The sequence below is a fragment of the Petromyzon marinus genome, chromosome 53 (assembly GCF_048934315.1).
Source record: "Petromyzon marinus isolate PM22_M1 ecotype Great Lakes invasive population chromosome 53, UKy_Petmar_22M1.pri1.0, whole genome shotgun sequence".
Taxonomy (NCBI): Eukaryota; Metazoa; Chordata; class Hyperoartia; order Petromyzontiformes; family Petromyzontidae; genus Petromyzon; species Petromyzon marinus.
Window position 1 is genome coordinate 5,597,729 of NC_133719.1, and position 72,089 is coordinate 5,669,817.

The 72,089-nt window shown below is 47.9% G+C and overlaps 2 protein-coding genes and 1 long non-coding RNA gene across 5 annotated transcripts in view; 1 reads left to right on the forward strand and 2 right to left on the reverse strand.

Annotated features, from left to right (window-relative positions):
* Window positions 1-4,614: 4,614 nt before the first annotated feature.
* On the reverse strand, window positions 4,615-21,582 carry LOC142905401 (uncharacterized). 2 transcript variants are annotated; one of them, XM_076051956.1, is made up of 11 exons: window positions 21,412-21,582; window positions 15,248-15,421; window positions 12,968-13,109; window positions 12,426-12,529; window positions 11,709-11,862; window positions 10,741-10,871; window positions 9,777-9,981; window positions 8,715-8,857; window positions 7,953-8,157; window positions 6,895-7,034; window positions 4,615-6,128 (listed from the first exon to the last, which is right to left on the reverse strand). In XM_076051956.1, the coding sequence occupies exons 1-11, from the start codon at window positions 21,419-21,421 to the stop codon at window positions 5,701-5,703; spliced, it is 1,836 nt and encodes a 611-aa protein (XP_075908071.1). In that variant the 5' UTR covers window positions 21,422-21,582; the 3' UTR covers window positions 4,615-5,700. The 2 variants fall into 2 exon arrangements, with proteins under 2 accessions (XP_075908071.1, XP_075908070.1); XM_076051955.1 differs by lacking the exon at window positions 21,412-21,582 and adding an exon at window positions 17,619-17,957.
* LOC142905402 (uncharacterized) lies at window positions 18,510-30,123 on the forward strand. Of its 2 annotated transcripts, none has more exons than XR_012929557.1 (6): window positions 18,510-18,605; window positions 24,863-24,943; window positions 26,753-26,808; window positions 27,144-27,260; window positions 28,880-29,030; window positions 29,155-30,123. It is a non-coding gene; the product is annotated as an uncharacterized LOC142905402 (long non-coding RNA). The 2 variants fall into 2 exon arrangements; XR_012929558.1 differs by lacking the exon at window positions 18,510-18,605 and adding an exon at window positions 22,370-22,625.
* A 38,895-nt stretch (window positions 30,124-69,018) lies between these two features.
* LOC142905404 (uncharacterized) overlaps window positions 69,019-72,089 on the reverse strand; it is a 4,448-nt gene continuing 1,377 nt past the window's right edge. The window contains exon 3 of the mRNA XM_076051960.1: window positions 69,019-71,125. Within this exon, the coding sequence (XP_075908075.1) occupies window positions 70,662-71,125 (464 nt within the window). The 3' untranslated portion in view covers window positions 69,019-70,661. The remainder of the gene's footprint in view (window positions 71,126-72,089) is intronic.

Genomic DNA, 72,089 nt, shown 5'->3' on the forward strand with positions numbered 1-72,089 from the left:
AAGTTCTGTCTGTGTTTATATATGGTGAGGGAAAAACGTATTTGATCCCCTGCTGATTTTGTACGTTGCCCACTGACAAAGAAATGATCAGTCTATAATTTTAATGGTAGGTTTATTTGAACAGTGAAAGACAGAATAGCAACAACAAAAAATAAAAAACGCATGTCAAAAATGTTATAAATTGATTTGCATTTTAATGAGCGAAATAAGTATTTGACCCCTCTGCAAAACATGACTTAGTACTTGGTGGCAAAACCCTTGTTGGCAATCACAGAGGTCAGACGTTTCTTGTAGTTGGCCACCAGGTTTGCACACATCTCAGGAGGGATTTTGTCCCACTCATTTTTGCAGATCTTCTCCAAGCCATTAAGGTTTCGAGGCTGACGTTTGGCAACTCGAACCTTCAGCTCCCTCCACAGATTTTCTATGGGATTAAGGTCTGGAGACTGGCTTGGCCACTCCAGGACCTTAATGTGCTTCTTCTTGAGCCACTCCTTGCTTGCCTTGGCCGTGTGTTTTGGGTCATTGTCATGCTGGAATACCCATCCACGACCCATTTTCAATGACCTGGCTGAGGGAAGGAGGTTCTCACCCAAGATTTGACGGTACATGGCCCCGTTCATCGTCCCGTTGATGCGGTGAAGTTGCCCTGTCCCCTTAGCAGAAAAACACCCCCAAAGCATGATGTTTCCACCTCCATGTTTGACGGTGGTGATGGTGTTCTTGGGGTCATAGGCAGCATTCCTTCTCCTCCAAACACGGCGAGTTGAGTTGATGCCAAAGAGCTCCATTTTGGTCTCATCTGACCACAACACTTTCACCGAGTTGTCCTCTGAATCATTCAGATGTTCATTTGCAAACTTCAGACAGGCATGTATATGTGCTTTCTTGAGCAGGGGGACCTTGCGGGCGCTGCAGGATTTCAGTCCTTCACGACATAGTGTGTTACCAATTGTTTTCTTGGTGACTATGGTCCTAGCTGCCTTGAGATCATTGACAAGATCCTCCCGTGTAGTTCTGGGCTGATTCCTCACCGTTCTCATGACCATTGCAACTCCACGAGGTGAGATCTTGCATGGAGCCCCAGGCCGAGGGAGATTGACAGTTCTTTTGTGTTTCTTCCATTTGCGAATAATCGTACCAACTGTTGTCACCTTCTCACCAAGCTGCTTGGCAATGTTCTTGTAGCCCATTGCAGCCTTGTGTATGTCTACAATCTTGTCCCTGACATCCTTGGATAGCTCTTTGGTCTTGGCCATGGTGGAGAGTTTGGAATCTGATTGATTGCTTCTGTGGACAGGTGTCTTTTATACAGGTAACGAGCTGAGATTAGGAGCACACTCTTAAAGGGAGTGCTCCTAATCTCAGCTTGTTACCTGTATAAAAGACACCTGGGAGCCAGAAATCTTTTTGATTGAGAGGGGGTCAAATACTTATTTCCCTCATTAAAATGCAAATCAATTTATAATATTTTTGACATGCGTTTTTCTGGATTTTGTTGTTGTTATTCTGTCTCTCACTGTTCAAATAAACTTAGCATTAAAATTATAGACTGATCATTTCTTTGTCAGTGGGCAAACGTACAAAATCAGCAGGGGATCAAATACTTTTTTCCCTCACTGTATCTGGATGGCTTCATGAACAAATCTCTGATGATAGCCGGTGGGTTTGCAGAGTACCTTCGTTTTGGAAAAATCAATTTCGTGTGAGCCCACAGCGTTAAAACAATGATCAGCAACGGCAGATGTATTGGTCCTACCGTGTTTCAGATCTGCCTTATGTTCATGAACGCGGTCCGAGACATGTCGTTTCGTTTCCCCAATGTCACTGCTGCCACAACCACAACTCAGTTTGTAGACACCAGGGTATTGCATGTCAGGAATCACATCCTTTAGAGGTGTGATTAAATCACGGATTTTGTGTACTGTGTTGAAACGAACCTGGATCTTACGTTTGTTTAAGATTTTGGAAATATTTTTGGTAACCCCTGCTATGTATGGTAAAGTGATGGTTTTGGTTGGATCCTCAGAAGGTTGTCTCCCCATGGCTGGGGAGGCAGCTTTGCGGATTGTACGGTCCGAGTATCCATTCATCCTAAGGGCTTGGTGTGCGTGCTCCAACTCACTAGCTAGGTGGTGCTGGTCGGAGATGCAACGGGCCCTATGGTGTAGTGTTTTGATGAGGGAATTCTTCTGGGCTTGATGGTGGTGGGAGTCAGGCTTTAGATAGGCATCCGTGTGGGTGGCTTTCCTATAGACCGAATGTCCCAAAGAGCCATCAGGTCTCTTCTCGATCAAAACATCCAGGAATGGTAGCTTGCCATCCTTTTCCACTTCCATGGTGAATTTGATAGACGGGTGTATGGAATTAATGTGGTTGAGAAATTGGTTCAGTGCTGGCAGGCCATGTGGCCAGATGACGAACGTGTCATTTACGCATCTCTTCCACAAGGAAGGACGTAGGGTGGATGTCTGGATGGCATCTGTCTCACATTTCTCCATGAAAACATTCGCTACCACTGGCGATAAGGGAGAACCCATTGGGGTACCCTCATTTTGTTTGTAGAATGTTTGTTTGAGGGGCTCCTATGTAAAACTACACTCTCGACCATCACCAAAAACCTCAGCAGACTCGCGTGATGCCGACATCCCCAGATGGCGCATCTGTGGGGGCTACCGTCCCCCGCCATCACCGAATTGTCGGGGACGTTGGCCCCCGACTCCCCCGTTAAAGTCATACCACTACCACAACTGCAACACCCGGTGTATGATTATGCCCGTGGGTGCCCGTGTACCTCACGGCGCAGCTCTACTCACGCGGTAACCACCGCCAGCAGCATCGCGTGCTTGAATTGTGTAATCTTGCTTCATTTACCGTCGCAGGCGTTCGGAAGCAACTAATTAGGCTGCGCTGCGGAATACCCGCTCCCCAATTTATCTCTACGCGCTACACGCGTGGCGAGTGCCGTGAGCGCCGCTGCTTCTGCACGCCCCCGTACTGGCGCGGGCGAACTACAATCAGTACCACACGATGCATAGGCTCACCACACCACGCACTAGTGAATTTAATGATCGAAGGACCCGTACTTTAATTCCCAGGGTAATAGCACATTACTGCTGCCCCGGCATGCGCGTCAAGCCCCGAGTGAAAACACCCGTGCGAGCGTAAACACGTGGGTAAAATTATTCACTCACGCGCAAACAAAAGAATCACCGCGGGCAGGCTCGCCACACCACGAACCGCCCCTCCGTACTCACAGAGACAACACGACGCGGTTTATACCCTACTGACGGTTTATTCCCCACGAATAAACGAACTAGACTGCGCGTGTCAGTACGGACCAGCAGGACAGGTCTAACCTATCTGTCTACTGCCTGATACTTAATCGACCTGTCTGTCCTCTATTTTTTCTCCGAATTTCGTCCCTTTGTCTTACCTCTCTCCCTCGTACTTACGGTCCGACCTCGCAGCGATGGAGGTCGCAGATAGATGATCCTGTAAACAGAATCTGGCTGTTCTCTGCCCCGTCTCACAGACGTGCGAGTAACAGTGAGGTGACGGCTCCTCGATCCTCCCTCCTGTTGATCTCCAGTAGAAAAAAAGTGGCCCTGTGCTTCCCCAAAGCGTCCATTTTTATGCTCCTTTCACAGCCCTCGCACCGCCCATCCGCGGTGCATCACGGTTGGGGCCGTTAATCCGCAGTGCATCATGGGTAGGGCCGTTAATTCGCGGTGCATCATGGGTAGGGCCGTTAATCTGCAGTGCATCAAGGGTAGAGACGCTAACCCGCGGTGCACCATAGGTAGAGACGCTTAACCCGCGCTGCCCCGCTCCCCACCTGTCTGCTGGTCCGCGTGTGTCCTGGGCATCTCCTCACTGTGGTTCTCAGTGAGTTCGCCGTGGTCATTTAATTCTAAGTTAAGCCACGGCGCCGCAGTGCCATTTGGCCTGGGGGGCGGGGCTGCCAATTCCCTGACCCTGAGAAACCGTGGAGCACCCCCACGAAGAGGCTTCTCGGGTAAAAACTCAGGGCAGTTGCCCCCCCCTCCCCATGAGGCCCTACTTGAGTGTGTGTGTGTTTAGGGGGGGGGGAGGGTGGCGGGGGAAGTGCTGTGACGGGAGGCAGGTGGCTTCTTGGTCGCAGCAGCACAGCGGCGGCCCCGGTTTCGACGGAGCGGCTTCGCTGTTGTGGCACCACACATCCCCACTGTAGATGGCGCTCCCCCACCACTCACCCACCCCCCACCAACCACGAATCACCCCCCCCACCACCTACCCACCACCCATGATGCATCCAGGACCCCTTGAGCTGTTTGGGGCCATACACTTTTTAGTTACTGAACCCTCATCACAATCCTGCGCTGTGAACACATAAAATAAATGTTTCTTAACAATGTTTTCCTTATGATCTGTCCTGACAATTCTGTCAATAAACACGTTTTCAGAAACGCGATGTAATAAACGGACCAATGGAACACTTTGTGGCACTGTTGACCAGAAATGTTGGCCCAATAAACTCCGCGACAAAGCGTTCATAACGAAATTGGTGCATTTTACAAGTTTGATGCGAATACGTTACATTTTAAGTAAAATAAACAAGCCGTAGGCCTGGTACACGTGTAGCGTGGTTACACCCACTTTTAATAGTTTTACAGATGCAGGTACTCGTACAGGCAACAACTATGTTTGCGAAGATAACATTAATCATGAAACATGTCTCACAGCATGAAAAACAAAACCGTAAAATGGTGTTTAGCAGTTCCAGCTGTGGTGACGACATGTCAACTACCTCGTCTGCTATGCAAAAAGGTCGTGGGTTTGATCCCAACCCTGATCTGTCGCTGCACACGAAGCTTTGGGTCTTCTCTGCCACAGTCATTCCATCCCTTCTCTATGCTTGTGAAACGTGGACCCCTCTAATAGAACATCTGCGCTGATTAGAAAGATTCAGGATGGCCTGCCTATGATCCATCATGGGCTTAACCAGGCTTCTTTTTGCTGGATAAAGGGGGATTAACGGTCATGGTACGGGTTAGAGAAGAGATGGACCGATGTAGTACAGGAAGTTTTGGAGCTGAGTGGACTTGTCAAGATCGGCCTCTGGAGGAGGCTCGTGAAGGACGCCACTGGGCAGTTGGATGCAGTCGCCTTCCAACAACAAGAGAGGGAAAAGGAGCGACGCTCACGACGAGTGGAGAGCCAGGCGGCTAAAACACAGAAAGATGGCACAGCAGGGGGCACAGGTGGTGCATCTGCCAGTCATCTCAGTCAACCCATTGTACCTGAGTCTATACCATGACCCACTGTCAGTGAGCCTTCGACACTTCACGTGGACTCAAAATGCACCTGGCATACCACAGGCAGCGTGGTGACATCACCGTCACTTAGTGGCGAATGGCGGGTATTTGTACGCGCGTGCCCCGTGTATCTCTTTATGTGTGCGTGTGCATGCCTGCCCCGTGTGTACAATTGTGTTGACTGATTGCACCCTTTCCGACAATAAAGCCAGCATCAGGACTCACGGTAAGTCAGAATCAGAATATTTATTTACATTCGCAACAAACAGTACCTCAATAAAAAAATGTACATTATAATCTTAACTCTTGATACATTATGAAAAATATTTACAAATCACATCGACAAATGTGGCTGTATCCACATCCATTTCAGATGCGAAGAGGTCTCTGTAAAAAATTATATTCAACAGCAGAAGAATGTCCTAAGTCGCTTCCAGAGGCCTCTCTTCTTGTGGATCTTGGCGGCGATCGGCTCCTGTGCCCGCTCCTGCGCCGGCTCCTGCGCCCGCTCCTGTGTCCGCTCCTGTGTCCGCTCCTGCGACGGCTCCTGCGCCGGCTCCTGCGATGGCTCCTGTGTCCGCTCCTGCGATGGCTCCTGCGCCCGCTCCTGCGCCCGCTCCTGCGCCCGCTTCTGCGCCCGCTCCTGCGCCCGCTCCTGTGCCCGCTCCTGTCTCAAAGAGCTGCGCTGAATATGCTCCTGCTGCTGCTGATATTGCCACTGTGCATATTCTTTGAGATCCTGTTGCTCGAGGACTGCACGGCTGCTCTTGTACAGTAGGTGGCTTTGGAGAGTCCACCTGCTGGTTGGTGCGTACAGCTTCACAGCGGGCACTGTGGTAGACAGAGCAGAGAGGGAAGAAACCGACAGGGGTCAATATTGGAAACACAAGCGCCGAGCGTTGATTGCATCGATGTTCAAAATAGCTTTTGGTAAACGTTGGAATTTTCTTTGGTAAAGTTACCTAATTCCTACACAACCCTGCTCAATGGATCCACCATGAAGCACTTTGATTGAGTGATTGATGCTGCGGCGCTCATTGATTCATGCAAGCCATCCTGTCATTCATTGGCTTCCTCATCACTAATGCATAGTTATTACCATGGCCATAGTTGTCATAAATGTTACATCTGGATACATCTGCTAATGTCAAGGACTCAATTTACTTGGTTGACCGTTTCCTGAGCTCGACCATACACACTCATCATATTAGAGGACAAACTACCTTCATCCTTCTTTGCACACTCTGTTGCACTATCTTATGATCTTGTGCTTAAGTGTTGTAAGATAAGTAATAAGAAATATACAGCCCTTTGTCAATCCATTACTTATTGAAAAATACCTCCCCCATGCCACGAAAGTCATGGGAAGGGTTATACTCTTCGTCACTGTGCTTTTCACTGCAGGTGGGTGCACAACGCAACCCAGGATCTGTCCTAAATATCACTCACCACTCATGTTAGCTGTGGCTCAATTCACAGTGCAGCACAGAAACAACTTTGCAACTGTTTCCATCATATTGTTTCAAACGATTAATTAATTCAGTCTGGCTGCCCCCTCCCCCCCCCCCCCGAGTTGGCAATGCCGACTGCTACTTACTCTCTATCAGCGAGTCGTGAAACTCCCTGGGATGTGGGCACGTGCATGCCCTGATGGCGGGGTCATTATCACGAGCAGCGGCGGTGACATTGGTGGTGGTGGTGGCGGCGCTCACGGCAGTCGTGGTGGCATCTTCCTTGCTGTGAACACAAGAAACAACAAGCGGCAAGAATGTCAAAAGGCTGAACTCTGCAATAGAATGCAGAATAAGGGGCAAGTAGCTAGTCGTAATAAACTATTAGTTTATCATAGTTGATTATAGTGGAATAAATAATGTTTACCATAAATTATGTTTACCATGTGAGAAAGGCTATCGCAATTCTAACAACAAAGAAGCATAGCTACAACCACTCAATAACCTCCACTATCCACAACAACCATGCCACAACCGTACACAACTGTTATTCATATGTAGCTGGAGGTCTTCCCAAGCTGTAATCATGACGCAAGTGGACCTCTGTTCCTCAAAACACTTTGCAGCAGCCCTTTAACCATTGTTTATCCTTGCGTTGTGTTCATCACTCATTACTTCACCTACACTGCGGCCTGACTCTCCAGGGTATCTGGCAATGTCATGGCTCACCAACCACCCCCTTTTGATCAAGGGTTTAAGGTGTTATTGTGCCCATCATGTCAGATCTTCACCAATTTCTCTCTCCTCTGAGAAAACCCAGACCATTATCACTCGCTCGAAGGGCTAGGGATGAAAACTCAATAGGAGGGTTGGTCTGATTCCGGCATGACGTCTCAAATTCGCCTCTGTGTCTGCTGAGGTGAGCACAGCCTTGCTTTCAAAAGATACGTCAATCCCAGCTCACTCTCAGCACCATTATGTCCCTGTCACTGCTGCTGGAACGGCTGTCCGAGTTCTCCCAGCTCACGGCATCCCACGGTGGATCAATGGCCAACTCGTCCGTTTGGACAGCGGCGTCGACCTGCCCCTTGATTGTGCCGTGCTAGCATCCCGCTCCGCTAGCCGTGTGTCTGCTGATTGTGCGTTTGTTCAGCTGCAGTGGCAAAGCATCTGCAGATTTTTCACTGTGCTTGCTTTTACTCACTGCGAGAGGACTTCCTTCTTCCGGGACTGCACCGTGACCGCCTCCTTTTCCATCTTCTGTCCCTGAGTTGACCCCACCATGGACTCTGGAATGTCAATTTCCACAGTCCGCTCGTAGCCAACGCGCATGAATTCAAGCTGAATTGTTTTTTTCTGCTTTAGCTGATGCGGCTGCTGCTGCTCCTGCAAGTCTTTCCCAGGGGACACTGTGGGAGACAGAGCAGAGAGAGATTAAACGGACAGTGGTCAGTATTGGAAACACAAGCACAGAGCGATGATTACATCGATGTTCAAAATACCTTTTGGCAAACGTTGAAATTTTCTTTGGTAAGGTCACCTAATTCCTGCCCCCAACCCTGCTCAAAAGATCCACGACGAAGCACTTTGATTGATTGATGCTGTGACGATCATTGATTCATGCCAGCCATCCTGTTGTTCATTGGCTTCCTCATCAATAATGGATAGTTATTACCACAGCCATAGTCATAAATTTAATATCTTGATACCTCTGCTAATGTCAAGGACTCAATTTACTAGGTTGACCGTTTTCTGAGCTCTACCATACACACACACTATATTAAAGGACAAACTACGTATCTTCCTCCTTCTTTCCACACTCTGCTTGACTATCTTTTGATCTTGTGTTTAAGTGTTGTAAGATCATAAATAATAACAAATATATATAAAATTGTTTCAGACGATTAATTAATTCATTCTGGCTGCCCCCTTTTCCCCTCAGTTGGCAAAGCCGTCTGCTTCTTACTCTTTATCAGCGAGTCGTGGAACTTCCTGGGCTGTTGGCACGTGCATGCTCTGATGGCGGGGTCATTATCCCGAGCAGCGGCGGTGACATTGGTGGTGGTGGTGGTGGCGGTGCTCACGGCAGTCGTGGTGGTATCTTCCTTGCTGTGAACACAAGAAACAACAAGCGGCAAGAATGTCAAAAGGCTGAACTCTGCATTAGAATGCAGAATAAGGGGCAAGTAGCTAGTCGTAATCAACTATTAGTTTATCATAGTTGATTATAGTGGAATAAATTATATTCACCATAAATTATGTTTACCATGTGAGAAAGGCTATCGCAATTCTTACAACAAAGAACCATAGCCACAACCACTCAATAACCTTCACTATCCACAACAACCATGCCACAACCGTACACAACTGTTATTCATATGTAGCTGAATGTCTTCCCAAGCTGTAATCACGATGCAAGTGGACTGCTATTCCTCAAAACACTTTGCAGCAGCCCTTTAACGATTGCTTATCCCTGCGTTGTGTTCATCACTCGTTACTTAACCTGCACTGCGGCCTGACTCCAGGGTTTCTGGCAATGTCATGGCTCACCAACCACCCCCGTTTGATTAAGGGTTTAAGCCGTTATTGTGCCCATCATGCCAGATCTTCACCAATTTCTCTCTCCTCTGAGAAAACCCAGACCATTATCACTCGCTAGACAGGCTAGGGATGAAAACTCAATGAGAGGGTTGGTCTGATTCCGGGATGACATCTCGAATTCGCCTCTGTGTCTGCTGAGGTGAGCACAGCCTAGCTTTCAAAAGAGATACGTCAATCCCAGCTCACTCTCAGCACCATTCATGTCCCTGTCACTGCTGCTGGAACGGCTGTCTGAGTTGTCCCAGCTCACGGCATCCCACGGTGGATCACCGGCCAGCTCGTCCGTTTGGACAGCGGCGTCGACCTGCCCCTTGATTGTGCCGTGCTAGCATCCCGCTCCGCTAGCCGTGTGTCTGCTGATTGTGCGTTTGTTCAGCTGCAGTGGCAAAGCATCTGCAGATTTTTCACTGTGCTTGCTTTTACTCACTGCGAGAGGACTTCCTTCTTCCGGGACTGCACCGTGACCGCCTCCTTTTCCACCTTCTGTCCCTGAGTCGACCCCACCATGGACTCTGGAATGTCAATTTCCACAGTCCGCTCGTAGCCAACGCGCATGAATTCAAGCTGAATTGTTTTTTTCTGCTTGAGCTGATGCGGCTGCTGCTGCTCCTGCAAGTCTTTCCCAGGGGACACTGTGGGAGACAGAGCAGAGAGAGATTAAACGGACAGTGGTCAGTATTGGAAACAAGCACAGAGCGATGAATGCATCGATGTTCAAAATACCTTTTGGCAAACGTTGAAATTTTCTTTGGTAAGGTCACCTAATTCCTGCCCCCAACCCTGCTCAATAGATCCACGACGAAGCACTTTGATTGATAGATGTTGCGGCGCTCATTGATTTTTGCCAGCAATCCTGTCGTTCATTGGCTTCCTCATCAATAATGGATAGTTATTACCATGGCCATAGTTATCATAAATTTAATATCTTGATCTATCTGCTAATGTCAAGGACTCAATTTACTAGGTTGACCCTTTCCTGAACTCTACCATGCACACACATTATATTAGAGGACAAACTATCTTCCTCTTTCTTTCCACACTCTGTTTGACTATCTTATGATCTTGTGTTTAAGTCTGTTGTAAGATCATAAATAATTAGAAATATATAGCCCTTTGTCAATCCATTACCAACACCTCCCCCATGCCACGAAAGTCATGGGAAGTATTTTACCATTCGTCACTGTGCTCGTCACTGCAGGTGGGTGCAAAATACAACCTGGAATCTGTTCTAAATATAACTCACCACTCATGTTAGCCGCAGCTCATAATTCGCAGTGCAGCACAGAAACAACTTTGAAACTGTTTCAGTCAAATCATTGTTTCAAACGTTTAATCAATTAATTCTGGCTGCCCCATCCTCCCCCGAGTTGGCAATGCCGTTTGCTACTTACTCTTCATCAGCGAGTTATGGGACTCCCTGGCCTGTGGGGATGTGCTTGCTCTGGTGGTGAGGCCATTATCCGGAGCAGCAGCAGTGACATTGGTGGTGGTGCTCACGGCTGTCATGGTAGCATGTTCCTTGCTGTGAACACAAGAAACAATAAGCGGCAAGAATGTCAAAAGGCTGAACTCCACAATAGAATACAGAATAAGGGCAAAGTAGCTAGTTGTAATCAACTATCAGTTTATCATAGTTTAATAGAGTGTAATAAATTATGTTCACCATAAATTACGTTTACTATGTGAGAAAGGCTATCGCAATTCTTACAGTAAAGAACCATAGCTAGCCACAACCACTCAATAACCTACACTATCCACAACAACCATGACACAACCGTACACAACTGCTATTCATATGGAGCTGGAGGTTTTCCCAAGTTATAATCACTATGCAAGCTAACCTATTCCTCAAAACACTTTGTAGCAGCCCTTTGACGATTTTTTATCCCTACGTTGTGTTCATCACTCGTTACTTCACCTACAATGCGGCCTGACTCTCCAGGGTTTCTGGCAATGTCATGGCTCACCAACCACCCCCTTTTGATCAAGGGTTTAAGGTGTTATTGTGCCCATCATGTCAGATCTTCACCAATTTCTCTCTCCTCTGAGAAAACCAACCATTATCGCTCGCTAGATGGGCTAGGGATGAAAACTCAATGGGAGGGTTGGTCTGATTCTGGCATGACGTCTCGAATTTTCCTCTGTGTCTGCTGGAACGGCTGTCCGAGTTGTCCCAGCTCACGGCATCCCACAGTGGATCAACGGCCAGCTCGTCCGTTTGGACAGCGGCGTCGACCTGCCCCTTGATTGTGCCGTGCTAGAATCCCTCTCCGCTAGCCGTGTGTCTGCTGATTGTGCGTTTGTGCAGCTGCAGTGGCAACGCATCTGCAGACTGTTTACTGTGCTTGCTTTTACTCACTTTTTCTGCTTTTGCTGATGTGGCTGCTGCTCCTCCTGTAAGTCTTTTTTAAACTGTTCCTTTTTATTATGGTCTGCACAAGTGTTCCCGTGAAGTACCACTTTGCTGTGAGCAGACGGTCCAGTGGTCTGCATGGACAGTTTCCGTGGGGACACTGTGGGGGAAAGAGTGGAGAGATATTAAACGGACAGTGGTCAGTATTGGAAACACAAGCACAGAGCAATGATTGCATCGATGTTCAAAATACCTTTTGGTAAAAGTTGGAATTTTCTTTGGGAAGGTCACCTAATTCCTGCCCCCAACCCTGCTCAATGGATCCACCACGAAGCACTTTGATTGATTGATGTTGCGGCGCTCATTTATTCATGCCAGCAATCCTCTGTCATTCATTCGTTTCCTCATTATTAATGTATAGGTACTACCACGGCCATAGTTCTCATAAATTTCACATCTTGATACTTGTGCTCATATCAAGGACTCAATTCACAAGGTTGACCGTTACCTGAGCTCTACCATCCACACTCATCATATTACAAGACAAACTATGTATCTTCCTCCTTCTTTCCGCACTATGATTGACTATATTTTGATATTGTGTTTAAGTGAGGTAAGATAATAAATAATAATAAGAAATATATTAAATTGTTTCCAACGTTTAATGAATACATTTTGGCTACCCCCTCCTCCCCCGAGTGGGCAATGCTGTCTGCTACTTACCCTTCCCCAGCGGGTAGTGGGACGCCCTGCACCGCGAGCACGTTGTTGCCCTGGTCGCATGGCCAGCATCCGGAGCAGCAACAGCAGCAGTGGTATTGGTGGTGCTGTGAACACACGACAAAAAAAAGTGGCAAGAATGTCAAAAGGCTGAACTTTGCAATAGAATGGAGAAAACGGGCAAGTAGCTAGTCACAATCAACTAGCCAAGCAGCCACGAGGACTTGTCTACCCAATGAACCTAACCAATTTCCTAAATCGACAGGAGGTATGAGACCTCCCAATACCCTACCTTTAATCCAAACCACACATTTGGCACTTGGCTATGCCCGCTTTTCAGGAAATGCCCACCTTTCAGTTTTGGTGTTCATGGTGCAAGGGAGGATTATCTTGCGTGGAAAATCAACAGAAAAGGATTTTATATCTATGCCAAATAATATTTAAAAACCTCCACTAGTGCTACGATAATTTCAAATTCAAATATACTAAACAGGTGAGCATGGGAATGAAATGCATAAGTTAGTGATTATATGCATCGAACGTACCATTGCCCCAGCAGTGGGATGAAGTTCCTGTACACAGTGACGCGTATAGCAGTACCAGTCTTTATCGCGTTCACCATGGATGAGATGTGTAAGAGTCTGAAGCCAAGCAATTTTGCCTTCCCCACCTTGAACAGCACATCTCCTGTGGAGTGAAACAGACACAACGTTCATCTGCTAATTAGCTCATGTTTGTGCATGTGCTTGTATGTACGTCTTTGTATGGACATGTGTGTGCGAGGGGCTGCACTTGTTCTACCAAGCACCACGGTGGAAACACTGAAATAAGCTCATGCTGGAGGCCCCAGAGGACAAGTGTTTATGACGCCTACTGGCCAAACTTCATTTGGCAGAGATGGAATGAACCCCACCCCCCCCCCCCCCCCATCTTGGGGTTCCTCCAGGAACAGGTTATTGCTGCGATTGGCCACGTGGAATGTTCAAATTATCATTGCAGAGGTGAGGCTGCAACTCCTTTGGCAGGATATGGACGGGTACCACCTGGACCTCTGTGGAATACACGAGGTCCAGTATATCGGTTCTGGCTCCAGTTATCATGAGTGAACTGTTTTCCACTCGGGGCAGTAAACTGCCAAACCACAAGGAGTGGCACTTTCTTTGAACAAAATAATGAAGGCGGTGGGGGAGTGTGGCGGTGAGGTATGGGAAGCTCTTAAGTTCCAGGCTGTCGTGGGTAATTGCTGTTCACTCAGAGGAGTTGGAGACACTGCTGCTATATCTGGAGTGTGCCACTAAGAGGTGACGTCTTACCATCAGCCTCACCGAAACTAAGCATCTGCCTGGGTATTTTGTGCCATCAAACAATTCAGCCCATCAACTTCCCACTGGTGATGGAGTAGTTGTGGAGAGTTTTCCATACCTGGGAAGTATGCTTATGACTAGCTCTGGTTTGACAGGTGAGGTCTCACTCCGAATCAGTTAGGCGGCATTATCTTTTAATTGCCTGCATACTGTTGTGTGGAAGTGTCCTGGTCTATCGCTCTACACAAAGCTTGACGGCTAGTCATGCCCTCCCTTATCTATGCTTGTGAAACGTGGATCCCTCTAATGGAACATCTATGCCAGGTAGAAAATTCAGGCTGGCCTGCCTATGATCCATCCTGCGTTTAACCAAGCTGTATTGCGTGAGGAGCTTACAAATTCTATCAGTGAGCTCCTCTGGAAGGTAAGGCTGCGTTAGCTGGGTCATGTAGCTGACATGTCCAGCCACTGTATGCCTAAGCATCTTCTGTTTGGCCAGATAGAGGGGGCTAAACGGGCACAACACGGGCTGGAAAATAGATGGGCTGATGTGGAGCTGAGTGGATTCGCCAAAGACTGGTACCAGCGGTGTCAAGATCGTCCTCTTTGGAGGAAGCTCATGAAGGACGCTACCCAGGCAGTTGGAGGCAGTCGCCCTCCAACAACAACGGAGGGCAGAGGAGCGACGCTCACAATGACTAGCAGAGTGCCAGGCAGCTAAAATGCGGTAAGTTGGCACAGGAGGGAGGTCAGCTGGTGCATCTGCCAGGTATCTCAGTCAAACCATGGCACCTGGTTGTGTCAGGTGACCTCCAGTCAGCGAACCTTCGACACTTTACATGGCCTCAAAGTGCATCTGGCCTGGCACAGGCGCCGTGGTGATGTCACTGCCACTTAGTGGTGAATACCGGGTGATGTTGTGTGGACACAACAACGACCTTGAAATATATATAGCCTCACACAAGTGTCGTGGTGAATGGAAATTGCCACGTGTTTGGAGCAGTGGTGCAGGGATTTACGCACTGCACCATAAATCCAGTGACATCAACTGTAATGAATGATATCTAAATGGTGTCCTGGGCCTTTCCGAGATCAATTCCATCTTAAATGAGCACCTGGTGCATTGTGTAAACATCAGCATTGGGAATACAAATGTGGCTGGGTGAGGTGCTCACCACGCCAATGTACAACTCTTCATAGGTGCCCACTATTAGAACTTGCCCCATCAGTCTCTGTGCTCGAATTTCATCAGAATAATTTTAACACCAAATTTCACGTGATGTTACCAAACATGTCATCATTGTTGACCGAGCTGAGACCAAACCTGTTTTAGTCACAGGCAGCTGAAACCCAGATCTGAATTCAGGATCTCAAAGGCTCTCAGTTCAGTGTTCTGACCTCTGAACCACTTGGCCACGTCTGATGTACTGTTGTTTTAAAAAAACATCAAAAACATAATGGGTATCCCTACACCTCATATCGCAGTACTTGCTTGGCCCGTGCATGTGTGCAGTGTCTTACCTGGCTGCAGTATTCCGTTTCGTTGAGCATAACTTCCAGGAGTAAGTGAAACCAGTTGTATATATTCTCCGCGCTGTACGAAATGCAGCCCCCAGCCGATATATTGCTCCATAATTACATATGTCTTAACAATGTGCACATTCTTTGGTTCCAGTTCCGTGCTAAGCGGGAATCCTGCAGCCATAGAGAAGGGAAGGATAGGGTTAGTTAGAAAAAAGTGGTGAGTAGCATAAATACAGCAGTTTTTTTTGCGACATAGTTTTTAGGTGGTTATTTTTCAAAATAACATCTCTGAGAATGAGAAATGTTGGGCCAAACTGAGTTCCTGCTAAAATGAGAATTGGGGCAGTGATCATCTCCCGTTTACAGCCCTGAGCCAAAGGAGGCTATTACACATTCTTATGACGAGATGGTTTATATTTTCTCCATTAATAAAAACAATAGAAGCCCTCTTAACGACGGTAATTGGTTCTATGAAACCGGTTGTTAAGTGATTTGGTCGTGAAGCGAGTATAGGAAATAAAGTACACCAAGAATTCAAAAGATATGTTTCCACTTCAAAGGCAGCCAACACCAAATGTAAACAATTCCCAATGCTCATGAATAGACATCACTGATTGGCCGAGGCCTGGTCAGATCACTTTGAAGCTTGCCGATTGGCCGAAATGAGCAGTTGCGTGCTCGTCGTACGCCCATCGTTGACATAGGAATGGTCGGTAAGCGAACACATTGGGCTCTATGGAGGCCCTACACTACTATACACTCCGCCACTATACACTACACTATACACTACACAATGGGCTCTATTGAGGTCCGTCGTTAGTTGTCAACCGGGGTGGTCGTTAAGTGGGGTTCTACTGTATGTGTATGTTTCTCCAATTAAATATTTTCCTAATTTCACTGTGAATAATTCTGGGAAAAGTGTCAGCTTGTCTGATTTCCCTCCGAATATGCATATTGATATTTCTGAGTAGAATGCCTTTTCATAGTCTAAAAACGTCAGGTTCATGGGTAATTGAAATTAATTGGTATTTTCCAGAATGTGATTACTGATATGCATAGGGTCGGGCACCCATATGCAACTAATTACAACAATTTGGTGGGCTTTGGCAGGACCTGTCACCATAAGAAATTACGGAAGGTCGAAAATATTAGTGGTGTAGCAGCCAAGGAATGGAAGGAATCCAAGAGTACATCGTATTATGTAACCCTACTATCCGTGAATTTTGCGGATAAGAGTCACGCGAAACATACATCATATTATCCAGATACACAAACATGGACACATGCGAAAATACGTAAAGACACAAAAACAGACAGAACATACCCACTGAAACATGCATAATAAACACACAACGACATGGATACACGGAGAAATATAGAGACACACAGAAACATGGAGACATTCAGAGACACACACAAGCACACCAATACAGAGATCGAGAGACACAAACAGACACCGAGATGCAGGTACTGGACTTAGAGACACACATAGAGATAAGTAGAGAAAGGTAAAGTACAAAGACAGAGATGGCGAGAGACATATAGACAGAAGCACTGAGACACCTAAGAGATATATGGTTGAGCAACATGCAGGTACTAGACTTAGAAACACACGTAGAAATAAGGAGAGGAAGGTAAAGTACAAAGACAGAGATGTAGAGAGACACATATAGACGGAAGCACTGAGACACACGAGAGATATATGGTTGAGCAACATTGAGTGTGTGCAGACACTCTGTTATGTTGTAGGTAACGCAACATTATCAGTGGTTTTCATGGCCAGACACATGTGCACACACAAACACACGCGCGCCGGTATGTGTGTAGGCCCTGAGAAACCCCTTAATAAACCCCTCGACACGCAACAGGCTCCCGTTTTGTCAACCAGGAATAACGTGGACTAGCAGCGTGCGTGATTACGATATTGCGTGTCGTCACCGTGAAGTGAGATCACGTGTGAGGGGGCGGGGCTTAATTATGTGACGTCACATACCCGCAGGCCACGCCCATTATCTAGGATTATCTGCGGATTATTCTATACATTTTGTGGAATGGAACCTTATTATCCGTGAATTTTGAGGAAAAGAGGAGTCATGTGAAAAAAAACATTATCCGCGAATAAACATCGACACACAAACATGGAGACACAAATCATCCACATACATAAAGACACAAAAATAAGCATAACACACCCAGAGACATGCATACACACACAAAGACACGGATACACAGATAAATACAGACATGGAGACACTCAGAGACAAACACATGCACACAAATACACTGAGATAGAGAGACACAGACGTCGAAATGCATGTACTGTACTTAGAGAAACACATGAAGATGAGGATAGAAAGTTAGAGAGTACTTAGGTAGGCCCGGAGAAGCCTCATTATTAATCCTTGCTTCATGTTTAAAACTCTTGATCCGCCCTCGACAAGCAACAGGCTTCCGTTTTGTCAACCAGCAATAACGTGGACGAGCAGCGCGCGCGTGATGATTGCTTGCCGTCACCGTTGAGCTTGATCACGTGTGGGGGGCGGGTGCTAAATTTATGACGTCTCACATCCGCAGGCCACGCCCACTCCACGCTGGCCCCGCCCCCTACATCCTGCCCGCTCACTGCTCTATTAAGTTTTGATTTAAAGCTTTCGCGACTGCAGGAATTAATATTCTTGGTTCTTTCGGTAAAGTCACGTAGAAGGGAAACAATAAAATAAAAAAATATTTAATATTATTTCACAATAAAACAAAAATATATTTGTATTATTTCATTGTTTTCCATCTACGTGACTTTACCGAAAGAACCAAGAATATGCTCCATTAAGCTTTGGTTTAACACGTAGGCTTTCGCGGCCAATATCTGTAATATAGGTTTTTTGGGTTAGACCTTGTAAATATGAATGTGGCGTTAAAGTCGCAACTATGTGCATGCATAATGTACGCTGATTACCATATGAATAACCCAACCGGCAACGGATAGCCATTATAATTCATGTTTTCATCTCCCCCTCCTTTGCACATCACAAGATATCATCACATCTATCCGTCTATTTAAATAACAAAATAGAATTTCTCCACAGATCTGGCTGTCGCCTGACGAAGCTAGTTGTAATGACTGGCGAAACGTCGTACTCGGATTGTAAATGTTCTGTATTTGCTCTCCAACACACCGGTGTGCTGTACCAGTAACGAATTGGCCACATTCTGTTTACGTTGCAACCCTTACTAATTTGCTGTGTCGGGTGGTTGCGGGTTTAATATTTACGCGATCTAACCCAAAAAAACCTCTTAAGCCTTGTCTTCACAATCGCTGAACGCGGGTCCACAATGCAAAGCAGTTGGCAACAAAACGGTACGATCTAACTTGCAATATACTGTATGTGTAAATGTCACGGTTGTTAAAATGAGCACGGTTGTAAGAGCTTTGCCTGTCAGTCACAATTTAAAACATTTCGCTCTCTTCATAGATGTTCTAAATGAGTCAAACTTAGGAAGACGATATCCGTTGAATTGTTTAGTGCTGCAAGATTAACGTCCCAAGCGGCTGTTCGGTGTGCAGAATAATGGTGTGATGTATAGATGTCTTTAAAATAGTTTTTTGTTGTTTTGCAAATACACGCTTTCGTTCGCTTTAGATAGTTTCTGATACTTTACATAAAGGGGAGTGTCTGGACTGAAAAGAGGCCACTGACTTCGGCTAAACGGGACATTTCACGAGTGGATCACAATTTACATCGTCCACTGTGTACTCTCTGCCTTCCCCGTCGTCTCCTGCCTCTAGTCACGACTCCTCGCTACTCTCCCAATCTTACTGGCCGTCTATCTTAGTCCTCTATATAGCCTCCCATATCACCCCTTCTCTCATCATCATCATCACGGTGGCTAGGAGATGTTAACTACCTCGCCTGGTGTGCAGGAGGTCGTGGGTTCGATCCCGACCCTGACGCCTGCTGCTGTATATTAGGGGGGCCCCCTCCTGTCAATCTCCCCATCCTCCCACGTCGTCACCCCTCCCCCCACTGTAGATTACGGCCCCCCCACCGTAAATCGCCCCCCCCACTGTAGATGACGGCCCCCCACCACTCAATAGGGGAGCTCCCTCCCCCTCCTGTCAATCTCCCCATCCTCCCACGAGGTCACCCCCCCCCCCCCCCCGCAATGGACAGTGCCGAACCGGGGGGAGGGACGGAACGATAGAGCTCAGTCGGCCCTAGCTGGTAAAATAAAATAAATACTAGTTTAGTTAATCTGTTCCTCATTATCATCTCTTCTAACTCTTAATCCCCTCCTCATCTCCCTTTCTCTTCCTCCTATCTCTCTCTATTCGTTCATCATATTTCTGTCATCTATTATATATTCTTTATACCCTCTTTCGTTTCCCATTACTACTCTACTAACACTACCCCAATCCTCATAACTGTCCACAGACAGAATTACAATGATCCATACTCTTTGGTTCTTTCGGTAAAGTCACCTGATGAAGGAAGCTGGTGTTGCCTCCGAAACGTAGTGATTTAATTTAGTTGTTTTCATTTTTGTTTTATTTTATTTAATCAATTAAATTTGTACCTACGTGACTTTGCCGAAAGAACCAAAGAGTATGGATCCTTGCAGTCACGAAAACTTAAAATCAAGAAGAATTACAATGAGTTTAAAAAACCGCGCCAAATCGCTCATGCAGCTTAATACTGTACACATGTGCAGCCGTGAATAGTTTGTAAATGAGGCCAACCCCAGAGAGAAATGCTAACATTACATATTCCTGGGCATTCTCTCTGCCTCAAGGACTCTAAAAACAACCTGTAAATAACGTTTATACTGAGCTATCTCTCCTGCTCAAAATCTGATAAACTAAAATCTGATCACAACACACATGAACCTGTACTGTACCTTTACAATAAATCTCATCAGAAATCACTTAACCATAACGCACCTGTTTATGTTGGAAAACACCATAACCTGTTCACCAATTTTTCAAAGTTACTAAATACCACTCATGTAAAACTAACTTCATCCTGAAGTCTCTAAAAACATTCATATACGTGTATATAAGGACTATTTCCCGGATGCATGGCTTGTGTGTGCCCAGCTGCATAACGCAACAAAGATATATAAATATAAAAAATAGTCCTCCTGTGCCCGTACGTTTCCCTCTCTCGAACTACTCAACACTTCAAAACGTTTGTTTGAGGGGCTCCGAAGTAAAACTACACTCACGACCATCACTCACCACACACCTCAGCAGACTCGCGTGAAGCCGACATCCCCCGATGCCCCCACTGTAGATGACGGCCCCCCACTGTAGATGACGGCCCCCCACCACTCAATAGGAGAGCTCCCTCCCCCTCCTGTCAATCTCCCATCCTCCCACGAGGTCACCCCCCCCCGCAATGGACAGTGCCGAACCGGGGGGAGGGACGGAACGATAGAGCTCAGTCGGCCCTAGCTGGTAAAATAAAATAAATACTAGTTTAGTTAATCTGTTCCTCATTATCATCTCTTCTAACTCTTAATCCCCTCCTCATCTCCCTTTCTCTTCCTCCTATCTCTCTCTATTCGTTCAACATATTTCTGTCATCTATTATATATTCTTTATACCCTCTTTCGTTTCCCATTACTACTCTACTAACACTACCCCAATCCTCATAACTGTCCACAGACAGAATTACAATGATCCATACTCTTTGGTTCTTTCGGTAAAGTCACCTGATGAAGGAAGCTTGCGTTGCCTCCGAAACGTCGTGATTTAATTTAGTTTTCATTTTTGTTTTATTTTATTTAATGTATTTAATTTTTACCTACGTGACTTTGCCGAAAGAACCAAAGAGTATGGATCCTTGCAGTCACGAAAACTTCAAATCTAGAATTACAATGAGTTTAAAAAACCGCGCCAAATCGCTCACGCAGTTGAATACTGTACACGTGCAGCCGTGAATAGTTTGTAAATGAGGCCAACCATACAGAGAAATGCTAACATTACATATTCATGGGCATTCTCTCTGCCTCAAGGACTCTAAAAACAACCTGTAAATAGCGTTTATCCTGAGCTATCTCTCCCTGCTCAAAATCTGATAAACTAAAATCTGATCACAACACACATGAACCCGTACTGTACCTTTACAATAAATCTCATCAGAAATGACTTAACCAAGACTCACCTATATTCATATTCTTAGCTCTTTCTGTAAAGTCACGTTGAAGGGAAACAATAAAATAATATAATATATAAAACAATAAAAATTCTCACGACGTTTCGACCATAATACAAACGGGCATTATCAGGTGTGAAAACCAACGGCAAGAAAAATTTGAAAGAAGTGGCGGTTTGCATAAATTAGTTATTTATAAACGGTGTTCTTATTTATTTATTAAAAACGTTTGCGTCACGGGCAGCGATTTGACAATTTGTTTAGAAGGACGAGTCCATCTATGTTCTGAAAAGAGGAGGGGGGAGACGAAAAATTAATGTGTGCTGTCTGAAAGCCACCGTAAGCGTAAACAATCAATTAAGACCTGAAATGGTTGATCAAATCCTTGCAATGATTGCTAAGCCAGAATCCATCTTCTCAGTTGAAATTGTCTCTGTGCTTGTATATGTGGATAGCCTCATGAACGAATCTCTCATGGTAGCCAGATGGCCTACATTTGTTCACCAAATTATCTAAAACACTAAATACCACTAATGTAAAACTAACTTCATCCTGAAGTCTCTAAAAACATTCATATACGTATTTAAGGACTATTTCCCGGATGCATGGCTTGTGTGTGCCCAGCTGCATAACGCAACAAAGATAAATAAATATAAAAAATAGTCCTCCTGTGCCCGTACGTTTCCCTCTCTCGAACTACTCAACACTTCAAAACGTTTGTTTGAGGGGCTCCGAAGTAAAACTACACTCACGACCATCACTCACCACACACCTCAGCAGACTCGCGTGAAGCCGACATCCCCCGATGCCCCCCCCCCCCACTGTAGATGACGGCCCCCCACTGTAGATGACGGCCCCCCCACCACTCAATAGGGGGGCTCCCTCCCCCTCCTGTCAATCTCCCCATCCTCCCACGAGGTCACCCCCCCCCCCCGCAATGGACAGTGCCGACCCGGGGGGGGAGGGGCGGAACGAAGGGGGCGGGGACTCGCAATGGCCGCTCGCTACGACGTCGATCTGAACGATCTTTACAGATGCATATTTGTTAATCCCTTATCAGTGCCCTACCTTATTACAGAGCAATTCAGACCTTATTGGTCACCCCGTGCCCTTTTAAATCTCAGCGTTCATCCCACAAAGGTCTCATCACAAGGAAGAAACACAACATTTTTTTAACTCAATTTCCCTGTACAAGAATACACGCGAACCGTATGGGTTGACAGGTAAGCAGATGCACACACACACACTCGAACGTGATTGTGTTTTGCCGATATCGCTGATGCTCCTGTGCGTCTTTTTATCGTGGAAATGTCGTGGGTTTACTCACCAAACGCACCGGTGTTGCTGTTCCGTGACAAACCTCACTAATTATCTGTGTAGGGTGAGGCGGCTTTAACGACATTCATATTTACGCGATAGAACCCAAAAAAATTATGGATGTTTGCATGTCCGTATTCAGGCAAGATTTGGTTTAATTTTGCCAACGGGTAAAACTCATTGAGCCAATATATGTTCCATTTTTATTGGGGACCTCGTTACAGAAACCTGGTTACAACAAAATAAACATGCACAAAGCAATACACGGTCAAGTTCCGAATGGCAAGGTCGTGCATCAACATGATAACACGTGTGCAATGCGAGGAGAACACATCACATACACACGAAAAAATATAACCTTACTAAACTCTGCAAAGCAGAGCGATCGTTTGCGCAGGGATATTTTTTCCCCGTGATAAATGCACTGAATAGGCGAGGGGAAACTTATTTTAAGTTGACGGAGGACCACAGATTACAGGTGTGTGTACAACTGCTTGTGCGTGAATTTTAATCTCCCGCCGTGTAATGGTTGGCAGCGCACCGCGGGCTGACAATCCAGAGGCCGATTCTGTAGCCCGGCGCGGCAGCTGAAACGTTGGACAACTTTCTTCAATGCTTAAATTCCCACCACCCAGCAGCCCACCTCGCCGTCCCCGTCCACCCACCACGGTGGCGATGTGTTAACAACTCCTGACCCTGACGCCTGCTGCTTTAGATTTGAAATCTGCGTCTCTCATCACCACGGTGGCTATGAGATGTTGACTACCTCGCCTGGTGTACAGGAGGTCATGGGTTCGATCCCGACCCTGACTCCTGCTGCTGTATATTTGGAGTTTGCGGTGTCTCTTTCCCCGTGGTCGGATGGATTCTTCTCCAGTTTTCCCCTCCACATTTAGAAACAGGCGTTTAGAGTATTTGACTTCTATACATTTCCACATAAGCCACCTCGTTGAGGTATCATTTGTGACCAGGAGGCTTCTGGAAAAAATAGCTAATAGCTCAGTCGGCCTTAGCTGGTAAAATAAAAAAATACTAGTTTAGTTAATCTGTTCCTCATTATCATCTCTTCTAACTCTTAATCCCCTCCTCATCTCCCTTTCTCTTCCTCCTATCTCTCTCTATTCGTCCATCGTTCATCATATTTCTGTCATCTATTATATATTCTTTATACCCTCTTTCGTTTCCCATTACTACTCTACTAACACTACCCCAATTCTCATAACTGTGGACAGACAGAATTACAATGATCTATACTCTTTGGTTCTTTCAGTAAAGTCACCTGATGAAGGAAGCTTGCATTGCCTCCGAAACGTCGTGATTTAATTTAGTTTTCATTTTTGTTTTATCTTATTTAACGTATAAAAATTTTACCTACGTGACTTTATCGAAAGAACCAAAGAGTATGGACCCTTGCAGTCACGAAAACTTCAAATCAAGAAGAATTACAATGAGTTAAAAAACCGCGCTAAATCGCTCATGCAGCTTAATACTGTACACATGTGCAGCCGTGAATAGTTTGTAAATGAGGCCAACCCCAGAGAGAAATGCTAACATTACATATTCCTGGGCATTCTCTCTGCCGCAAGGACTCTAAAAACAACCTGTAAATAACGTTTATCCTGAGCTATCTCTCCCTGCCCAAAAACTGAAAAACTAAAATCTGATCACAACACACATGAACCCGTACTGTACCTTTACAATAAATCTCATCAGAAATCACTTAACCAAGACGCACCTGTTTATTTTGGAAAACACCATAACCTGTTCACCAATTTTTCAAAGTTACTAAATACCACTCATGTAAAACTAACTTCATCCTGAAGTGTCTGAAAACATTAATATACTTATTTAAGGACTATGATCCGGATGCATGGCTCATGTGTGCCCTCCTGCATAACGCAACAAAGACATATATAAAAATACTCCTGTGCCCGTACGTTTCCCTCTCAAACGACTCAACACTCGAAAACGTTTGTTTGGGGGGCTGCTATGTAAAACTACACCACCCACCCCCCACCACCACCCTCCCCACCACCACCCTCCCAACACCCCCCCCATCACCACCCTCCCCACCTCCCCCTCCCGTATACCAGGCGAGGTCGTTGACATATCCTACATGGTGTTGCATCTGTGTTGGTCCCAGGAAGCGTGCTGCTCGCTGACGCCGGTGTGTCTACATGTTTGCGATGCTCTCTACAAGCTACCAACACCGGAGCACACTACGGTACTGAGAATGTGGAACGGGAAGCGGCGGTGTGGGCCCATTGGGGGCCCTGAGCAGATACATTTTATTTTGGGTGCATCACGTGACTACAAGCGTTATGCGCTGGAGCAGTTGAAATTTACTTTCTCTTCCCCACATTCAGGACCTCCTTCAGACATTTAATCAAGATCATTAAAATTCTTAGACTGTGCATTGCTCATTGTCCCATGGTCTAGGCGTCACACTTGGGTGGTGACGGTGCCTTGGCAATTGCGGCACCTAAACTCTGGAACTCGTTGCTCCTTCGAGATCAGGACTTCCAAGACAAAACATTTCAAATTTGGACTAAAATCGCATCTGTTTAAAATGTCTTTCTCACTTTTCCTTGGTTGACATTAAACTATGTTCCAGCTTCCCATGCATAGCGCCCTGAGAACGATTGTTTAAGGGCGCTTTATAAATGTAAATTATTAACTCAGTTTACAGAATAGTACAAAGTTTCACAAAACAAATGATTAAATACGTTGTGACTTGTTTTGCACAGTGCCATTGTAATGGTGAGCTTTTGAATTGTTATCAGGATGTGAATTGAGATATTTGGCACAGCTCTGCTGTTATTTTTTTTCCATATGCATCCAGGACCCCTTGAGCTGTTTGGAGCCATACACTTTTTAGTTGCTGAACCCTCATCACAATCCTACGCTGTGAACGCATGTAAATTAAATGTTTCTGAACAATGTTTTCCTGATGATCTGTTCTGACAATTCTGTCAATAAATACGTTTTCAGAAACGCGATGTAATAAACGGACCAATGGAACACTTTGTGGCACCGTTGACCAGAAATGTTGGCCTGATTAAATTCTGCGACAAAGCGTTCATAACGGAATTAGTACATTTTACAAGTTTGACGCGAATACGTTACATTTTAAGTAAAATAAACAAGGCGTAGGCCTGGTACATGTGTAGCGTGGTGACACCCACTTTTATTAGGTTTTACGGAGGAAGGTACTCGTACAGGCTACAATTATGATTGCGAAGATAACATGAATCATGAAACATGTCTCACAGCGTGAAAAACAAAACTGTAAAATGGTTTAAGCAGTGACAGCTGTGGTGACGACATGTCAACTACCTCGTATGCTATGCAAGGAGGTCGTGGATTTTATCACAACCCTGATCTGTTGCTCCACCCAAAGCTTCGGGTCTTTTCAGCCATAGTCATGCCCTCCCTTCTCTATGCTTGTGAAACATGGACCCCTCTAATGGAACATCTGCGCCGATTTAGAAACATTCAGGCCTGCTTGCCTACGATCCAAAATGGGCTTAACCAGGCATCTATTCACCGGATAAAGGGGGCTAAACAGGCGTGGTACGGATTAGAGAAGAGATGGAATGATGCGGTACAGGAGGTTATGGAGCTGGGTTGACTTGCCAAAGACTGGTACGAGTAGTGTCAAGATCGGCCTCTATGGAGACTCGTGAAGGATGCCACTGGGCAGTTGGAGGCCGTCGCCTTCCAACAACAACAGAGGGAAAAGGAGCGACGCTTACGACGAACGGAGAGCCAGGCGGCTAAAACACAGCAAGATGGCACAGCAGGGGGCACAGGAGGTGCATCTGTCAGTCATCTCAGTCAACCCATTGCACCTGGGTCTATCCCTTGACCCACTGTCAGTGAGCCTTCGATACTCCACGTGGACTCAATGCACCTGGCCTACCATAGGTGGCGTGGTGACATCACCTCACTCAGTGGCGAATGGCGGGTATTTGTACGCGCGTGCCTCGTCTATGTCTTTGTGTGTCTGTGTGCATGCCTGCCCCGTGTGTAGAATTGTGTTGACTGATTGCACCCCTTCCAACAATAAAGCCAGCATCAGGACTCGCGGTAAGTCAGAATCAGAATATTTATTGTCATTCGCAGCACGCAGTACCTCAATAAAAATGTACATTAAAATCTTAACTCTTGATACATTACGAAAAATACTTACCAATCACATTTACATTTCCGATGCGAACAGGTCTCTGGAAAAATTATATTTATCAGCGGAAGAATGTCCTAGGTCGCTTCCAGAGGCCTTTCTTCTTATGGATCTTCGCTGCGACTGGCTCCTGTGCCGGCTCCTGTGCCGACTGCTGTCTCAAAATGCTGCGCTGAATATGCTGCTGCTGATGATGACAATGCTCTGGTGCATATTCTTTGATCTTCTCCTGTTGCTCCAGGACTGCACGGCTGCTCTTGTACAGTCGGTGGCTTTGGGGAGTCCACCTGGAGGTCGGCGTGTGCAGCTTCCGAGGGGACACTGTGGGAGACAGCAGAGAGGGATGAAACGGACAGTGGTCAGTATTAAAAACACGAGGACAGGGCGATGATTGCATCGATGTTCAAAATTTATTTTGGTAAACGTTGGAATTTTCATTGGTAAGGTCACCGAATTCCTGCCCCCAACCCTGCTCAATGCGTTCCACCACGAAGCACTTTGTTTGATTGATGCTGCGATGCTCATTGATTCCGACCAGGCATCCTGTCATTCATTGGCTTCCCCATCACTAATGTATAGTATTACCACGGCCATAGTTCTTATAAATTTAATATCTTGATACCTCTACTAATGTCAAGGACTCAATTTACTAGGTTGACCGTTTCCTGAGCTCTACCATGCACACGCATTATATTAGAGGACAAACTATTTATGTTCCTCCTTTCCATACTCTATCTTATGATCTTGTGTTTAAGTGTTGAGATAATAACAAATATACAGCCCTTTGTCAATCTATTACTAAGTGGAAAATGCCTCCGCCTTGCCACGAAAGTCATGGGAAGTGTTTTACCATTCGTCACTGTTCTTGTCACTACGGGTGGGTGCACAAGGCTACCTGGGATCTGTTCTAAATATCACTCGCCACTCATGTTAGCCGTGGCTGAAAATTCACAGTGCAGCAAAGAAACAATTGTGTGACTGGTTCCGTCATATAAGTGTTTAAAACGTTTCATCATTGAATTCTGGCTGCCACCTCCTCCCCCGTGTTGGCAATGCCGTCTGCTACTTTTCATCAGCGAGTCGTGGAACTCCCTGGGCTGTGGGCACGTGCTTGCTCTGGTGGCGAGGTCATTATCTGGAGCAGCGGCGGTGACATTTGTGGTGGTGGCTGTGCTCACGGCAGTCATGGTGGCATCTTTCTTGCTGTGAACACAAGAAAAAAAAAGCGGCAAAATGTCAAAAGGCTGAACTCTGCAATAGAATGCAGAATAAGGGGCAATGTGGCTAGTCGTAATCAACTATTTATCACAGTTGATTATAGTGGAATAAATTATGTTCACCATAATTTGTGTTTACAATGTGAGAAAGGCTATCGCAATTGTTACAGCAAAGAACCATAGCTAGCCACAACCACTCAATAACCTCCACTATCCACAACAACCATGCCACAACCATACAGCCCTTTCACGATTGTTTATCCCTGTGTTGTGTTCATCACTCGTTACTTAACTTGCACTTCGGCCTGACTCCAGGGTTTCTGGCAACGTCATGGCTCACCAACCACCCCCTTTTGATCAAGGGTTTAAGCCGTTATTGTGCCGATCATGTCAGATCTTCACCAATTTCTCTCTTCTCTGAGAAAACCAGACCATTATCGCTCGCTCGACGGGCTATGGATGAAAACTCAATGGGAGGGTTGGTCTGATTCTGGGATGACGTCTCAAATCGCCTCTGTCTTAGGTGAGCACAGCCTTGGTGTCAAAAGGGATACGTCAATCCCAGCTCACTCTCAGCACCATTCATGTCCCTGTCACTGCTGCTGGAACGGCTGTCCGAGTTGTCCCAGCTCACGGCATCCCACGGTGGACCAACGGCCAGCTCGTCCGTTTGGACAGCGGCGTCGACCTGCCCCTTGATTGTGCCGTGCTAGCATCCCGCTCCGCTAGCCGCGTGTCTGCTGATTGTGCGTTTGTGCAGCTACAGTGGCAACTCATCTGCAGATTGTTCACTGCGCTTGCTTTTACTCACTCCGAGAGGACTTTCTTCTTCCGGGACTACACCGTGACCGCCTCCTTTTCCACCTCCTGTCCCAAGCAGGTGCCCTGAGTCGACCCCGCCCTGGACTCTGGTATGTCAATTTCCAGAGTCCGTTCGTAGCCAATGCGCATGAATTTAAGTTGAATTGTTTTTTGCTGATGTGGCTGCTGCACCTGCAAGTCTTTAACTGCTCCTTTTTATTGTCGTCTACACAGGTTTTCCTGTGAAGTACCGCGTTGCTGTGAGTTCGACGATCCAATGGTCCGCATGTACAGCTTCCTAGGGGACACTGGGATACAGCGGAGAGAGATTAAACGGACAGTGGTCAGTATTGGAAACATAAGCAAAGCGATGATTGCATTGATGTTCAAAATACCTTTTGGTAAACGTTAGAATTTTCTTTGTTATGGTCACCTAATTCCTGCCCCAAACCCAGCTCAATGGACCCACCACGAAGCAATTTAATTGATTGCTGCGACGATCATTGATTCATTCCAGCCATCCTGTTGTTCATTGGCTTCCTCATCAATAATGGATAGTTATTACCACGGCCATAGTTCTAATAAATTTTATATCTTGATACCTCTGCTAATGTCAAGGACTCAATTCACTAGGTTGACCGTTACATACATGTTATGTATATCGTTTATTGTTAAATTTGAATCGCAGTTCCTTTGATTACTGTTGTTAGATTGTTTTTATAGCTTTATTTTGGTGTTTTTGAAAACATGGTTAAGCCATGTTTCTTGCGGAAGTGCGGAGTTGGCCTGATAACTTTAATCTAAATTGTCTTATGGTTGTTATTGTTTGACTTGCATCACACTGGGATTTTTGCACACAGCGTTGTAATGCAGTGGGTTTTTTTTTCTGGAAGATTTGCTGGTTTATCAAGGATGTCTCTGTTGCGTGTCGTCGCTTTTAGATGTTCTCTTCATATTTTGTTTGTTGCGGTTGCACCCGACTCAAGAGCCGCATGGCTCACAGGGCTATACCTAAAAAATGAAACTTGAACCTGAGCTCTACCACACACACTCATATTACACGACAAACTATGCATCTTCCTCCTTTCCACACTCTGACTATCTCATGATCTTGTGTTTAAGTCTGTTGTAAGATTATAAATAATAAGGAATATACGGCCCTTTGTCAATCCATTGATGAATAAAAAACCGTCATACCCGGAAGTCATGGGAAGTGTTTTACCATTTGTGACTGTGCTCGACACTACGGATTGATTCACGAGGCGACCTGGAATCTATTCTAAATATCACTCACCACTCATGTTAGCTGCGGCTGATAATTCACAGTGTAGCAGACAAACGACTGTGCGACTGTTTCCGTCATATAATTGCTTCCAACGATTAATGAATACTTGTTGGCTACCCCCTCCTCCCCCGAGTTGGCAATGCCGTCTGTTACTTACCCTTCGCCAGCGGGTCTTGGGACTCCCTGGACCCACGGGCACGTTGTTGCCCTGGTCGCACGGGCCAGCATCCGGAGCATCAGCAGCAGTGGCAATGGTGGTGCTATGAACACAAGAAACAAAAGTGACATAATTTTTAAAAGGCTGCACTTTGCAATAGAATGGAGAAAACAGGCACTTAGATAAATAAAATAATGAAGTGAATGAAAACACTAATGTAGACTGTAGCTTGGTTCTTAATTGGAGTGAGTGTACTGGTAGTCTATAATGTAGACTGTAGCAATGGTTAAGCTGGGTGAGTGTACTGGTAGTCTATAATGTAGACTGTAGCCTGGTTCTTAACCTGAGTGAGCGTACTGGCAGTCTATAATGTAGACTTGTTATTGGTTCTTTCAGTAATATAAATAAATAAACTATGACGTTTCGATCGCAACACAAAAGGTCATCGGTAAAACGGGTTAGCCTCTAAAGGCAAACTTTATATAAGGGTTTAAAGCTTTCGTGACTGCAATGATTCATCTTCTTTGGTTCTTTCGGTAAAGTCACGTAGAATGAGAATAAAATAATAAATTGTTATTTTATTTTATCAATTTATTATTTTATTCTCATTCTACGTGACTTTACCAAAAGAACCAAAGAAGGTTTATATAAGGGTTTAGAGATGGGCGTAGCCCAAGTGTGCCAGCAGCATGGGTGGGGCAGCTAATGTTAATGTAGGAAAAGACAAGCAACTACACTAATCAAAGGCCCACCAGGCAATTATTGGTGTAGCGTTTTGATGAGGGAATTCTTTTGGAATGGATGGTGCTGAGAATCAAGTTTTAGGTAGGCGTCAGGATGGGTTATTTTCCTGTAGACAATGACTCATTGAGCCATCTGTTCTGTTTTTGAATAGGACATCCAAGAAAGGTAGCATGCCATCCTTTTCTACCTCCATGGTGAATTTGATGGATGGGTGTATGGAATTGATGTGGTTGAGGAATTGGTTCAGAGCTGGTCAGCCATGTGGCCAGATGACAAACGTGTCATCCACGTACCTCATCCACAAGGACGGGTATAGAGTGGATGCCTGGATGGCGTCCGTCTCATTTCTTAAAATGAAAATATTGGCTACAACCGGAGATAAGGGAGAACCCATTGAGGTGCCTTCAGTTTGTAGGATGTTTCATTTCAGGTGAAGTATGTATTGGTGAGGCAGTGTCTCACCAGGGCCGGTACATCAGCATTCAATACTTGTTGGACCAAATCTTCAATTATTGCAATGGTATCGGACACAGGAACTCTGGTGAACAAAGAAACTACATCGAAACTAACAAGCACATCACCTGGGGACAGTGAGATGTCTTTTATTGACGATACCAGGTGATAAGAATAGGGTTTTTCCCCTTTTTTCTGGCAACAAAACTGAAACCTTTTTACACGGATTCATGTCTGCATTAACCACAATACCTGCAGTCAAAATGCAAACAAAAACATACTATGATAATATATGCATTGTCCTTGAAACGGATTGGTCCACACCAAGGGACGACTTTCTTTTGAGCCTCGACCATTATGGTGCTCGACCAGATGACGCCAAAAGGCGTACAGCTCAAAGACAATGCACTATCAAAGTAATGAGGGCTCGGGGTGAGCATCTACATTTTTAGACCTTTGCCAGTACCAAAATATAATAATAGAGTTTTTGCCCTTTTTCCTGGCAACAATACTGAAATCTTTTTACAAGGATTCATGTCTGCATTAACCAGACATAATTATATAATTATAATACCCCCCCTCCACCTCAAATCACTGCACCTGAAATGAGTTAAATGATGACGTCACCCTGCTGCTCTATTTAAGACCGGGAGCAAGCGAGGGCTTTACCATTCTGGCGAATTGCCCAATGATGCTGGATGTAATTACCAGCGAAACGTCGTACTCAAATTGTAAATGTTGTGGATTCACTCTTCAACACACCGGTGGGCTAAAGTAGTGAACTATTTGTCTTTTGTCAACGTGACACTTTTTTGCTGATTGGCTGTGTCGGGTGGTGGAGGGTTACGACACATTTATAAATAACGCGATCTAACCCAAAAACCTTTATTATGAATAATATTGGTCGCGAAAGCCTACGTGTTTAACTATATTCCGTTTGTATAACCTTGCAAACACCAAGGAATACGAATTCCCAGGATCAAGAAACTTACCTCTTAGCCCAGGATATCGGAAATAAAATGATAAAGCATACACACGTATGACGAAAATTAATAAAAACTGAGGAAGGGCCAGGATAACGGGGTGAATCACAATCTTGTTGAACATAAAACAAATGATATTTTAGCAATGGTAAACCGACGGCAACGGAGAGAGAGCCTCCCGGCCGTCTTTGTCTTCCCGCAGAACGTGATAAGAATATGCATACGCTCAAGAGAGCACTTTCCCTTGAAATAAAATAAAAAAACCACGATGGAAAACTAACACAACAGACCTTGAGTCACATACAGAATCATAACTGCAAGTGGTACGATACCAAACTATGATGGAATAAAATGTTAACTTTAAAAACCTTAACCCAACCTTTGTGTGTAGGAAAAGGTCATACAGGGGGGGAACTGGCCCTCCCTCTCGCACAGGCAGACAGAGAGACGCCTTCGAGACGACTTGTAACATCTGTTTTTTTATGGTTTATGGAAAGAGGAGGACAACAGAACCATGCCATAAATGACACACACACTGACACATACGGACACACACACTCCAGACCACGACACACAGCTAAATCACGGAGCTCCGCCCTTGTAAGGAGGAGCCATCAGCCAGCGGACAAGCTCAGCAACCAGCCGACCAGCTCAACTCATCCCTGCAGAAGAAGATCAACCATCAGAAGATCAACCACCACCGACGCAGAAGTAGTCTCTACAGCTCACCATAATGGCGAGACTCGCTGTTTAGCGACAGGCTACGCGGTGCGAGTCAGCACCATCAAAAGGAGCATCGCAACGAACATGTATCGCCAGCGCCAGATAGCGCAACCAGTAATCATCACGTCAACGACACAACCGTGAGCCAGCCACCATGCCGACGGCGCACAACCGCCACTACGAGCGAGCTGTGATCGCCATCTACCGACGACCATCGCAACTACAGAGGGAAAAAAGTATTTGATCCCCTGCTGATTTTGTACGTTTGCCCACTGACAAACAAATGATCAGTCTATAATTTTAATGGTAGGTTTATTTGAACAGTGAGAGACAGAATAACAACAACAAAATCCAGAAAAACGCATGTCAAAAATTGTATAAATTGATTTGCATTTTAATGAGGGAAATAAGTATTTGACCCCCTCTCAATCAGAGAGATTTCTGGCTCCCAGGAGTCTTTTAAACAGGTAACGAGCTGAGATTAGGAGCACATTCTTAAAGGGAGTGCTCCTAATCTCAGCTTGTTACCTGTATAAAAGACACCTGTCCACAGAAGCAATCAATCAGATTCCAAACTCTCCACCATGGCCAAGACCAAAGAGCTCTCCAAGGATGTCAGGGACAAGATTGTAGACCTACACAAGGCTGGAATGGGCTACAAGACCATTGCCAAGCAGCTTGGTGAGAAGGTGGTAACAGTTGGTGCGATTATTCGCAAATGGAAGAAACACAAAAGAACTGTCAATCTCCCTCGGCCTGAAGCTCCATGCAAGATCTCACCTCGTGGAGTTGCAATGATCATGAGAACGGTGAGGAATCAGCCCAGAACGACACGGGAGGATCTTGTCAATGATCTCAAGGCAGCTGGGACAATAGTCACCAAGAAAACAATTGGTAACACACTACGCCATGAAGGACTGAAATCCTGCAGTGCCCGCAAGGTCCCCCTGCTCAAGAAAGCAAATATACATGCCCGTCTGAAGTTTGCCAATGAACATCTGAATGATTCAGAGGACAACTGGGTGAAAGTGTTGTGGTCAGATGAGACCAAAATGGAGCTCTTTGGCATCAACTCAACTCGCCGTGTTTGGAGGAGGAGGAATGCTGCTTATGACCCCAAGAACACCATCACCACTGTCAAACATGGAGGTGGAAACATTATGCTTTGGGGTGTTTTTCTACTAGGGGACAGGACAACTTCACCGCATCAAAGGGACGATGGACGGGGCCATGTACCGTCAAATCTTGCGTGAGAACCCCCTTGCCTCAGTCAGGGCATTGAAAATGGGTCGTGGATGGGCATTCCAGCATGACAATGACCCAAAACACACGGCCAAGGCAACAAAGGAGTGGCTCAAGAAGAAGCACATTAAGGTCCTGGAGTGGCCTAGCCAGTCTCCAGACCTTAATCCCATAGAAAATCTGTGGAGGGAGCTGAAGGTTCGAGTTGCCAAACGTCATCCTCGAAACCTTAATGACTTGGAGAAGATCTGCAAAGAGAAGACAAAATCCCTCCTGAGATGTGTGCAAACCTGGTGGCCAACTACAAGAAACGTCTGACCTCTGTGATTGCCAACAAGGGTTTTGCCACCAAGTACTAAGTCATGTTTTGCAGAGGGGTCAAATACTTTTTTCCCTCATTAAAATGCAAATCAATTTCCAACATTTTGACATGCGTTTTTCTGGATTTTGCTGTTGTTATTCTGTCTCTCACTGTTCAAATAAACCTACCATTAAAATTATAGATTGATCATTTCTTTGTCAGTGGGCAAACGTACAAAATCAGCAGGGGATCAAATACTTTTTTCCCTCACCGTACAACAACGTGTTAACTCGTCAACCTACGTCAGCCGAACCCGAACCGACTACTGTGAGAGAAGAATCAACTAAAACGTATGACGCACACTGCCCCCCGCCACACAGCAAACCAGGCGTCTGCTTGACGCAAAGAATCAACTCCAAACACTGACTACTCATCACAATCCATATCCCTCACACATACACGAGTCAGGAACAAAAAGCCTAATCCTTAAGACGTGAACCATCAGTGGCCTTGAAAACATCGCGACAGATCAAGTGATAACAATCCGTCGTTATAAGTATATTCATAATTTTTCCCTCAAATCTTTTGTTTGGGTTTTACTTCTAATCGCATACATTTCCAATAGATCCATCAATACGAATTAATCCTTGACACCTTCACCACGGAGCTACGCTCACGGGGGGGGGGGGGGGTGGAATAGCGTGTCCAACCAGGTTTCCTTATCAGGCGATTTGGTCCACAATTAATTAAAATTTGGCCCAAGATAAGGATCTCAGGGGAGGACGCGCACCCCATCGCCCACCCTCACTCCAAGCCATATCTGTAATCATATAATCTTGCCGATGGATCTATCGATATATTTGTGCCTTTGGGAATAATAGCTGTCTTTGACTGCCTTTTCCTATGAATACCGTCACATAATATTAAGGACATATTTTCCACATGCTCGTGTAGTAATAATTAATTGCTCTGCTACAAAGTGAAACAACGTGATAAGAATTGCCTGGAGGGTTGCTTATGGATCTATGAATGAACCCGGTACTGTGTGTGCAAATTCCAGTATAATCATTCATAATAGAGTATTCAGGTTTTGTTTAGAATAGCGTATGCATGTTTTTAACGACTCTCTCTCACCAACTGAGCTCGCGTTACGCGGTGAAATTAATAATATGTGCCGTTGCCAAAGGGAAACAACGCAATCGTGATGGTTACTGCGATGGTACTGTATTGATAATCCCAAGTCGAGAGTTGCATCTTCTAGAGTTAAGGTTTAGTTAGAAAATAAAATTGATTAATGCAGAAGTGATTGTGTGTTTCTTTCCGGAATTCTGCATAAGAACTGTTCTGCATTGAGATATGAACTTGGAGACCTTACATAACACACTAATACACTCAGTAATTGTTAAAGCGAGAATAATTGTATCGCCGATCGATAATACGAAGTTAAACAACGAAGTGGAGCTTACTCTGGCATACATGCATCACACTAGCATAACTTCATATGATTAATTGTCTCATCCCGATTGAAAACTGACCCTCGTCAACGAGGCGGGGCTTGATTATCATAACGGCTGGCATTAGCATAATCACCACCACTCGCATACATTAATACGATTATCTCTCGAATTAGCATAATTTATACGCATAATTACATCAATTAACATAATTTAGGATAATTACGCATTGTCAAAAATTTCATTTAATTTTTATTATTTTCATCAAATTTTCATAACCTACATATATAACACTCGATCGAGGTGCTCGTCAAAAGTCTGGCTAAAGACGATAATATTGTCTAGATAGATCAGGCAAGCATCCCACTGGAGCTCAGCGAGGACCAGCTCCATCAAGCACTGGAAAGTCGCTGGGGCCGAGTGAAGACCCATAGGCAGCCGGTTAAATTCGAAGAGGCCCTGCGGTGTGCGGAAGGCCGTCTTAGACTTGGACGCTTTGTCAAGAGGCAATTGCCAGAATCCTGACAAAACGTCCAGCATTAAAAAATAACGCGCACCTGCCAGGGCATCGAGCGACTCGTCCATCCTGGGGAGCGGATATGCATTGGCCATGGAGATTTTATTTAGCTGCCGAAAATCCACGCAAAATCGGAGGCTGCCGTCATGTTTTTAAAAACGAGGACAATCGGTGCCCCCCAATTATGCCCAACGAATTCCCGTTAGTGGCGAAACACGGTACATCAACTGGCCGCAATGAACGACAGTTTCTGGGTAGAATGTAAAAAATGAGGTCCGAGATGATGGTTGCCGATGCGCCGGTGTTGACCATCATCCGGACCTCAACCCCCTCTATGAAGCCAATTACAGTGGAGAAATCTGCAGCCGCGACAACCACCCTGTGGGCCAACTGAGACCACTGACCCGGTCCAAGCACCCGATCGTTACCCCAATTACTCAGCTCCTCACCGCCTGACGCATGCCCGTCCCGAAGAAAGTGATGGTGTGCGTGTGTGGTGCGTGAGGTGCCGCGACTTGCCTGAGCCTGAGGGCGATCGCTATTCTTGTGTCCGTGGTCCGAGGTTGCCGCGACGGGGAGCTTGGCAGCCGGATGATACGTGGCCCCACAGGTCGCATTTGTAGCAGGTGAAAGACGACCCGGCAAAGCGTGGAGTCGTCCATTCCTGCTGGTGTGGGTCCCTCCGAGGTCGGCGGTCATTGGACCTCCAGGCACTTGCCGATGATGAAGCGAAGGCGAGGTCGGGAAGTTTCCCCTCCTCGGAGCTGCAGGCGTCGGCCGGGCCAATATCGTCGGCCGACGGCATAACAATGCAAAGCTCCTAAGCCAAGCTCAGGAGCTTCTGCAGCACCAGCAAGTCGATGGCCTCTTGGTCCATGTGAGGGTAAGCGGCCCTTGCCAGAGCCAGCAGCGCGCTGCGGAACACCAGCGCCGACTCTGAGTCTGCTCTCCTCCGGATGTCGAAATGGTAGCGGGAGTCGGATGGCAGTCCGTAAATCGCCTGCATGTGCCGGAGGGTGCCTTGCAACGTAGACCAGTCTGCTGGCGGGATTGTGATGAACGTGGCGAGGGGGTCATCGTCCAGCGTGGCCATGAGGGCGCGGAGCGCATCTGCCTCCGACCAGCCGGTCATCTCCAGGTGGGAGGTGAACCGGCGCTGAAAGGCCGACCAGTCGCAGCAGCTGAAAAGACTTGGAGTGGTGGCAGGCGTTGCTGCACGGGCTGCAGCCGACCTCCCAGCAGCGCTCTGGGCCCCGTTGGTGTGGTTGCGGCATCACCGGCGGCGGCCAAGATGTCACCCTTGGACGGCAGTCGTTCCAATGATGACGGGTTGGCTGCTGATGGCCACCCCCCGGGCAGGACATGACATCCGTCCCATGGTGCACCGCGAGGCCGGTGGAAGCTCTGAACCAATTTCTCAACCACATAAATTCCATACACCCATCCATCAAATTCACCATGGAGGTAGAAAAGGATGGCATGCTACCTTTCTTGGATGTCCTAATCAAAAAGAGACCAGATGGCTCAATGAGCCATTCTGTCTACAGCAAAGTAACCTATACTGACGCCTACCTAAAACTGATTCCCACCACCATCCAACCAAGAAAAATTCCTTCATCAAAACGCTACACCATAGAGCTCAATGTATCTCCGACCATGAACACCTAACCAGTGAACTCAAACACGTACACCAAGCTCTCAGGGCGAATGGATATTATGACTACACAATCCGCAAAGCCATCACCCGAACCGTGAGGAAGGAGCCATCTGAGGATCCAATCAAAACCACCACCTTGCCATACATAGGGGTAACCAAAAAGATTTCCCAAATCATGAACAAACACAAGATCCAGGTCCGATTTAACACAGTACATTACATTTGTGATCTGATCCCATCTGTCAAGGACAAGATTCCTAACATGCAATATCCCGGCGTCTACAAACTAAGCTGTATCTGTGGCAGCAGTTACATTGGGGAAGCTAAACGACATGTCTCGGACCGTGTTCGTGAGCATAAGGCAGATTTGAAACACGGTAGGACCAATACTTCTGCCGTGGCTGATCATTTTTTTAATGCAGCTGGCTCAGACGAAATTGATTTCTCTAAGATGATGGTACTACCTACTGGCTATCGACAAAGATTTGTTCATGAAGCCATCCATATGTAGTGGGTTCAAGCAGACTTGAGACGGCTTGTAGAGGGAACACGTTTATTCCAATAACAGTAACGATCCCTAACACAAAGGGGTAGTGGCCCCACCACCTGATACCTGGGGAGGTATAGCCTCTGAGCTAGCGTGCCCTATAAACTGGGGCTACGTACTCTCAGCCCTCCGGCTAAGGGGTCCTAGAGGAGGCTAGCTGACCCGACCCAGCCAAGGTCCTCGGGTCCCAACCACTGGCCCACTCGGTCCCGGCCCTTAGAAGGACGTCGGGTTCGGGGGTTCCCAGGGTCCTCGCCTAAGCAGGTCTTCAGTCTTCAGCTTGACGATGACTGCCGGACCTGTCCAGAGGTCCGGATTTTATACCCGTTTCAGGGTCTCTCCGCCCCTAGCCACGCCTTCTTTCTGGAACTCTCTAGGGGGCTCTGGAATACCCCCCCCCCCCCAGCCCCTCTCATTGGGTCTGGGAACCCTATTTGCCCAATGGGCCGACTCATCTTACCCATTCAGTATACCACCCCCTATTGACACATGCCTGCTACTACAGGTAAGGATGAATGGGAAATGTACACAGTGCCCAACCATGCTACTACACATACATACATACACAATTTCAACCGAGAGGATGGTTATAAACTCAGCAATCATTGGAAAGATGTCGTCAACCACTTTGGGTCGTGACTTGATTTGTGTTTTCTTGTAAACCTCCACAGTCAGCAGTATGAGTGTGTGGAGTGAGGTGCAATGATTGCCTGGCGGCCCTTTGATTGGTGTAGTTGCTTGTCGTCTTCTACATTAACATTAAGTGCCCCCGCCCATGCTGCCGACACACTTGGGCTATGCCCATTTCTAAACCTTTATAGACAGTTTGCCTTTAGAGGCTAACCCCCCTTTTCCTGATTACGACCGCTTGTGTTGTGATCGAAACGTTGTGGTTTTTGTTTTTATATTATTTTTATTACTGAACCAATAATAAATCTACATTATAGACTGTCAGGATGCTCAATCAGGTTTAGAACCAGGCTACAGTCTACATTATAAACTGCCAAGTACGCTCACCGAGGTTAAGAACCAGGCTATAGTCTACATTATAGACTACCAGTACACTCACCAAACTTAATAACCAGACTAGTCTACATTATAGATTTCCAGTACACTCACTCCAATTAAGAACCAGGCTACAGTCTAAATTAGTGTTATTTTTGTTTTATTATTATTTTATTTTATTTTCATCATTTTTTCACTTTATTTTTCTTATTGTTTTTCTACGTGATTTCACTGAAAGAACCAAAGAATATAAAAATAGACAGGCGGTATGAGACCTCCCAATACGCTACCTTTAATCCCAACCCTACCTTTAATCCCAACCGCACCTTTGGTACTTGGCTATGTCCGCTTTTCAGGAAATGCCCACCTTTCAGTTTTGGTGCTCATGGTGCAAGGGAGGATTATCTTGGATGGACAATCAAGAGACAAGGATTTTATATCTATACCAAATATTAAAAAACCTCCACTGGGCAGTGCTACGATTATTTCAAATTCAAATATACTAAACAGGTGAGCATGGGAAGGAAATGCACGAGTTAGTGTTTATTTGCAAAAAGATGAAGAGAAACATTCTAAGGGTAAGGCAAAAACACCACTGACATCATCTGAAATCACAAGCCAATTGTGGATGGTGAAATCCCATGCTACTGCAGTTAATGTGCAATTCAATACTGGGGCTGCTGGGTGCATAACATGTCTGCATAGCGTGGTGATACACTTAAAAGGCGACTATGTCTTCCCACAATGCTCATTTGTTAAAATTTGGGAGTGGGTTTCCTTTTTCTTGGTATATCTGTATCCTTGTTATTTCAAGAAAATACAAATATAACGGACACAGGGTTCTGTCTGTTGGCATGGATCATACGTACCATTCCCCCAGCATTGGGATGAGGTTCCTGTACATAGCGACGGGTATAACAGTACCAGTCTTTATCGAGTTCAGCATGGACGAAATTTGGAAGAGTTTGTAGCCCAGCAATTTGGCCTTCCCCACCTTGAACAGCACATCTGTAGTGACTGTACTTGTCACTGTGTGGTGTCGGGACTTGCGAAGTCACGGCCGGTAATGTTGTCATTTGCGGGCAGCCCGGATTGCGGGCTGCAGTACCAACACTAGCGGTGGTTGTGTGAGCGCTGGTTAGCATGAAGGCACCGTGAGCAGTGTGGTGTGCCGGCTCCCAGCGAGGGAGCTAGAGGGAGCGTCAGCCAGCCAGGCTTACTCTGGGGCCCCAGCCCAGAAGGATATAACAGGAGCTCCGTGAGGAGCTCGGGGTTCTTTAAGTGTTGGTGTTCGAAGATCCACATCCGCCGCCTTAGTCTCCCCAGTGGCGATGTTCACACAACAGAGCAGTTACTCGTTTGATGCTGAGTCGACCTAGGGGAGGACCGGTAAAAATAATCGTCACCAGTGGTGGCCGTGAGCGGTAATCGAACTTTGGTCGCTGGGTTCGTAGCACGGTGCGCTAACCACTACACTACAATGCGTTACGCTTTCACATGCGCGGGTCACATGACAGATTTGACTGCACAGCTCACTTGCTGTGCAAAAAATATAAATGCATTATTGAGCCCCCCCCCCCCCAAAAAAAGTTTATTTTTATAATGTTTGCATGGTGTACCGTCTGTAAAGTACCCACATGGCAAATTTCAAGTTTGTTGCATGTCGGGAAGTGCGCTAAACATTTTGAACAGACACACATTCACAACTGTGCCTTTTATATATATGGAGATTTGTAATGCAATTAGTCATTACTGATATCTGTGAAAACTACTGGACATCTGTGAAAATGAGCTTCATAGCTCATCGGATTCCTCCAGTATAAATAGATATTCTGATTATTAACAAGCAGTTTACAGTCCTTTTCTCTATCCACTGCTTGATTGACACCCTCCCCACCCTATGTTGATCATGGAGGCTTATTAGACCATACAGTGCCACGCTGGTCAGTACAGATTGCTGAATGGGAGGTGGGGAGGGGATTGATTTAGACCGGCTCAGATGTCATTCACCACTGATGTTAACCGTGGCCAGGAATTGGACTCGGGTGACTAGGTTCATAGCACAGAGCCACTACCGCCGTTCTCCTTTGCACTTGCCAACTGATAACCAGATTATGTGTTTGGGAAGTCTGCCTGCCTGCAACTGAGATGTATGCATCACATTTGTTAAAATCTGATACATTTTCACGTGAGGCCCATATGCTTATCAGCTCAGTCCGTTAAACCTGTTTACGACGCATAAACAAAATATCACATGACGCCAGGTCGTTATGGGGGCAACTTAATAATCTAAGTCAGCTGAACGCAATGAAAGTGCTGTGGGTGCAGCAGTCCATCCAAGCGTCGGTGTCACCTCTGGGTTCGGAGGTCGTCAGTCAGTGCAGCATCTTCACTCCGCCACAATCTCTCATAATGTTCCCCGTGCCCAGCTGGGTTTTGCCACCTCAACGCAGTGATGTCATCCCACCAGCAGTGGGAAGGGAAGCTGCAGCTAATGGCAATAATTGCACACATGCCTCACTCACGTGGACGGGCAGGAATGTTGACATGCAGGTGTGTTTTGTTGTCCCAAAGGGGAGCAGATAGATTACTGTGGCTATGCCGTGCTGCCCATGGCCATTGAGCAAGACATCGTGACAGCGGTGGCTGAAAATACCTCTGGAATTGTCAACCTGGCCAACAAAAACTCTGTCTATCCGTAAGCTGCATGACATTGCTTTAGACTCGCGGTGGGGAACCCTTTCTTTACTGTGGGCCAAATCGGACTTTCAAATACCTGTGGCGAGCAACACATGAACACACCGTCTCAGTTAATTGCAGACGCTCTTGAAGTGACTGAACATATTCTTGGGTCTTTCTTTCTTCTTGGGTCAGCTTTCCCGCTATTTTTTACTCCTGATGGCGATTGCTTGTGTTGCGATCAAAACGTCGTAGTTGTTTTGTTATTTTTGCTTTTTTTCTTTGAACCTATCTACGTGGCCTTACCGAAATACCCAAGAATATGAATTCCTGCAGTCCCCGAAAGCTTTAAGTCAAGTTTGAGTGAATGTGCAAAAATTATCCGAGTCAAACACATGGCCCTCTAGTTCTAGATCAATGCAGCTAAGATGCTTGCTATGGTGGATAGATATAATTTCGAAATTGTAGGCCACAAGTGGCAGTGGCCTATGAATGTTAAGTCGTAAACTGGATACGTTCCCCACCGAAGTTTGTACACGTGGTCACGTGCTAACCCCCGAAATAAATCATGCAGTGCCACCTTGTGTTAAAAAAGTTTTTATTGTCTTTTTGTAACCACTAGATGGCGGTGCAGCTTAAGAAATGTGATAACTATGAAAGTAATATTTTTTGCTTCAGTAAATTTCAGTCGAATAGAATCATTACTTTAACTTTCAAGTAAGAATAACCAAGGCAAAAAGCCATTTACTTTGTTAAAGGTGATTATAGGAGTCAAAGGAACCCCCCCTCCGAATGTGTATATATAAATACATCATAGCAGTCCACCAGAGTGGACATGTGCAAAAAGCTGAAGCAGATACCGAAGTGTTGGGTGCAATTAACGTTGATGCGCCTTCTTTCTTGCAGCGATTACAATGTTGCTGTGGATAAAGTTGTGATAGACAAAAGCCAGCCACATTGGTACTACTATTTCCTCTGCGGATTTCTGGGATTGAAGGTACGACGCGCATCGCATTGCTAGTTTAAATAATGCACTGCCCCTTGGCGAATCCACTGCCACATTAATGCCTCCACGTGACACATGGGTCTTGGTGGTTGTTTTGACCACACTCCACCTCACCAGTCAGTGCTGGTGAACAGGGGAGAGCATGCAGGAACCAAGTCAGATATCACTCACCAATGATGCTAACCCTGGCTCGCAATTGAGCTCTGACGCAAGTTTCATAGTGCAAGGCGCGCTAACCACTGCTTTCCCCAGTTAGACTATAACACAATATCGGGTTTTTCTACGTGACTTCACTGAAAGAACCAAAGAATATAAAAATAGACAGGCGGTATAAGACCTCCCAATACCCTACCTTGAATCCCAACCCTACCTTTAATCCCAACCGCACCTTTGGTACTTGGCTATCCCCGCTTTTCAGGAAATGCCCACCTTTCAGTTTTGATGCTCATGGTGCAAGGGAGGATTCTCTTGGATGGACAATCAAGAGATAAGAATTTTATATCTATGCCAAATATTTTAAAAACCTCCACTGGGTAGTGCTAGGATTATTTCAAATTAAAATATACTAAACAGGTGAGCATGGGAACGAAATGCACGAGTTAGTTTTTTTTTGCAAAAAAATGAAGAGAAACATTCTAAGGGTAAGGCAAAAACACCACTGACATCATCTAAATCACAAGCCAATTGTGGATGGTGAAATTCCATACTACTGCAGTTAATGTGCAATTCAATACTGGGGCTGCTGGGTGCATAACATGTCTGCATAGCGTGGTGATACAGTTAAAAGGCGAGTATGTCTTCCCGCAATGCTCATTTGTTAAAATTTGGGAGTGCGTTTCCTTTTTCTTGGTATATCTGTATCCTTGTTATTTCAAGAAAATACAAATATAACGGACACAGGGTTCTGTCTGTTGGTATGGATCATACGTACCATTCTTCCAGCATTGGGATGAGGTTCCTGTACATAGTGACGGGTAAAACAGTACCAGTCTTTATCGAGTTCAGCATGGACGAAATTTGGAAGAGTCTGTAGCCCAGCAATTTGGCCTTCCCCACCTTGAACAGCACATCTGTAGTGACTGTACTTGTCACTGTGTGGTGCAGGGACTTGCGAAGTCACGGCCGGTAATGTTGTCATTTGCGGGCAGCCCGGATTGCGGGCTGCAGTACCAACACTAGCGGTGGTTGTGTGAGCGCTGGTTAGCATGAAGGCACCGCGAGCAGTGTGGGGTGCCGGCTCCCAGGGAGGGAGCTAGAGCGAGCGTCAGCCAGCCAGCCATGTTTACTCTGGGGCATGAAACGCTGACTGACCTGTTGTCACGTGACCGGACGATACTGGAGGGGAGGGGGGGCACCGGTGGACAGGGGCCAAGGAGCGGTCACGTGGTCCCGGAGAGCTCTCAGGAACATTCGAGAAGGGGCCCAAGAAGCCTGGAAGGTGGGCGGGGCTAAGGGCGGAGCCAGCCCCAGCCCAGGAGGATATAACAGGAGCTCCGTGAGGAGCTCGGGGTTCTTTAAATGTTGGTGTTCGAAGATGCACATCCACGTCGGGGAGAAGAAGCCTCTAGCCACGCGGTCCGGAACCCAGCTTGTGGTCCGAACCGGGATAGCAAACCGTGTCTAGTTCTGCCGTAACAAGGCTAGATGGGCATTCAAGACCTGAGCGTAGGTTATGTTATGTTGCTGCTGTTGTGTTGAATAAACAGTGTTTCTCCCAAGTTAATGTCTGCGACTCAGTTGGACCCACTACACATCTACTGTAGGGTGAAACGGACACAACGGTCATCTGCTATTAGCTCATTTTTTTGCATGTGCTTGTATGTACGTCTTTGTACACATCTACTGTAGGGTGAAACGGACACAACGTTCATCTGCTAATTAGCTCATGTTTGTGAATGGACTTGTATGTACGTCTTTGTATGGACATGTGTGTGCGAGGGGCTGCTAACCCTTCCACCTGGCACTTGTTCTACCAAGCACCATGGTGGAAACGCTGAAATAAGCTGGAGGCCCCAGAGGACAAGTGTTTATGACGCCTACTGGCCAAACTCCATTTAGCAGAGACGGAATGAACCCCCCATTTTGGGGTTCCTGCAGGAATAGGTTATTGCTGCGATTGGCCGCATGAAATGTCCAAACTCTCGTTGTGGAGGAGAGGCTGCAACTCCTCTGTCAGGATATGGACGGGTACCACCTGGACCTCTATGGAATACAGGAGGTCCAGTGGATCGATTCTGGCTCCAGTCATGAGGAGTGAACACTTCTCCACTCGGGGCAGTAAACTGCCAAACAACAAGGAGTGGCACTTCCTTTGAACAAAAGAATGAAGGCGGTGGGGGAGTGTGGCAGTGAGGTATGGGAAGCTCTTAAGTTCCAGGCTGTCGTGGGTAATTGCTGCTCACTCAGAGGAGGAGTTGGAGGCACTGCTGCTGTACCTGGAGTGTGCCACTAAGAGGTGGCGTCTTACCATCAGTCTCACCAAAACTAAGCATCTGCCTGGGTATTTTGTTCCATCTAACAATCCACTCCATCAACTCCCCACTGGTGATGGAGTAGTTGTGGAGAGAGTGGAGAGTTTTCCAGACCTGGGCAGTATGCTTATGACTAGCTCTGGTTTGACAGGTGAGGTCTCACTCCGAATCAGTTAGGCGGCATTCTCTTCTCATTGTCTGCATACTGCTGTGTGGAAGTGTCCTGGTCTATCGCTCTACACAAAGCTTCACGTCTTCTCTTCTAGTCATGCCCTCCCTTACCTATGCTGCTTGTGAAACATGGATCCCTCTAATGGAACATCTATGCCAGGTAGAAAATTCAGACTGGCCTGGCTATGATCCATCCTGCGTTTAACCAAGCTGTATTGTGTGAGGATCTCATAAATCCACGAAAGATCTGGAAACATTCCCATCAGTGAGCTCCTGTGGCAAGCAAGGCTGCGTTAGCTGGGTCACGTAGCCGGCATGTCCAGCCACTGTATGCCTAAGCATCTTCCGTTTGGTCAGGTAGAGGGGGCTAAACGGGCATAATACTGGCTGGAAAATAGATGGGCTGATGTGTTACAGGAGGGTGTGGAGCTGAGTGGATTCGCCAAAGACTTGTACCAGCGGTGTCAAAAGGAGCGACGCTCACAATGACGAGCGGAATGCCGAGCGGCTAAAATACAGCAAGTTGGCACAGCAGGGGGGACCAGCTGGTGCATCTGCCAGTCATCTCAGTCAAACCATGGCACCTGGTTGTATCAGGTGACCTGTCAGCGAACCTTCGACACTTTACATGGCCTCAAAGTGCACCTGGTCTGGCACAGGCGCCGTGGTTATGTCACTCCACATAGTGGCGAATAGCGAGTGATGTGTGGTTTTTTGACACATCACGTGACCTTGAAATACATATAGCCTCACACAAGTGCCGTGGTGAATGGCAATTGCCACGTGTTTGGAGCAGTGGTGCAGGGATTTCCGCACTGCACTATGAATCCAGTGACCTCATCTGTAATGAATGATATCTGAACGGTATCTTGGGCCTTTCCTATGTCCACCTGGTGCATTGTGTAAACATCAGTATTTAGAATACAAATGTGGCTGGTTGAGGCGCTCACCACGCCAATATACAACTCTTCATAAGTGCCCACTATAGGTGCCCACCCACACCCCCACACCCATCCATCCATCCCACCCACCCCACCGCCTCCCCCACCCCACTCACTCCCTATCTCCCCCTGTAGAAGATGCCCACCCCCCTTGTAGAAGATGGAGCGCCATCCCTCCTCACCCCTCCTTTCTCGTTTTTTTCCTTCTCTATCAATCTCTCGGCAGTCCGGCGTCAAGCTTCTCGATGCACCAGCAGCACACAATGAGGGTGCATGGATAGAGGCACCCGCCTCTTGTGTTCCACAGCCACACCACGCTGCTCCACGCCGGCTTCTATCTGCCTCCTGGCTCCCTCCTGTCACTCCTTTCCCCTCCTGTCAATCTCCCCATCCTCTCACGAGGTCACCCCCCCCCCCCCCCCGCATTATACAGTGCCGAACTGGGGGGAGGGGCTGAACGAAAGGGTGGGGGTGAGAACGAGGGGCGACTCACAATGGCCACTCGCTACAACGTCGATCTGCACGATTGCTGCAGATGCATACTTAAGCTTTGGTTCTTTCGGTAAAGTCACGTAGATAGAAAATTAATAGATCACGACGTTTCGATAGCAACACAAGCAACCGTCATCAGGTGAGACAAAAACAGCAGGAGAACTGTGGTGCCGCCACAGCGGAGCAGCTCCGTCGGGGGCCGTACCCACCGCCGTGACACCACCACCGGGGGGTGACAACGCCGACGCGGCGCACCCTCGCCGCCCCCCCCCCCCCCGCACGAACGCACACACACCCCACGTAGGACCGGGAGGGAAGGTCACCCGGCCGACGGGTTTTTATCCAGAAGCCCCTAATGGGATCAAGCTTCATGGTTTTCTGCGGCCGGGAAATTGGGCGACCTGCCACCGAGGCTGGCCCGCACCGCGGCGCCGTGACTCAATATTATAATGACATGGTTACGGCAGGGTCAGTAAAGCCACCGCGGATGAAATCACACACACGGCACGGGGCGTGGGAACAGCGATACGCCTTTGTTATAGGTAGAATTAGGACCCCAATAACAACGGGACAGGAGCATTCCGAAATCTGAATGGACAAGGCAGCACGGGGTGTGGGAACAGCGGAACGCTTTTGTTACAGGTAAGATTTCGGATCCGAATGTGAAAGAGACGAGAATAACTCGGCCTCTGAATGGACAGGGCAGGCATGGGTGCGGAAGCATCTGAATGCCTTTTGTTCTAGGTAAGGTCATGGATCCGAATATTAAAGAGCACGGGTGGGCAAGCGCGAGAGCAATGGAATGCCTTTAGGGTGGATAAATGCGCGGAGGCTTAGGGTAGCGGGACCAGAGTTCTTCAAAAATCATCGCGGTCCACGGAGCATTGGAGTCAGCCGTTCGAGTCGTCTGTGTGACGAGCTTCAGCGCAGCCAGGCTCAATCCTCTACGGATCGCCCTTCTACAGCTTCCAGCACAGCAGAGTGGAAGTAAGCATGAGTAAGAGAGAGAGAGGTAAGTTTGGGTTATTTATTCGAGGGTAGAAAGTGGAGCTATAGGCAGGGTGAATTGAGCCTAGGTTTCCCGAAGGATAGGCTAGGGGGGCCTGCTGACTCACACAATCACGAGTAGTTAAACGGGTTACTCGCGGTAAATAAAATGACTAGTAGGGGGATAAACTGTGTCGTATGGTCTTTGTGAGTGTGAAGAGGAGGGGGGAGCGTGCTTGGTGTTCGCGTGCATGCGCGGTTGTTTACTACGAGGCGGAGTGTTCAGCGTGCGCGCGCCTACGCGACTGTTTTTGGTGGTGCTTAGCGCTCGCGTACCTGTGCGACTGTTTTGCGGTCACATGCATGCGCGGCTGCTGTCTATAGCGAGGTAGAGAGCTAAGCGCCGGGTGTGCGCGTATATGCGCGGCTGTTTAAAGGCCCCTTTAAATCAGAGTGGAGTCACGCGTCGGCGTACCCGGTTGTTCACGTGCGGGACGGAGTCGTGCTTCGCGAGCACGCTCACCGCAGCACGCCGCCAGTGAACCCGCGTAGCACCTGGGTACGTAGAGTGTGCATAAACGTAAAGCCGTCGGCCCTACCGGTTGAGGCATGCCTACGCAAGCAGCCACAAAGGCGGGAGCACAGGGGGACGAGGAGTCAGGAGGCGTTAGCCCGAACCCGACAGAGCAGTCGGGTAGCAGTATGAATGATACGGAGGAGGCGGGGGGCAGCAGCCCCCACAGAACTGCTGACGCATGAGAAAGAGCTGCTGCAACAAGAGGTTATATAGGCTCTAGGTGGGCTTCACCCAAGGGTGCGTGGCCGGAGCTAGAGATGGAATTTGTATGTAAATGTAGGTGATTAGCATGTCAATGTGAGACGGCTCCAGCAACCGGGGGTTGTGCCAATGAGAAGATTAGCATGTCAATGTCAGAGCCGGGCAGGAGCAACTACGAGGAGAGACCAGCATATCAACGAGAGAGATACACATGGAGAGAGACACACACAGAGAGATACACACAGAGGGACAACCCACAAACAGAGAGAGACATCCACATAGAGAGAGACACACACAAATATACACAGAGAGGGAGACACACATAAAGAGACACAAACACATAGAGAGGGACAGAGAGAGTGACCCACTTAGAGAGAGAGACCCACACAGAGAGAGAAACATACGGAGACACACACAGAGACACACACACAGAGACACACACACAGAGAGACAACCCCCACAGAGAGATACTCACACAGAGACACACAGAGAGAGAGATACACACACAGAGACACAGAGAGAGAGAAACACACATAGAGACACATACAGAGAGAGAGACACAGAGAGACACAAACAGAGAGACACAAAACGAGAGACACACAGAGAGACAGACAACCACAGAGAGAGACACACAGAGACAACCCCCACACAGAGAGACACACAGAGACGCAGAGGGAGAGACAGAGAGACACAAAGAGAGATACACAGAGACGCAATAAAGAGAGAGATACACACAGAGAGACAAACAGAGAGACACAAACATAGAGAGAGACACATACACAGATACATAACAGCCAGTTATAGTCTGTTAAAAAACGAGAGCTCCCGCCACATCGAGGGAAAGGGGCAATGGTAGCTGTGTTAGTGAAACACTTAGCCCGTTAATGTGAAGACATTTAACCTGGTGATGTACTCAGAGAGTCTGAAATAACAGCTGACATCGGCAGGTAGGATGGAAACATCACAGTCAGTTAAGACTTTACCTGGTTAATAATGTCCTTCCAATGATTGCTCAGTTTATAACCATCTTATCGGTTGAAGTTGTGTCTGTGTTTATATACGGTGAGGGAAAAACGTATTTGATCCCCTGCTGATTTTGTACGTTGCCCACTGACAAAGAAATGATCAGTCTATAATTTTAATGGTAGGTTTATTTGAACAGTGAAAGACAGAATAACAACAACAAAAAAGCATGTCAAAAATGTTAAAAATTGATTTGCATTTTAATGAGCGAAATAAGTATTTGACCCCTCTGCAAAACATGACTTAGTACTTGGTGGCAAAACCCTTGTTGGCAATCACAGAGGTCAGACGTTTCTTGTAGTTGGCCACCAGGTTTGCACACATCTCAGGAGGGATTTTGTCCCACTCATTTTTGCAGATCTTCTCCAAGTCATTAAGGTTTCGAGGCTGACGTTTGGCAACTCGAACCTTCAGCTCTCTCCACAGATTTTCTATGGGATTAAGGTCTGGAGACTGGCTTGGCCACTCTAGGACCTTAATGTGCTTCTTCTTGAGCCACTCCTTTGTTGCCTTGGCCGTGTGTTTTGGATCATTGTCATGCTGGAATACCCATCCACGACCCATTTTCAATGACCTGGCTGAGGGAAGGAGGTTCTCACCCAAGATTTGACGGTACATGGCCCCGTCCATCGTCCCTTTGATGCGGTGAAGTTGTCTTGTCCCCTTAGCAGAAAAACACCCCCAAAGCATGATGTTTCCACCTCCATGTTTGACGGTGGGGATGGTGTTCTTGGGGTCATAGGCAGCATTCCTTCTCCTCCAAACACGGCGAGTTGAGTTGATGCCAAAGAGCTCCATTTTGGTCTCATCTGACCACAACACTTTCACCGAGTTGTCCTCTGAATCATTCAGATGTTCATTTGCAAACTTCAGACAGGCATGTATATGTGCTTTCTTGAGCAGGGGGACCTTGCGGGTGCCGCAGGATTTCAGTCCTTCACGGCATAGTGTGTTACCAATTGTTTTCTTGGTGACTATGGTCCCAGCTGCCTTGAGATCATTGACAAGATCCTCCCGTGTAGTTCTGGGCTGATTCCTCACCGTTCTCATGACCATTGCAACTCCACGAGGTGAGATCTTGCATGGAGCCCCAGGCCGAGGGAGATTGACAGTTCTTTTGTGTTTCTTCCATTTGCGAATAATCGTACCAACTGTTGTCACCTTCTCACCAAGCTGCTTGGCAATGTTCTTGTAGCCCATTCCAGCCTTGTGTATGTCTACAATCTTGTCCCTGACATCCTTGGAGAGCTCTTTGGTCTTGGCCATGGTGGAGAGTTTGGAATCTGATTGATTGATTGCTTCTGTGGACAGGTGTCTTTTATACAGGTAACGAGCTGAGATTACGAGCACACTCTTAAAGGGAGTGCTCCTAATCTCGGCTTGTTACCTGTATAAAAGACACCTGGGAGCCAGAAATCTTTTTATTGAGAGGGGGTCAAATACTTATTTCCCTCATTAAAATGCAAATCAATTTATAATATTTTTGACATGCGTTTTTCTGGATTTTGTTGTTGTTATTCTGTCTCTCACTGTTCAAAAAAACTTACCATTAAAATTATAGACTGATCATTTCTTTGTCAGTGGGCAAACGTACAAAATCAGCAGGGGATCAAGTACTTTTTTCCCTCACTGTATCTGGATGGCTTCATGAACAAATCTCTGATGATAGCCGGTGGGTTTGCAGAGTACCTTCGTTTTGGAAAAATCAATTTCGTGTGAGCCCACAGCGTTAAAACAATGATCAGCAACGGCAGATGTATTGGTCCTACCGTCTTTCAGATCTGCCTTATGTTCATGAACGCGGTCCGAGACATGTCGTTTCGTTTCCCCAATGTCACTGCTGCCACAACCACAACTCAGTTTGTAGACACCAGGGTATTGCATGTCAGGAATCACATCCTTTAGAGGTGTGATTAAATCACGGATTTTGTGTACTGTGTTGAAACGAACCTGGATCTTACGTTTGTTTAAGATTTTGGAAATATTTTTGGTAACCCCTGCTATGTATGGTAAAGTGATGGTTTTGGTTGGATCCTCAGAAGGTTGTCTCCCCATGGCTGGGGAGGCAGCTTTGCGGATTGTACGGTCCGAGTATCCATTCATCCTAAGGGCTTGGTGTGCGTGCTCCAACTCACTAGCTAGGTGGTGCTGGTCGGAGATGCAACGGGCCCTATGGTGTAGTGTTTTGATGAGGGAATTATTCTGGGCTGGATGGTGGTGGGAGTCAGGCTTTAAATAGGCATCCGTGTGGGTGGCTTTCCTATAGACCGAATGTCCCAAAGAGCCATCAGGTCTCTTCTCGATCAAAACATCCAGGAATGGTAGCTTGCCATCCTTTTCCACTTCCATGGTGAATTTGATAGACGGGTGTATGGAATTAATGTGGTTGAGAAATTGGTTCAGTGCTGGCAGGCCATGTGGCCAGATGACGAACGTGTCATCTACGCATCTCTTCCACAAGGAAGGACGTAGGGTGGATGTCTGGATGACATCTGTCTCACATTTCTCCATGAAAACATTCGCTACCACTGGCGATAAGGGAGAACCCATTGGGGTACCCTCATTTTGTTTGTAGAATGTTTGTTTGAGGGGCTCCTATGTAAAACTACACTCGCGACCATCACCAAAAACCTCAGCAGACTCGCGTGATGCCGACATCCCCAGATGGCGCATCTGTGGGGGCTACCGTCGCCCGCCATCACCGAATTGTCGGGGACGTTGGCCCCCGACTCCCCCGTTAAAGTCATACCACTACCACAACTGCAACACCCGGTGTATGATTATGCCCGTGGGTGCCCGTGTACCTCACGGCGCAGCTCTATTCACGCGGTAACCACCGCCAGCAGCATCGCGTGCTTGAATTGTGTAATCTTGCTTCATTTACCGTCGCAGCCGTTCGGAAGCAACTAATTAGGCTGCGCTGCGGAATACCCGCTCCCCAATTTATCTCTACGCGCTACACGCGCGGCGGGTGCCGTGAGCGCCGCTGCTTCTGCACGCCCCCGTACTGGCGCGGGCGAACTACAACCAGTACCACACGATGCATAGGCTCACCACACCACGCACTAGTGAATTTATGATCGAAGGACCCGTACTTTAATTCCCAGGGTGATAGCACGTTACTGCTGCCCCGGCATGCGCGTCAAGCCCCGAGTGAAAACACCCGTGCGAGCGTAAACACGTGGGTAAAATTACTCACTCACGCGCAAACAAAAGAATCACCGGGGCAGGCTCGCCACACCACGCACCGCCCCTCCGTACTCACAGAGACAACACGACGTGGTTTATACCCTACTGACGGTTTATTCCCCACGAATAAACGAACTAGACTGCGCGTGTCAGTACGGACCAGCAGGACAGGTCTAACCTATCTCTCTACTGCCTGATACTTAATCGACCTGTCTGTCCTCTATTTTCTCTCCGAATTTCGTCCCTTTGTCTTACCTCTCTCCCTCGTACTTACGGTCCGACCTCGCAGCGATGGAGGTCGCAGATAGATGATCCTGTAAACAGAATCTGGCTGTTCTCTGCCCCGTCTCACAGACGTGCGAGTAACAGTGAGGTGACGGCTCCTCGATCCTCTCTCCTGTTGATCTCCAGTAAAAAAAAATGGCCCCCTACTTCCCCAAAGCGTCCCTTTTTATGCTCCTTTCACAGCCCTCGCACCGCCCATCCGCGGTGCATCATGGGTGGGGCCGTTAATCCGCAGTGCATCATGGGTAGGACCGTTAATTCGCAGTGCATCATGGGTAGGGCCGTTAATCTGCAGTGCATCAAGGGTAGAGACGCTAACCCGCGGTGCACCATAGGTAGAGACGCTTAACCCGCGCTGCCCCGCTCCCCACCTGTCTGCTGGTCCGCGTGTGTCCTGGGCATCTCCTCACTGCGGTTCTCAGTGAGTTCGCCGTGGTCATTCAATTCTAAGTTAAGCCACGGCGCCGCAGTGCCATTTGGCCTGGGGGGGGGGGGGGCTGCCAATTCCCTGACCCTGAGAAACCGTGGAGCACCCCCACGAAGGGGCTTCTCGGGTAAAAACTCAGGGCAGGTGCCCCCCCCCCCCCTCCCCATGAGGCCCTACTTGAGTGTGTGTGTGTTTAGGGGGGGGGAGGGTGGCGGGGGAAGTGCTGTGACGGGAGGCAGGTGGCTTCTCGGTCGCAGCAGCACAGCGGCGGCCCCGGTTTCAACGGAGCGGCTTCGCTGTTGTGGCACCACATAGCCCCCCGAGGTGCCAGTCCCCGTTCCGGGTTGACTGGAGCACCTTGCCTGGGTTGCTCCCACGAGGTAGCGCCGCGGGGTCCGCGGGACTCGTCCAGTCCTCGTGGCCGGCCTCGGGGGTGGTGGCTCCATCTCCCGGAGTTCGGGCGGCGGTCTCCTCCTCCATTCCAGCGGTTTTCCTTGGTCCTTGGCACCTGTGGGCTGGGAAACAAACTCGGGGATGGTAGGGTTCAGGGGCCGTCGTCCCCATCCTCCCTGGCCCGGGTCAGGACCCCCCGGGGCCCGGGGCTCCATGGGGCCCATATACCGTGCAAGGCCCCCGGGTATGGGGGGTGTGGGGACCCCAGGGTTTCGGGGTACTCGAGCGGTGGGATTCTCCTTTGCTGGGGCTGCCCTCCATGGTTTTAGTCGCCGGACCTTGACCACCATCTCCCGGCCTCTCTCCTCCCCCTGAATCAGTACCGTCAAGGGGGAGATCTGTCGTCCCACGGTCCAGGGTCCCCGCCAGTAGGTGGTTAGCTTCCCCGCCTGCCCGGCCCCGACGCGAGGGGTGTGCAGCCATACCTTAGAGCCCGCCGAGTAGAAAGGGGGCTCCATTTGGGGTCGGGCGCCCTGCTCCTGCCGCTGGTGTGCGGCCTCGCCTTGCGGGTAGGCCCGGCCCCTAGCTCCTCGTAGGGTCTCCATCAGGTGCTCCATGGGGCGGCTCCCTTCCTTCCATTGCGGCGGAGGGACACCGAACAGCAGATCTGTGTGCAGGCGAGACTCACGACCAAATATCATTAGGAACGGGGTCTGTCCCGTAGATGTGTGTACCGTGGTGGCATAGGCGAACAGAGCATAGGGGAGGTGTTCACCCAGTCCCGTTGATTCGCGGCCGCCATGCGTTTAAGCTTCCCGGCTAGAGTCTGATTCATCCTCTCTACCATCCCATTTGCCTGGGGGTGGTACGCCGTAGTTCGGTCCTTCTGGATTCCGAACTCCCGGCACAGCGCCTGGAATAGCTCTGCCTCGAACTCACTACCCTGGTTGGTAATGACTCGTTCGGGGATCCCGTGCTTAAGTACGTAGTGTTCCCTGAATGCTCGGGCCACTACGAGGGCTGTCTTATCAGGGATGGCCACCGCTACGGGATAGCGTGTGAAGTACTCCACCGCTACGAGAATATATCGGTTGCCCCGGTGGGATCGTGGGAATGGCCCTTGCAAGTCGAACCCAACCAGCTGATTCGTTCGACTGACGCGGAACGGTCTCAGGGGTACCTGGTATCGCGCTGGTTTCGGCCCGCATTGCTGGCACGCGCGTCAGCCCTGTACCCAGACGGCCACGTCTTGTCCTAACTTGGGCCCGAGATACTGGCGACGCAGAGTTTCCCGAGTGCGCCGTTCCCCGTCATGGCCCCCGAGCGGGTGGTCGTGCACCAGTCTTAGCAGCTGGGGTCGCACCTGGGCAGGAACACAGATGCACCCAGGCTGGCCGGCTTCGGTCATCTCTCGTACTACCCCGTTCTGCACGCACAACCGGGCGTACAAACCACTCCAGGGTCCTGGTAGGGCGTCCTTCTTCTCCCGTAGGGCCGCTTCCACCGCCGCCAGATCCGGATCCCGCAGCTGGGTCCGTCTCAGCTGCGCGTCGTCCAGGCCCGGAAAGGCGCAGCCGACGTCCTCCTGGATCCGATCGGGTGGGGTTGCGCGACCCGTCGGGCCCCGGGGTGTGGGCCCCGTGCCCGCCGAGTGGTCCCCTGGGTCCCTGGTTCCTCCTACCGGGGTCTCTGTGGCACATACTGCACTGCCTCTCACCGAGGGAGGGTTAGTCTCGGTGCGCTCCTGGGGGCACGCCACCTGCCATCAACGGCCCCCCGTGAAGCACGGGCAAGCTTCCTCCACCCTTGTCTCGGCGCACACCGTGGGCCGCCTCGACAAGGTGTCCGCGTTTGCGTGCGTACGCCCAGCTCGGTACTCTATTTGCAGGTTGTACTCCTGCAGCTGCGCCAGCCATCGGGCCATCTGCCCCCGCGGTTCATTGAATGTAAGGAGAAACTGCAGGGCGTAATGGTCGGTGCGCACCCGATATTTTCTGCCGTACAAATACGGTCGGAACTGTTTACACGCGAAGATCACGGCATACAGTTCTTCATGGGTCACGCGATAATTCAGCTCGGCCCCACTCAGGGTCCGAATGGTGTATGCGATGACCCGCTCCGTCCCACCCTGTACCTGTGACAGCACCGCGCCCAGCCAACTGCTGCAGGCGTCGGTGTCCAAGATAAAATCCGTGGTGAAATCGGGGAAAGCTAGGGTGGGGGTGTGGGTGAGGTGGTCTTTGAGGGTGGTGAAGGCCGTTTGGTAGGCCTCCATCCATCGATAGGGGTTCTTAGGGGAGGTGAGTTGGGTGAGGGGGCGTGCAATCTCGCTGAATCCCTTTACAAATCGACGATAGTAGGTGGCAAGTCCCAAGAATGACCTGATCTCCGTCAGGTTCCTTGGCCGTGGCCATTCCACCACTGCGCACACCTTTTCCGGATCGGTGCGTACCCCTGCCTCGCTGACTCGGTGTCCGAGGTACCCTACCTCGCGCTGTGCAATGTAACACTTACGCGGTTTGAGCTTGAGATGGGCTGCTCGCAGTCGCTGGATCACCTCTCGCAACCTGGACCAGTGCTCGCACAGAGATCTGCTGAACACTATCACGTCATCCAGGTAAATCAGGCACTGTTCCCACTGTAAGCCCCGCATCACCAACTCCATCAACCACTGGAACGTCGCGGGCGCATTAGTGAGTCCGAACGGAAGCACTCGAAACTCGAACAGCCCCATGGGGGTGGTAAATGCGGTTTTCGGCCGATACTCCTCCGCCATCTCCACCTGCCAGTACCCGGACGCCAGATCGAGGGTGGAAAAATACTGTGCTCCTGCGAGGCTGTCAAAGGTGTCGTCGATGTGCGGTATGGGGATGGCGTCGCCGAGGGTGACTGTGTTCAACTTTCGGTAATCAACGCAGAACCGGGTCGACCGTCCTTTTTCGTCACTAGCACCACCGGGGCAGACCAGGGGCTCGCCGAGGGCTGAATTATGTTATCGCTTAGCATATCAGCGACTGCCTCCTTGATCTGGGTCCGTTCGGGTGCGCCCACCCGGTATGCGGGGAGTTTGATCGGTCGGGCTGCACCTGTGTCAATTTGGTGCTTAACAAGGTCTGTTCGGCCTACATCTGAATCGTGCTCACTGAACACGTCGGCGTACTCCCGTAACAACCCGCGCAGCTGATCGGCCCCCCCCTTAGGTAAATCTGCCCAAGGCACATGTAACGCATCATGCAGGGGGACGATCTCGGCCCGGGGGGTCGGGCCGACCCGCCAGGCCAGATCCTGGTTGTCCTCGGGGCGGCCAGGGTCTTCCGCCCAGAGTGCAAACACCGAATCGTTAGAGTGGCACGCGTGCAAGGGGTGTATGGTAGCTACTGTGGTGCGTCGTCTTAGCATTGCCGGGGTACTGTGTGGGTTAAACATCCGCATGAATAGTCGGCCCCCATCTGCGTTTACCAGCGTGGCTGACCCTACAACTCCGTACCGTGCTGCCAACTCCAGGTGAGGAGTTAGCATTACCTCGCCCGATGGTCGGTGTGGGGGGTCGGTGGAGGGGGTTGCCACTGGCACCAGCATCTCGGAAAGCGGCCCGATGGTGACGGGCGACACCAGGGTAGTGGCCACGGGTGTGAAGCGAGGTCGATTTGGTCTGGGTCTCAGGAACGGAATCCGCTCCCCGCTGCCCTCCACGGTGGCGCATCGCTGGCGGGGCTGCACGTTGAGCCCCAGCTTTTCCAGGAGGTCCGTACCTGCAATACACTCGCCCGATGGTCGGTGTGGGGGGTCGGTGGAGGGGGTTGCCAGTGGCACCAGCATCTCGGAAAGCGGCCCGATGGTGACGGGCGACACCAGGGTAGTGGCCACGGGTGTGAAGCGAGGTCGATTTGGTCTGGGTCTCAGGAACGGAATCCGCTCCCCGCTGCCCTCCACGGTGGCGCATCGCTGGCAGGGCTGCACGTTGAGCCCCAGCTTTTCCAGGAGGTCCGTACCTGCAATACACTCGTGGCACAACACACTCGAGATGTAGAATTCCTGTGTGCATACCTGGTTTCCGAGACGGACCTCGAGGGAGATCCTTCCCAGAAACCCCATCCCGGCTCCGCTCGCTGTGTGCAGCGCGCGATCCGGGGCCTGCAGGCGGCTCACGTCAACCCCGAGCACGCTGCAGTGCGCGGCGCTCACGAGTGAGGCTACGGCCCCCGTGTCCAGTAGGATTCGGGTGCGCTGCCCGTTCACCTGCACTTCCACCAGCGACGTGGCCCCCGTGATTCCTGCTACCAGCTCCCACAGCCAGTCGCCCGTCCTCATCGTGTCCTTGGGTGTTGTGGTCGGAATCTGTATGGGGGTCACTCGCTCCCCATTATTACTACAGTTTATTTGTGTTGGGACCATGCCGACTGTCCCCCTCGGTGGTCCCCTCTCTGGGGAAGCCTTGGCGTTTAACCCTGGCGCGTTTCTAGCGCGGGCGATCTGGGGACAGTCCCTCACGAGATGCCCTTGATGGTCGCACAGGTAACACACCCGGGGGACGGTCCTATAGGAGGCCCCCTGCCCATCCCTTCTTCCCCTTCCCCTTCCCGTACGCAGCTGTCCAAGGTCGGACTCTAACTGGGACACCCGTCCGGCCAGCCCCCCCACTGTGGAACGTATCTCCCCCATCTCGGACTGGATGGTTTTCATATTTTTTATTCGCTTCCTCGCGTACATGGGTCACCCTATCGCCTACTTCGGTCACCCTGTCACCTACTTGGGTCACCTGGCCGGCTACATCCATTATGCCTGTCTGTATCCCAGCCACCCATCCCGGGGTTGTGTCGCGGGATGCTGGAGGCTCCCTCTCTCGCCCCCTTACCGCCCTGGCGAGTTCCTGTTCCTCGTCTTCCTCCTCGGTGGACAGACTTGCGATGGCACGCTCTCGTCCTAGTCCTCGAAGCTGCGTGCACTCGCTGTCCAGCTCCTTACACTCGAGTGCGCACTCGACAAGGGTATTAAAGGGGAGGCTCGCACCACCTACTTTAGGCTGCCACCACGCGGTGCGGGCTAAATATCGGAGGATTTTGTCGGCGGCCAGCTCGTCAATCACCTCTGTTGCGAACTCTGGGCGGGCGATCCGTGTTAGCGATCGCACGTCTTCAGCGTAATCGCGAAAATCCTCGCCGAGTTGGCGGCGGCGCGCCTCTAAGGCCGTCTTTGACTGTCTCACATTACGTGTGCCGAAGCGTAGGTCGAGTTGGTGCATCAACTCTTCCAACTGGGTTTGGGTGCTTGCGGGTAGTGCCTCCACAAAATCCACCGCCCGCCCGTCTAGATTAATAGTGAGTTGTCGTAACGCCTGCGCGTCCGTCCAACCATTAAGCTCTTTAGCCCCTGTGATGTTGCGGGCAAACGCTTTCCACGAAGGGGTCCCTGTGCCTGCAAACACATATCTTATTTTCGTGTGGAGTACCGAGGGGGTTCATACCGCTCCTGACACCAAACTGTGGGGGCTACCGTCCAACGCCATCACCGAATTGTCGGGGCCGTTGGCCCCCGACTTCCCCGTTAAATTCATACCACTACCACAACTGCAACACCCGGTGTATGATTATGCCCGTGGGTGCCCGTGTACCTCACTGCGCAGCTCTACTCACGCGGTAACCACCGCCAGCAGCATCGCGTGCTTGAATTGTGTAATCTTCTTCTTTGGTTCTTTCGGTAAAGTCACGTAGAATGAGAATAAAATAATAAATTGATAAAATAAAATAACACAATAATATTCTCACGACGTTTCGGCCACAACACAAGCGGCCTTCATCAGGTGAAGGGAGCGAGACTGTCTGGTAGGACAGCGCTGGAGTGAGAGAGCCACGTTCAGATCACGGCTTTTAAGCTGTGTGAGAGGAACAAAGAGCCTTGACGAAGGAATTAGCATAAAATTTAGCATTGAAATGGCTGAATGATTAGCTTGTGACTGGTCACAGAAATAGCTATGTTAAAAGTTAAAGCATACACATCCGCAGAGGCACCCATTGTTAAAAGGAATTAGCATAGAATTTAGCATTGAAATAGCTAAATTAAGGCATACACATCCGCAGAGGCACCCCTTGATAATGGGATTAGCATAGAATTTAGCATTGAAAAGGTTGAGTGATTCGCTTGTAACTGCTACAGAAATAGTTACGTTAAAGTCAGAGCATACACATTCACCGAGGCACTTAGTACAAATCAAACAGGAGAATTTAGCATTGAAATAACTAGGCGAAATTAGCATTGAAATAACTGGGTGATTTGCTAGTGACTGGTCACAGAAATGACTACACATCTGAGCTATTCACAGTACTATATAGTGAACCAATAAAAACTAAAATATAAATTACCTTCATGTTATCAATAAACTCTATATTCTCCAATCAGCTAAGCTACCAACCATAAGTCGTTATATATCACAATGCTATATGGCGAAAAAATGGGTGGATTCTTACCCTCAAATTTCCGTACCACGGATAGCTACGGGCCTCGTTCAGACGGACGAGTTCGTCCATGGTCGGAACAGAGGAGGGGGAGAGAGACAGCTGCGAAGCCCTAGTATACTCCATGTTGTAAACCATACCATTAACCGTGGTGTGAGAGGTATTAAGAGGCAATGCTGGCGAAAGAGCTGCGGTCTGAAGGTCATCGTAAAATTACAATTAATTAAGAACAGAAATGATTTAACACATCTTTCCAGTGGTTACTAAGCCTGAATCCATCTTCTCGGTTGAAATTGTCTCTGTGCTTGTATATGTGAATGGCCTCATGAACGAATCTCTCATGGTAGCCAGTTGGTTTGCAAAGAACCTCCGTCTTGGAGAAGTCAATGTCATGTGAGCCCACTGAATTGTAACAGTGATCTGCCACGGCAGAGGAGTTCGTCTTACCGTGTTTCAAGTCTGCTTTATGTTCGCGGATGCGGTCCGAGATATGTCTTTTGGTTTCTCCAATGTAGCTACTACCACAGAGGCACTTTAGTTTGTAAACGCCCGGGTACTGTATGTCTGGAAGAGCATCTTTTACAGATGGAACTAAATCACGGATTTTGTGTACTGTGTTAAATCGGACCTGGATCTTGTGTTTATTCAGGATTTTGGAGATCTTTTTAGTGACCCCTGCAATGTAGGGTAAGGTGATGGTTTTGAGTGGCTCCACAAGAGGATCCTTCTTCATGACTGGAGTGATGGCTTTGCGGATTGTGTAGTCGGAGTAGCCATTAGCCCTGAGAGCCTGGTGTACGTGCTTGAGTTCACTGGTAATGTGTTCCTGGTCGGAAATGCATTGGGCTCTATGGTATAGAGTCTTGATGAGGCAGTTCTTCTGGGATGGATGGTGGTGGGAATCCGGTTTCAAGTAAGCATCTGTATGGGTAGCTTTCCTGTAGACAGAGTGGCTCATTGAACCATCATGTCTCCTTTTAATTAAGACATCCAGGAAGGGTAGTTTGCCATCTTTTTCGACCTCCATGGTAAATCTGATGGCTGGGTGTATGGAATTGATGTGGTCGCGGAATTGGTCTAGAGCAGGCTGGCCATGTGGCCAGATTACAAAGGTGTCGTCAACGTACCTCTTCCATAAGGTCGGGCGTAGAGTGGCAGTCTGGATGGCGTCAGTTTCAAATTTTTTCCATGAATACGTTGGCTACAACCGGAGATAGGGGGGAGCCCATTGGGGTGCCCTCAGTTTGTTTGTAGAAAGTTCCATTCCAGGTGAAGTATGTGTTGGTTAAGCAGTGTCTCACCAGGGGGGGTACATCAGTATGCAGTCCTTGATGAACCAGGTCTTCAATGATAGCGATGGTGTCAGGTACCGGGACTTTGGTGAACAAGGACACCACATCAAAACTGACAAGCAGGTCGTTTGGGGACAGGGAAATGTCTTTGATTGTCGATACCAGGTGAGTAGAATTTAGTACCGCAGAGGTGGTTTTTCCAGTGAAAGGTCTCAGTATATCAGCCAGAAAACGTGCCAGTTTGTAGGTGGGGGAGCTGATAGTAGAGACGATGGGACGAAGGGGTGTATCTTCTTTGTGTATCTTTGGAAGGCCATATAATCTTGGTGGTCTGGCAGCAGAGGGTTTCAACAAGAACTGTTTGTTCTCATCAATTAATGCTGTTGAATCAGAGATAATTTTGTTCGTTTTGGTGACCAGGCTGTTGGTGGGATCTCTTTTTATTTTTGTATAGCTGCCATCGTTGAGTAGTTCTTGAATTTTGTTGTTATATTCTGTTTTGTCCATGATGACAGTGGCATTGCCTTTGTCGGCTGAGAGAACGACAATATCATCCCTCTTTTTTAATTGAGATAATTCAAAACGTTCGTCTTTGCTGATGTTGCTAGGTGGCAACTTAGCGTTTTTGAGGGTTGCAGCGATTTCAGATCTTGCTACGTCTGCAGAGATGTGACTCAAGCCCTTGAGTGCAACGTCGACATGTGCAATGATATCATTAACCGGTAAGTGTCTCGGTGTGACAGCAAAGTTTAGACCTTTAGCTAAAACGGATTTCAGACCATCAGAAATGGAACTGTTACTGCGATTAATTACGACTTTGTTGACGTCTATCTTTTCGGTGTGTGGATCCGATTTTTTGCTGGAGAGGTGATTGAATTTGGAAATCAAATTGTCCCTACATTTGTTCGACATAGTGGCAGCCGAAGAGGTAGTCATATTGTCTACATGTTCCCAATCCAATGTAGACATTGTTGCTGTCAATTTTAAGTGTGATTTGTAGAGTGTCTTGTCTAACTGATCGAGTTCGGTGCGTGTAAGTCTGATTTTTTCCGAGATAAGAGCGAAGCTAGTTCTAGCTAGAATTCGTTTTGCATTGAGAGAAGTTGCAACAGCAGAGGTTAGTGTAAATGCGGTTGGTATTACCTTAGAGTCGCGGCATCTCTTCAGAAAGGTGAGAGACTCCATTAGTTGAGCCTTCTTATCCCGAAGTCTGTTGAATGATCTTAAGGATGTGTGGAATCCCTCCCCGTAGAGGCGGTTAAATTTCGATTTAAAGCTTTCGTGACTGCAATGATTCATCTTCTTTGGTTCTTTCGGTAAAGTCACGTAGAATGAGAATAAAATAATAAATTGATAAAATAAAATAACACAATAATATTCTCACGACGTTTCGGCCACAACACAAGCGGCCTTCATCAGGTGAAGGGAGCGAGACTGTCTGGTAGGACAGCGCTGGAGTGAGAGAGCCACGTTCAGATCACGGCTTTTAAGCTGTGTGAGAGGAACAAAGAGCCTTGACGAAGGAATTAGCATAAAATTTAGCATTGAAATGGCTGAATGATTAGCTTGTGACTGGTCACAGAAATAGCTATGTTAAAAGTTAAAGCATACACATCCGCAGAGGCACCCATTGTTAAAAGGAATTAGCATAGAATTTAGCATTGAAATAGCTAAATTAAGGCATACACATCCGCAGAGGCACCCCTTGATAATGGGATTAGCATAGAATTTAGCATTGAAAAGGTTGAGTGATTCGCTTGTAACTGCTACAGAAATAGTTACGTTAAAGTCAGAGCATACACATTCACCGAGGCACTTAGTACAAATCAAACAGGAGAATTTAGCATTGAAATAACTAGGCGAAATTAGCATTGAAATAACTGGGTGATTTGCTAGTGACTGGTCACAGAAATGACTACACATCTGAGCTATTCACAGTACTATATAGTGAACCAATAAAAACTAAAATATAAATTACCTTCATGTTATCAATAAACTCTATATTCTCCAATCAGCTAAGCTACCAACCATAAGTCGTTATATATCACAATGCTATATGGCGAAAAAATGGGTGGATTCTTACCCTCAAATTTCCGTACCACGGATAGCTACGGGCCTCGTTCAGACGGACGAGTTCGTCCATGGTCGGAACAGAGGAGGGGGAGAGAGACAGCTGCGAAGCCCTAGTATACTCCATGTTGTAAACCATACCATTAACCGTGGTGTGAGAGGTATTAAGAGGCAATGCTGGCGAAAGAGCTGCGGTCTGAAGGTCATCGTAAAATTACAATTAATTAAGAACAGAAATGATTTAACACATCTTTCCAGTGGTTACTAAGCCTGAATCCATCTTCTCGGTTGAAATTGTCTCTGTGCTTGTATATGTGAATGGCCTCATGAACGAATCTCTCATGGTAGCCAGTTGGTTTGCAAAGAACCTCCGTCTTGGAGAAGTCAATGTCATGTGAGCCCACTGAATTGTAACAGTGATCTGCCACGGCAGAGGAATTCGTCTTACCGTGTTTCAAGTCTGCTTTATGTTCGCGGATGCAGTCCGAGATATGTCTTTTGGTTTCTCCAATGTAGCTACTACCACAGAGGCACTTTAGTTTGTAAACGCCCGGGTACTGTATGTCTGGAAGAGCATCTTTTACAGATGGAACTAAATCACGGATTTTGTGTACTGTGTTAAATCGGACCTGGATCTTGTGTTTATTCAGGATTTTGGAGATCTTTTTAGTGACCCCTGCAATGTAGGGTAAGGTGATGGTTTTGAGTGGCTCCACAAGAGGATCCTTCTTCATGACTGGAGTGATGGCTTTGCGGATTGTGTAGTCGGAGTAGCCATTAGCCCTGAGAGCCTGGTGTACGTGCTTGAGTTCACTGGTAATGTGTTCCTGGTCGGAAATGCATTGGGCTCTATGGTATAGAGTCTTGATGAGGCAGTTCTTCTGGGATGGATGGTGGTGGGAATCCGGTTTCAAGTAAGCATCTGTATGGGTAGCTTTCCTGTAGACAGAGTGGCTCATTGAACCATCATGTCTCCTTTTAATTAAGACATCCAGGAAGGGTAGTTTGCCATCTTTTTCGACCTCCATGGTAAATCTGATGGCTGGGTGTATGGAATTGATGTGGTCGCGGAATTGGTCTAGAGCAGGCTGGCCATGTGGCCAGATGACAAAGGTGTCGTCAACGTACCTCTTCCATAAGGTCGGGCGTAGAGTGGCAGTCTGGATGGCGTCAGTTTCAAATTTTTCCATGAATACGTTGGCTACAACCGGAGATAGGGGGGAGCCCATTGGGGTGCCCTCAGTTTGTTTGTAGAAAGTTCCATTCCAGGTGAAGTATGTGTTGGTTAAGCAGTGTCTCACCAGGGGGGGTACATCAGTATGCAGTCCTTGATGAACCAGGTCTTCAATGATAGCGATGGTGTCAGGTACCGGGACTTTGGTGAACAAGGACACCACATCAAAACTGACAAGCAGGTCGTTTGGGGACAGGGAAATGTCTTTGATTGTCGATACCAGGTGAGTAGAATTTAGTACCGCAGAGGTGGTTTTTCCAGTGAAAGGTCTCAGTATATCAGCCAGAAAACGTGCCAGTTTGTAGGTGGGGGAGCTGATAGTAGAGACGATGGGACGAAGGGGTGTATCTTCTTTGTGTATCTTTGGAAGGCCATATAATCTTGGTGGTCTGGCAGCAGAGGGTTTCAACAAGAACTGTTTGTTCTCATCAATTAATGCTGTTGAATCAGAGATAATTTTGTTCGTTTTGGTGACCAGGCTGTTGGTGGGATCTCTTTTTATTTTTGTATAGCTGCCATCGTTGAGTAGTTCTTGAATTTTGTTGTTATATTCTGTTTTGTCCATGATGACAGTGGCATTGCCTTTGTCGGCTGAGAGAACGACAATATCATCCCTCTTTTTTAATTCAGATAATTCAAAACGTTCGTCTTTGCTGATGTTGCTAGGTGGCAACTTAGCGTTTTTGAGGGTTGCAGCGATTTCAGATCTTGCTACGTCTGCAGAGATGTGACTCAAGCCCTTGAGTGCAACGTCGACATGTGCAAATCACCCAGTTATTTCAATGCTAATTTCGCCTAGTTATTTCAATGCTAAATTCTCCTGTTTGATTTGTACTAAGTGCCTCGGTGAATGTGTATGCTCTGACTTTAACGTAACTATTTCTGTAGCAGTTACAAGCGAATCACTCAACCTTTTCAATGCTAAATTCTATGCTAATCCCATTATCAAGGGGTGCCTCTGCGGATGTGTATGCCTTAATTTAGCTATTTCAATGCTAAATTCTATGCTAATTCCTTTTAACAATGGGTGCCTCTGCGGATGTGTATGCTTTAACTTTTAACATAGCTATTTCTGTGACCAGTCACAAGCTAATCATTCAGCCATTTCAATGCTAAATTTTATGCTAATTCCTTCGTCAAGGCTCTTTGTTCCTCTCACACAGCTTAAAAGCCGTGATCTGAACGTGGCTCTCTCACTCCAGCGCTGTCCTACCAGACAGTCTCGCTCCCTTCACCTGATGAAGGCCGCTTGTGTTGTGGCCGAAACGTCGTGAGAATATTATTGTGTTATTTTATTTTATCAATTTATTATTTTATTCTCATTCTACGTGACTTTACCGAAAGAACCAAAGAAGATGAATCATTGCAGTCACGAAAGCTTTAAATCGAAATTGTGTAATCTTGCTTCATTTACCATTGCAGCCGTTCAGAAGCAACTAATTAGGCTGCGCTGCGGAATACCTGCTCCCCAATTTATCTCTACGCGCTACACGCGCGGCGGGTGCCGTGAGCGCCGCTGCTCCTGCACGCCCCTGTACTGGCGCGGGCGAACTACAACCAGTACCACACGATGCATAGGCTTACCACACCACGCACTAGTGAATTTAATGATCGAAGGACCCGTACTTCAATTCCCAGGGTGATAGCACGTTACTGCTGCCCCGGCATGCACGTCAAGCCCCGAGTGAACCCACCCGTGCGAGCGCAAACACGTGGGTAAAATTACTCACTCACGCGCAAACAAAAGAATCACCGCGGGCAGGCTCGCCACACCACGCACCGCCCCTCCGTACTCACAGAGACAACACGACCCGGTTTATACCCTACTGACGGTTTATTCCCCACGAATAAACGAACTAGACTGCGCGTGTCATTATGGACCAGCAGGACAGGTCTAACCTATCTCTCTACTGCCCGATACTTAATCGACCTGTCTGCCCTCTATTTTCTCTCCGAATTTCGCCCCTTTGTCTTACCTCTCTCCCTCGTACTTACGGTCCGACCTCGCAGCGATGGAGGTCGCGGATAGATGATCCTGTAAACAGAATCTGGCTGTTCTCTGCCCCGTCTCACGGACGTGCGAGTAACAGTGAGGTGACGGCTCCTCAATCCCTCCCTCCTGTTGATCTCCAGTCAAAAAATAAATGGCCCCGTGCTTCCCCAAAGCGTCCCTTTTTATGCTCCTTTCAAAGCCCTCGCACCGCCCATCCGCGGTGCATCACGGGTCGGGCTGTATATCCGCGGTGCATCATGGGTAGGGCCGTTAATCCGCGGTGCATCATGGGTAGGGCCGTTAATCCGCGGTGCATCATGGGTAGAGACGCTTAACCCGCGCTGCCTCGCTCCCCACCTGTCTGCTGGTCCGCGTGTGTCCTGGGCATCTCCTCACTGCGGTTCTCAGTGAGTTCGACGTGGTGATTCAATTTTAAGTTAAGCCACGGCGCCGCAGTGCCATTTGGCCTGGGGGGGGGGGGGGGCTGCCAATTCCCTGACCCTGAGAAACCGTGGAGCACCCCCATGAGGGGGCCTCTCGGGTAAAAACTCAGGAGAGGTGCCCCCCCCCCTCCCCATGAGGCCCTACTTGAGTGTGTGTGTTTAGGGGGGGGGGAGGGTGGCGGGGGAAGTGCTGTGACGGGAGCCGGGTGGCTTCTCGGTCGCAGCAGCACAGCGACGGCCCCGGTTTCGACGGAGCGGCTTCGCTGTTGTGGCACCACACATCCCCACTGTAGATGGCGCTCCCCCACCACTCACCCACCCCCCACCAACCACGAATCACCCCCCCACCACCTACCCACCACCCATGATGCATCCAGGACCCCTTGAGCTGTTTGGGGCCATACACTTTTTAGTTACTGAACCCTCATCACAATCCTGCGCTGTGAACACATGTAAAATAAATGTTTCTTAACAATGTTTTCCTTATGATCTGTCCTGACAAGTCTGTCAATAAACACGTTTTCAGAAACGCAATGTAATAAACGGACCAATGGAACACTTTGTGGCACTGTTGACCAGAAATGTTGGCCCAATAAACTCCGCGACAAAGCGTTCATAACGGAATTGGTGCATTTTACAAGTTTGATGCGAATACGTTACATTTTAAGTAAAATAAACAAGGCGTAGGCCTGGTACACGTGTAGCGTGGTTACACCCACTTTTAATAGTTTTACAGATGCAGGTACTCGTACAGGCAACAACTATGTTTGCGAAGATAACATTCTCGGTCGCAGCAGCACAGCGACGGCCCCGGTTTCGACGGAGCGGCTTCGCTGTTGTGGCACCACACATCCCCACTGTAGATGGCGCTCCCCCACCACTCACCCACCCCCCACCAACCACGAATCACCCCCCCACCACCTACCCACCACCCATGATGCATCCAGGACCCCTTGAGCTGTTTGGGGCCATACACTTTTTAGTTACTGAACCCTCATCACAATCCTGCGCTGTGAACACATGTAAAATAAATGTTTCTTAACAATGTTTTCCTTATGATCTGTCCTGACAAGTCTGTCAATAAACACGTTTTCAGAAACGCAATGTAATAAACGGACCAATGGAACACTTTGTGGCACTGTTGACCAGAAATGTTGGCCCAATAAACTCCGCGACAAAGCGTTCATAACGGAATTGGTGCATTTTACAAGTTTGATGCGAATACGTTACATTTTAAGTAAAATAAACAAGGCGTAGGCCTGGTACACGTGTAGCGTGGTTACACCCACTTTTAATAGTTTTACAGATGCAGGTACTCGTACAGGCAACAACTATGTTTGCGAAGATAACATTAATCATGAAACATGTCTCACAGCATGAAAAACAAAACCGTAAAATGGTGTTTAGCAGTTCCAGCTGTGGTGACGACATGTCACTACCTCGTCTGCTATGCAAAAAGGTCGTGGGTTTGATCCCAACCCTGATCTGTCGCTGCACACGAAGCTTTGGGTCTTCTCTGCCACAGTCATTCCATCCCTTCTCTATGCTTGTGAAACGTGGACCCCTCTAATAGAACATCTGCGCTGATTAGAAAGATTCAGGATGGCTTGCCTATGATCCATCATGGGCTTAACCAGGCTTCTTTTTGCTGGATAAAGGGGGATTAACGGTCATGGTACGGGTTAGAGAAGAGATGGACCGATGTAGTACAGGAAGTTTTGGAGCTGAGTGGACTTGTCAAGATCGGCCTCTGGAGGAGGCTCGTGAAGGACGCCACTGGGCAGTTGGATGCAGTCGCCTTCCAACAACGAGAGGGAAAAGGAGCGACGCTCACGACGAGCGGAGAGCCAGGCGGCTAAAACACAGAAAGATGGCACAGCAGGGGGCACAGGTGGTGCATCTGCCAGTCATCTCAGTCAACCCATTGTACCTGAGTCTATACCATGACCCACTGTCAGTGAGCCTTCGACACTTCACGTGAACTCAAAATGCACCTGGCATACCACAGGCAGCGTGGTGACATCACCGTCACTTAGTGGCGAATGGCGGGTATTTGTACGCGCGTGCCCCGTGTATCTCTTTATGTGTGCGTGTGCATGCCTGCCCCGTGTGTACAATTGTGTTGACTGATTGTACCCCTTCCGACAATAAAGCCAGCATCAGGACTCACGGTAAGTCAGAATCAGAATATTTAGTTACATTCCCAGCACGCAGTACCTCAATAAAAAATGTACATTATAATCTTAACTCTTGATACATTATGAAAAATATTTACAAATCACATCGACAAATGTGGCTGTATCCACATCCATTTCAGATGCTAACAGGTCTCTGTAAAAAATTATATTCAACAGCAGAAGAATGTCCTAAGTCGCTTCCAGAGGCCTCTCTTCTTGTGGATCTTGGCGGCGATCGGCTCCTGTGCCCGCTCCTGCGCCGCCTCCTGCGCCGGCTCCTGCGCCCGCTCCTGTGTCCGCTCCTGTGTCCGCTCCTGCGACGGCTCCTGCGCCGGCTCCTGCGATGGCTCCTGTGTCCGCTCCTGCGACGGCTCCTGCGCCGGCTCCTGCGCCCGCTCCTGTTCCCGCTCCTGCGCCCGCTCCTGCGCCCGCTTCTGCGCCCGCTCCTGCGCCCGCTCCTGTGCCCGCTCCTGTCTCAAAGAGCTGCGCTGAATATGCTCCTGCTGCTGCTGATATTGCCACTGTGCATATTCTTTGAGATCCTGTTGCTCGAGGACTGCACGGCTGCTCTTGTATAGTAGGTGGCTTTGGAGAGTCCACCTGCTGGTTGGTGCGTACAGCTTCACAGCGGGCACTGTGGTAGACAGAGCAGAGAGGGAAGAAACCGACAGGGGTCAATATTGGAAACACAAGCGCCGAGCGTTGATTGCATCGATGTTCAAAATAGCTTTTGGTAAACGTTGGAATTTTCTTTGGTAAGGTTACCTAATTCCTACACAACCCTGCTCAATGGATCCACCATGAAGCACTTTGATTGAGTGATTGATGCTGCGGCGCTCATTGATTCATGCAAGCCATCCTGTCATTCATTGGCTTCCTCATCACTAATGCATAGTTATTACCACGGCCATAGTTGTCATAAATGTTACATCTGGATACATCTGCTAATGTCAAGGACTCAATTTACTTGGTTGACCGTTTCCTGAGCTCGACCATACACTCATCATATTAGAGGACAAACTACCTTCATCATTCTTTGCACACTCTGTTGCACTATCTTACGATCTTGTGCTTAAGTGTTGTAAGATAAGTAATAAGAAATATACAACCCTTTGTCAATCCATTACTTATTGAAAAATACCTCCCCCATGCCACGAAAGTCATGGGAAGGGTTATACTCTTCGTCACTGTGCTTTTCACTGCAGGTGGGTGCACAACGCAACCCAGGATCTGTCCTAAATATCACTCACCACTCATGTTAGCTGTGGCTCAATTCACAGTGCAGCACAGAAACAACTTTGCAACTGTTTCCATCATATTTTGATTTAAAGCTTTCGTGACTGCAGTAATTAATATTCTTAGTTTTTTCGGTAAAGTCACGTTGAAGAGAAACAACAAAATAACAAAATATATATAAAACAATAAAAAATTCTCACGACGTTTCGACCATAACTCAAACGGTCATCAACGGTCATCATCACACCTGATGATGACCGTTTGAGTTATGGTCGAAACGTCGTGAGAATTTTTTATTGTTTTATATATATTTTGTTATTTTGTTGTTTCTCTTCAACGTGACTTTACCGAAAAAACTAAGA

What these genes read in the sequence shown, in the direction of transcription:
- LOC142905401 (XM_076051955.1), bottom strand. Translation starts at nt 17,661, where the DNA reads ATGAAGCAAGGATTAATAATGAGGCTTCTCCGGGCCTACCTAA. An exon ending in ATCCCACTGCTGGGGCAATG is followed by an intron (nt 12,530 to 12,967) that starts GTACGTTCGATG and finishes GTGTGTTCACAG; the next exon opens with CACCACCAATACCACTGCTG. An exon ending in CCACTACCCGCTGGGGAAGG is followed by an intron (nt 11,863 to 12,425) that starts GTAAGTAGCAGA and finishes TTTCCCCCACAG; the next exon opens with TGTCCCCACGGAAACTGTCC.